This window comes from Glycine soja, chromosome 8, assembly GCF_004193775.1.
Source record: "Glycine soja cultivar W05 chromosome 8, ASM419377v2, whole genome shotgun sequence".
NCBI lineage: Eukaryota > Viridiplantae > Streptophyta > Magnoliopsida > Fabales > Fabaceae > Glycine > Glycine soja.
This window is the reverse complement of record NC_041009.1, coordinates 45,106,238-45,166,554: the sequence shown is the minus strand read 5'-3', so window position 1 is coordinate 45,166,554 and position 60,317 is coordinate 45,106,238. Positions and strand designations below refer to the sequence as shown.

The 60,317-nt window shown below is 32.9% G+C and overlaps 5 protein-coding genes and 2 long non-coding RNA genes across 11 annotated transcripts; all 7 read left to right on the top strand.

Annotated features, from left to right (window-relative positions):
- Positions 1–2,686: 2,686 nt before the first annotated feature.
- On the top strand, positions 2,687–9,499 carry LOC114423544 (probable 28S rRNA (cytosine(4447)-C(5))-methyltransferase). Its single transcript, XM_028390346.1, has 17 exons — positions 2,687–3,055; positions 3,137–3,321; positions 3,758–3,821; positions 3,924–4,057; positions 4,235–4,318; positions 4,417–4,491; positions 4,636–4,707; positions 4,784–4,857; positions 5,163–5,215; positions 5,801–5,910; positions 7,383–7,451; positions 7,557–7,631; positions 7,864–7,956; positions 8,048–8,127; positions 8,221–8,320; positions 8,671–8,945; positions 9,086–9,499. Exons 1-17 carry the CDS (start codon positions 2,824–2,826, stop codon positions 9,153–9,155), a joined length of 1,845 nt encoding a protein of 614 aa, XP_028246147.1. The 5' UTR covers positions 2,687–2,823; the 3' UTR covers positions 9,156–9,499.
- Positions 9,500–12,065: 2,566 nt separating this feature from the next.
- LOC114423543 (DNA-directed RNA polymerases I and III subunit RPAC1-like) lies at positions 12,066–16,849 on the top strand. Its single transcript, XM_028390345.1, has 9 exons — positions 12,066–12,383; positions 12,635–12,820; positions 14,526–14,652; positions 14,824–14,910; positions 15,012–15,205; positions 15,691–15,786; positions 15,886–15,979; positions 16,209–16,328; positions 16,530–16,849. Exons 1-9 carry the CDS (start codon positions 12,219–12,221, stop codon positions 16,631–16,633), a joined length of 1,173 nt encoding a protein of 390 aa, XP_028246146.1. The 5' UTR covers positions 12,066–12,218; the 3' UTR covers positions 16,634–16,849.
- A 7,735-nt stretch (positions 16,850–24,584) lies between these two features.
- Positions 24,585–26,364, top strand: LOC114420937. The gene is made up of 3 exons (XR_003668464.1): positions 24,585–25,311; positions 25,407–25,481; positions 25,583–26,364. It is a non-coding gene; the product is annotated as an uncharacterized LOC114420937 (long non-coding RNA).
- Positions 26,365–28,217: 1,853 nt separating this feature from the next.
- LOC114423071 lies at positions 28,218–28,649 on the top strand. The gene is made up of 2 exons (XR_003668788.1): positions 28,218–28,334; positions 28,437–28,649. It is a non-coding gene; the product is annotated as an uncharacterized LOC114423071 (long non-coding RNA).
- A 3,022-nt stretch (positions 28,650–31,671) lies between these two features.
- Positions 31,672–36,459, top strand: LOC114423541 (SEC14 cytosolic factor-like). 4 transcript variants are annotated; one of them, XM_028390339.1, is made up of 12 exons: positions 31,673–31,854; positions 31,974–32,048; positions 32,127–32,185; positions 32,721–32,804; positions 32,943–32,996; positions 34,017–34,091; positions 34,304–34,357; positions 34,661–34,720; positions 34,807–34,902; positions 34,997–35,098; positions 35,223–35,303; positions 35,918–36,459. In XM_028390339.1, the coding sequence occupies exons 2-12, from the start codon at positions 31,994–31,996 to the stop codon at positions 36,239–36,241; spliced, it is 1,044 nt and encodes a 347-aa protein (XP_028246140.1). In that variant the 5' UTR covers positions 31,673–31,854; positions 31,974–31,993; the 3' UTR covers positions 36,242–36,459. The 4 variants fall into 4 exon arrangements, with proteins under 4 accessions (XP_028246143.1, XP_028246140.1, XP_028246144.1 ...); XM_028390341.1 differs by having other exon boundaries at positions 31,675–31,854; positions 32,154–32,185; XM_028390342.1 differs by lacking the exon at positions 34,304–34,357 and having other exon boundaries at positions 31,672–31,854.
- Positions 36,460–39,131: 2,672 nt separating this feature from the next.
- Positions 39,132–41,930, top strand: LOC114424227. The gene is made up of 8 exons (XM_028391078.1): positions 39,132–39,161; positions 39,713–39,808; positions 39,873–39,926; positions 40,199–40,258; positions 40,344–40,439; positions 40,535–40,636; positions 40,761–40,841; positions 41,376–41,930. The coding sequence occupies exons 1-8, from the start codon at positions 39,132–39,134 to the stop codon at positions 41,697–41,699; spliced, it is 843 nt and encodes a 280-aa protein (XP_028246879.1). The 3' UTR covers positions 41,700–41,930.
- A 7,318-nt stretch (positions 41,931–49,248) lies between these two features.
- LOC114423540 (altered inheritance of mitochondria protein 32-like) lies at positions 49,249–58,000 on the top strand. Of its 2 annotated transcripts, none has more exons than XM_028390338.1 (5): positions 49,249–49,561; positions 54,503–54,588; positions 54,696–55,001; positions 55,146–55,229; positions 57,290–58,000. In XM_028390338.1, exons 1-5 carry the CDS (start codon positions 49,385–49,387, stop codon positions 57,669–57,671), a joined length of 1,035 nt encoding a protein of 344 aa, XP_028246139.1. In that variant the 5' UTR covers positions 49,249–49,384; the 3' UTR covers positions 57,672–58,000. The 2 variants fall into 2 exon arrangements, with proteins under 2 accessions (XP_028246139.1, XP_028246138.1); XM_028390337.1 differs by lacking the exon at positions 49,249–49,561 and adding an exon at positions 53,309–53,629.
- Positions 58,001–60,317: the final 2,317 nt, after the last annotated feature.

Sequence of the window (60,317 nt, the reverse complement as noted above, 5' to 3'; positions counted from 1 at the left end):
GAAATTCTATCTAGAAGAATCTTTCTCACAGGCAACGTTAAATGAAGTGAATTCGTAAGAACCAAGGAGCTGTTTAGTTTAAAATATATTTTGGAAAAAAAATATTTTTAATTATTAACATATATCCATTTTTTTTACCTTATTTCTTATTTTCAAAGTAAAAAAATGAAAATAAACAGTTATTTTTTTATAATTAAAAGTTTAAAATATTTTCTAAAAATGAAAATAAAATAATATTTTTTATGAAAGTCAAATATAATGAAAATAAAATAGAAAACAGAAAATCTTTTCTAAAAATAATTATTATATTTAATAAATAGTAATAATTTTTTTGAAGTATAAAATATTTTAATATCACTTTTTGAAAGACTTTAATAATTGCGCTTTGTCAATGTAAGGATTTGTAGTCTGTGAATTAATTAAGAATTATTTCATATATAATTTTAAAAATAATTATTATGAAAATCATGCGTAAATCAATTAGTATGAGATTGTTTTAGTTTAATCAACTTTTAAATATTTGTGATTTAGATTGTTTTTTTTATCAAAGATCTAAAATATAATTTGTATATTCATAATTATTTTTTATTATAAATTTTAATTAATGTATAAAATAAATATTTATCTTGTAACTACAATACTCTTAAAAAAGAAAAAACATTTCATGCATCAAATATTGTTTGAGACATGCGACATCGTTTTGTGTGCTAAATATGTAGGAATTCAATCAATCAACCTAATTTGATGATTATAAAAGACAATCATTAATCCTAACCACATCCATGTAGTGACTGCATAAAGATAAATAAAACCCCATTGTGTTTCCATAATCAGAATCATGATGAAAATTAAATGCGAAAACTTACCTGGATTAGTCACAATAGAATGATGAAAGGTTGTTGATGAGGATCAAGATTGATTCTATGATCTTAGATGAAGTACATAAATAAAATTTAGAAATATACAGATTGTTAATTCGCATGACTCATACGGATCATTAATCCGTATGGCCATACTAATTGACAATTTGTATAATTCATACATATAAGCAATCCTTATGACCCGTATGTTTCTAATTTTTTTTTAAAAAAATTTAAATCCACATGGATTAATAATTAAATTTTAAATCTTAAATTTTGATTTTAATATTTTTTATAACTATCAAATTTAATATATTTTTAAATTTTATTTCAATCATTATCTTAAACTAACAATCTTATCCTATTTTAAATTTTAGTTTCAATATTTTTTATAACTATCAAATCAAATATATTTTTAAATTTAATTTCAATCATTATCTTAAACTAACAATCTTATCATATTTTAAATTTTGGTATCCATATTTGTTATAACTATCAAATTTAATATAACAATCTTATCATATTTTTAATTTTGGTTTCAATATTTTTTATAACTACCAAATCAAATATATTTATAAATTTGATTTCAATCATTATTAAACTAAAAATCTTATGATATTTTACATTTTAAATTTTGGTTTTAATATTTTTATAACTACCAAATTTAGTATATTTTTAAATTTGATTTCAATCATTATCTTAAACTAACCATTTTATCATATTTTAAATTTTGGTTTTAGTATTTTTTATAACTACCAAATAAAATATATTTTTAAATTTGATTTCAATCATTATCTTAAACTAATAATCTTATCATATTTTAAATTTTAAAATTTGGTTTCATAATTTATATAACTAACAGATTTATTGTACAATTAAAAATTATGTTTCAATATTTTTATAACAAATTTTAATTATTAAAAATTTTCGTTTAAATATTTTTTGTAACTAACAAATTTAAATTATTTTTAATTACAATTTCAATATTTTTCATTAGTAACAAATTCAATATCTTATAAATATTTGTTTTGATTTTTTTTAAAAGTTAGACAAATATAATATAACAATATTGAAAATTAATTGTTTCACCAATCTAATCTTAATTTTAGAAATCTAATTAAATCTTAGTAACAACTAATATATATTTTTATAAATAAAATCAATACTTAACATATAAATCAGAAAAAATTATAAAATTTCACTAACATTGCAAAACAACATTACACTACGAAACAATTTAAATAATAATTGACAAATACAAAATTAAAAAAAAAACAAATTTGGAAGAAGAATAATTTGAAAAAAAATTATTCAACAAAAAAGAAACTCATACGGATTGTCAATCCGTATGAATGACAATCCATATGAATCATACATATTGATGTCTGTATGGAGTTTTTTCAGAAAAATATTATTTTTTTTGTTGAAGAGGAAGAAGAAGAATCACAATGCCGTGGGAAGTGGAGAAAGAAGAAAAACCATAACCGCCGCAGGAAGTGGAAAAAGAAGCACTCTGGCGGACAAAGAGAAAGACGAAAGAAGAAAGACGAAAGAAGAAGAAGCGACATGGGAGAGAAATAAATACTTATATGGACGAGTGAATTTAACTTTTTATATCAAAATAATGAAAGACATTTTAATCATTTCATTAACGTCTTCAAAGCAACACTCTTACCCGTATATATAATTAAAAAATGAAGCAAGGCCCAACGGCCCAATTCTATCCTAACCAGTATATATATATATATAATTAAAATAAGAAACAAGGCCCAACGGCCGAACCCCATCTCCTTTAATTAGGAACAAAATGTAGTATACTTTGAATAGCATAAAACGACGTCGCGGCGCTTCTTCCCGGTAAACCCTAAACCCTAGCCGAATTTTATTTGTCCTAAAGAAAAGAATAAAAACACTGCGCGCAAACCACACTCCACCACTTCTTCTTCTTCTTCAGTTTCCTCCAATGGCTCCCGCAAGGAAGAAACCTTCTAAGCCAAGCAAATCGCCGAAGAACCCTAGGAAGACCCATCCCAAGCACGATTCTACCTCCGAATCCGAAGAAGACACGCCGCCGCAACTGCAACCGGAGCAACTCGAACTCGGTGACGACAACTCCGATTCCGCGTCGGAGCTCTCCTCCGATGGAGACGATCCGTTAGCCGACGATTTCCTCCAAGGAACCGATGACGACGAAGGTGCTTGTTGTCCCCGAGCGTGTGTAGCGTTCGAGTTCGGTGTTGTGGTGTTCTGAAGTTTGTGTTTTTTTTTTCTCACAGAAAAAGGCTCAGGTTCGGAGTCAGGTTTGGAGTCAGGTTCGGATTCCGATTCGGATGATGGTGATATTGAAAAGAAGTCGAGAGCTATTGACGAAGAGAAGGCGAAAGAGGAAGAGGACGCGGATGCCGAAATGCAGCTCAACATCAACCAAGAGTCTGATGAGTTCAGATTGCCTACCAAAGAGGTTTCAATTTTTTTTTCATTTTTCGGTGTGACCTTTATGGCTTGTTTTAAGTTTCTTAAATCATTGGAGAGTGTTTTTGGAACGAGTGTATTTTTTTTTAATAAAAAAGTATTTTAAATGCAAAATAAGCTATTTGTAAGTTTGTGAGTGCTTGAATTTTGGAAGAGCTTCTATATTGTTTATTTGCTGTTTTGGAATTTTGGAGTTTCATGTAAGCATTTAGTATGTGTTTTTTTGGCCATGCTTATGAAAATGAGTTACAGCCTGTTATATTTTCTTTTTAGCTTTGTAAATTAGCTTCTTTTTCAGGCTGAGCTCTTGTTAAACATGGCTTAGTTAAGCTGTTTCATCTAAACGTGGTCAAAAGTTGCTCCTTTTATTTTTTTACATTATTGGTTGTTGGAATATGTGCTAAAATGTTTTTTCTTCCTGCTAGGAGCTTGATGAGGAGGCTCTCCGCCCACCTGATCTTTCCAATCTCCAGAGGAGAACCAAAGAGAGTATGTTTACTCTGCTGTTGACTCTATTAGACTGTCATGAACGTTCCTTGGGCTCTTCTGTAGAAGATGTTGTAATTGTTTTAAATGTGTTTGTTTCTCTAGTTGTTCGTGTTCTTTCAAATTTTAAGGCTTTGAGGCAAGACGGGTCAACGAGAAAAGAGTATGTTGAACAGCTTAAGAAAGATTTATGTACCTACTATGGCTACAATGAGTTCCTAATTAGTGCTCTAGTGGAGGTTGGTATGATCATTATTATTACTGCTAATATTTTGAACTTTGATTTCTTCCCAATTGCTATTGCTCCTTTGTGTCCATTTTTTTACCTTGCTATAGCAGGACATAGAAAGGGAGTTGTGTTTCATTAATGTGTAATGAGGGTTTGCATGAAAACTTTGTATTTTGTTTTGTCTCAGATGTTTCCAGTTGTTGAACTTATGGAACTGATTGAAGCCTTTGAAAAGCCACGTCCTATATGTCTGAGGACTAATACATTGAAGGTTGCATGTCCTTTTCTGTCATTTTGGATTAATAAGTTAATGTGAATTTATTCATGTTTCCCGCCGAGAGTTTAAATTTTTCTTCTGCATTCATTCAGACACGCAGACGGGATTTGGCGGATGTTTTGATAAATAGGGGAGTAAATTTGGATCCTCTAAGCAAATGGTCAAAGGTAAAGGATTCATATCTTAAGTTTTCTTTTGTCCTTTTATTTCTTTTTTGTTATTTAGACTTTTTGTTGTTGTGTAGTTGTTGTTATCATGAAGACTAGCAACAATCTAATAAGAAACCTGGATGATATTTTTTTTATTCACAGGTTGGACTTGTTGTGTATGATTCTCAAGTGCCTATTGGTGCCACTCCTGAGTATATGGCTGGTTTCTACATGGTAGGTGGCTATTTACTATTGCATTTCATTTAATATTTTATGATGCACTTACTACTAGTTATTTCACTGTTTGTAGCTACAAAGTGCAAGCTCTTTTCTGCCCGTTATGGCTTTGGCTCCTCAAGAGAAGGAACGAGTTGTTGATATGGCGTAAGTATAAATCATTGTCTATGGACTATGGCTTATTAAAATGACTTTTGTATGCAAATGCTAGAGAGAACTTCTATCTGTTTGCAGTGTGATTGGGAGCCTATTACACGAGTTTCTCATCAAACTCTAAGCTAATGTTTGCAGTGTGCATGTGGCAATTTACAGTTCCTTAAAATTATACTTATCATATCATATTCAATAGTTTTGCTACATATTCTAAGACATATTGGTTTGAGTAGCAATATAGAACATGTTTCTTTTTTGCAAAGCTTCTGTTTTGCTGAAGAAGTTTATGCCCTTCGCAGAGCTGCACCTGGTGGTAAAACAACTTACATTGCTGCTCTAATGAAGAATACTGGTATGTTTTATGTTTTCAGTTTCCCATGCATTTTAAACCATGATTTTAGAAAGAGGAACCAAACAGTTTACTTTACTTTGGATTGTAAACTTTGTTTTTCATCCTTAGATTAAACTTTATTGCTGTTTTTTCTGCATGAAAAATCATGCTATAATTCTGCACATTAATTGCAAAAGTGAACTTTCAGCATCTATGTGGAACTTTTTAATCAAACTGTGACAATAGAAAAAAGCATTATCAGGTGTTACTTCCTTGAATTGTTATGTCTGTATTTTTCCCTGCTCATTTTTTATTTGGTATTTTTACAGTCTGTTGGATTTAGGAATTTAAGTAATTGAAATATCGGTATTCTTACAGTCTGTTGGATCTAGGAATTTAAGTCATTGAAATATTGGTATTCTTACAGTCTGTTGGATCTAGGAATTTAAGTAATTAAAATATCGGTATTCTTACAGTCTGTTGGATCTAGGAATTTAAGCCATTGAAATAATTGTTCTTTGTATGTTGCATCTCGATTTTGCTTCAAGTTTTTGGTTTGTAAATTCATGTTCCAGTAATTCAGTCATGCAATTCTTTTTATGGCAGGAATAATTTTTGCAAATGAAATGAAGGTACCACGACTTAAGTCACTGACTGCAAATTTACATCGCATGGGTGTATCTAACACTGTAGTTTGTAACTATGATGGAAAGGAGGTTAGCATCTTTTACCTGCATTAAATCTTGTTTACTGGTTGTCTACTGAAAAAAAACTTTAATGACTTCACTGCTATTAGATTTTATTGTCATTTGGTTTAGTTTTTTTTATTTGACTCTCCATCTGGCTTCTCAGTTGTTCTGCATAATTTGTTTGGTTTGACAAATTGGTTAATTGGTTGCCCTATTTTTGTTGAAGGTAAAGAAAGACTTCTTCCCTTGTTATTAAAAAATGCTGAGAGAAACATCAAGTAATTGTGACAAGAAATAACGTAACTGAAAGAAACTGGGACTGTACCTAGAGTACAGGCCATTATATCAACAATTATATTAATGGCAAATTGTTAGTCATTTGTAGATCAGAGTATAGTCTCCCTACCCATTCCAACTTTACTGCATCACTTAGATGACCTTCACCTCCAACCTCAATCTTGCCTAACTGATTCGAAATCAGTTTCAAAGGATATATTTGCTCCTGCAAATGATGCCAAATGTTTCTTCAGAAGCAAATTCTCAGATTCAAGAACTTCTAACCTATCTGAGTAGGTTGAAAACTGTCTCAACTTCTGTTCATGCTCAGCAAGAGTGTTTTCCTGGTTCTTAATCTCAGATTTCAAGTGCTCCATCTCAACAGTCATCTCTTCAATGATTTGTTTTATACTGTCTCGTTGAACCAATGACATCCCCTTCCTGAGTGCAAAACTTTAACAAAAGCTGATTTCTGCTCCTCCTGATTAAGAAGCCTTTGCAAGTCCTCAATTCTTTTAGTCAGCTTCAAAATCATCAGATATTGGATAATGATATTTGCTTTTCTATAAAACCTATCTCTTTCCTCCTTCACATGCTCCAATTCATTCAGAGACTCCTATAAATCTCTTTTATATCTATCAATATCTTCCTTCCTCTTCCTTATCATGCATATCTACTTTCCTCATGAAGTGTAGCTTCATCCTTCTGTGAATGGAGTCTACCACCTACAACCCCATATGCAGGTTTTGTTGATGAATGGTTTTCATGATTTTCTTTGCTTTCTCATCAATTCTTCCAAGGAATCGATATTTGCACTATCAGAAACCAGGTTTTCTATTTCAGATTCTGACATGGCATCCCCAACTAAGTCTTGCAAGTTTCTGATCTAGCCAACGATGGTGAAAATTTGTTCTACAATTGTATCTTTCTGTTCTAATATATCCTTTAAACTAGTTATAATAGGACGGGAATCTGTGAACGTATAGACTGAACCCCTAGAAAATTATCTTCTACCATTTTTGCTACAAGAGTTGTTGCTGATTTTGTCTATTTCATTTATTATTTTTGTATGTTATACTTGGTAAATGTATAATATGAGCTTTTTTAGTTCAACTTTTGACTTTCACATGTCATTGCCATTCGTAAGTCCTTTATTTTGTAGGTTGTATAATGATATTGTGTGTGGTGGTAAATGCTAATATCTGGTTAATGTTGTATTTCAGCTTCCAAAGGTTTTAGGTGTAAATGCTGTTGATAGAGTATTATTGGATGCCCCTTGCAGTGGAACTGGGGTAAGAAATAGTGAATAACATTAGGGAGTTTAATTTTAGGGAGGTTTTTTGTCTCTGTTTTTCTTGAAGAACCTAGAAAGGGACTGAAGGACTTTCTGCATGCAGGTTATTTCCAAAGATGAGTCTGTTAAAACCTCTAAAAGTCTGGAAGATATACAGAAATGTGCGCATCTACAGAAGGTAAATTAAACTTTGTTGAAGGTTTTGTTTGAGAATGAGCAAAATAAGGCTGGGACTGTGTGAGCAATGTGAAATATGCAATCTTATTTTGATTATCTGTAGTCTGTACTCTGCCATAAAATAATGGCAACAAAACTGTTCTTTCACGATAAAATTTCTTTTTATTTAAACCTGACTAATAGTTTGTCCTTTTTTTTCTCATGTTTAGCAATTTACTTTTTTTTTTCTATAGGAGCTCATTCTTGCAGCAATTGACATGGTGGATGCTAATTCAAAGTCTGGGGGATATGTTGTTTATTCTACATGCTCAATTATGGTTGCCGAGGTTGTTTGTCAGTTGAATCTATTTAGTTGATATGCTCTTTTCCTTTTTTTATGTCATGTTTCTAAAATTTCTTTCATTAAATATTCTTCAGAATGAGTCAGTTATTGACTATGCACTCAAAAAGCGGGATGTTAAATTGGTTCCTTGTGGACTTGATTTTGGGCGTCCAGGGTAATTATTTCATTCCTGTTTTCCGCCCTGATAGGGCTGGTTTTGATTAGTAATTATGTATATCACTATATTGTGGCATTTTCTTTCCATCAGATTTACAAAGTTTAGGGAACAACGTTTTCACCCTTCTTTAGAAAAGACAAGGCGTTTCTATCCTCACGTACAGAATATGGATGGTTTTTTTGTTGCAAAGGTATGTATTCTTAGTTTGATAAATGAAATTTTGATTATTTAAAGCAAGATTGTTGGATTACAAAGTTTTCAGTAAAACCAATTTACATATATATCTTATTGGTTTGAACCTTATCAAATAATCTGTTAACTTGTGGTTTGAGTTTAATTCTACTTATGGGAGTGCAATATAAAAAAATATAAATTGTCTCCATTATTTTTAGTATCCAGTCTCTAAGCCGGAAAATTTCAACATTTTTTTGTTGCCGTAGTTAATCATAGAAGTGACTGTGAAGCTGAAAGTACTGTTAATCTGTTGTTCATATGGGCTCAAAATAAACTCATGGTTTTTTATACTCTCTATATTGACAGTTGAAAAAAATGAGCAGCTCAAAGCCTGGTGCAATATCATCAGAAACAGCCGAGAAAGAAGACACTACCTCGTTCGTGGAGGAAAAGGAGAAATCAAGTGATGGCATAAAAGAAAATGGCAATGTATCTTCTGAATCCGAAAAGGGGAAGAAAAGAAAGTTCCCCTCAAAACCAAGTAACGGTCTAAAATCAAATGGCAAAGCATCTTCAGAATCTGAACCCAAAAAGAGGAATAAAAGGCAATTTCCATCTAAGGAAGAGATTTCAAAAGCCAGGTTAGATGTCTTCTCCGTGTTTGATATATAAAACCTTGGGCCTCTACTAACACTTGAGCATAACCTTATCAATAAATTTATTGCCAGCTTATGGGTATAAACCTTCCTATGAAAATCTAAGGAATTTGTGATTCCTGCAGGGAGGATAAGAGAAATGCTTTAAGAGAAAAAAGGAGAAAAGGTGGCAAACAACAGAAGAACAAAAAATGATCAAAGCCAGTGGCAATACATGAGGCAGTTATAGCACCGACTCGACTCGAAGATGGAAGTACTGGGGGTGGTTGCTTGTCATAGGAGTACACCCCGGAATCAGTGGCATGCCCTAATCTAGGGCACATTTTTGTTTTGTTTTTAAGGTTATTATTTAGCCGAGGTATATTTTATAACTTCCATCTGCAATGGTGTAAATCGGAAAGAAAAAATATTTCTTTTTCGTGGCATCAATTATTTGGGGTTTATTTTCTTATCATTATCTTCAATCTTCATGTCTATTGTCTTGGATGTTAATTATCCTTCTTTCCATTACACGTGCTTCAAATATTGATGATTCACCATGTTTCAGATGTTACTGTTATGTTTTCATGATCAAGTCTATCTATTATTAATAGAAGAAGGTTTTGGTCTGACACATGTTAACAGTAGGTGATTATTTTTTTTTTCCAAAACTTCTCTTTCTAACTATTTTTTCCCTTTCATTTTAATTTTTTCTTTTTATTTTTTTCCTCATTCATATACTTATAAGACTAAACATCTTTATCATTCTACTAGCAAAAAATCTCTATTATTATTACAATTATATTAAATATATTTTTATTATAAAATAATTTTAAATTACTTTATCAATAATGGTAATTTAAATTAAAAATAATTTTAATTTTATGTTAGAAGTTATAAATATTATTCACGAAAGATAATTATGAGCGATAAAGATTTAATAATATGTCAAAGACTATAAGTATTATAAATTAAATATAATTATATATTTTAATGTTAGATATCAAAAATCATATTCAAGATCATTGTAAATAATAATTTTTTTTCAAATATTTAAGACCATCGCAAAGATTTAACAATATATGTATGTACTTTGAAATTTTATAAAATCTTTTTTACTTATAAATTAGAAAAAGTAATTTTAAAAACTTATATAAATAAATATTTTTCTCTAATAATATTCATATTATGAAGCTCAATTTTTTATACTAAAAAATAATTTAAACCTAACTAGTTAATATGAATCTATTTAAAAGCTTCATATTAAATTTTATTTATTAATATTTATATATTAATGTTAATATTATTTTCATGAATATATAAAAAGTATTATAATTAATTTATTAAATATATTTTTGATATTAAATTACTTACTGAATAATATCATAAAATAAATTAAATTTAGCTTTAATTATAGTTTATAAATATTATAAAATCAATATCCTTTTTTAGAGTATAATCATAAAAATATTTTAATTTAACAATGTTAAATCCTTTTTAAGTTTTAAACATCAATTTCTCATATAATTTTATAAATATTTAAAATAAAATAAAAATATTTGTGCGAATATAATCAAATATATTTTCTCTATTTGAATACTCTTGCTTTCTTTGCCTTTTCTCAAAATTTAAATTATCAACTATGTTTTCTCAAAATATGTATAATCGTTTTCTGAGACTTGGACATTTGTTTATATTGTAATGGATTAAGTTTTATATTATGAATCATTCATACTTTTGTCACAGGAAGAAATGCCATAGAATTCTTCTAGGTACGCCAAAGCTTCTGAGTTCCTGTTACAAACCTTCCATAATGATGCAACCTCTAGAGACAGTTCCCCAACCAACCCTCACAATCATTTAAAATGTCAAGAAGCTTTGAATAAAATGAATCATAGTTCATCTAGAAGAAGGGAACATGAAACTTTGATCCAATCCGTTCCAGCTGAATCAATGCCAGTATAGTCTTATCAAATGAATTGTTCCTGATCACTACAGTATCATCCACCAGCCCATGATCCCTTGCAGAGAAAAACCTGAACTCAAAAGCAATGGTAGATTACCTGCACATGAGTTAATTTTCTAATGGTAAGTATGGATGAAAGTTAGATAGAGATATGCATCAAACACCAAGGGGTTGAAACAGTTAGTATATCCATGATATTGTTTACTATAATCAATACCACCAGAGTGCAATAAAGAAAAACAATAAAAAATGGAAATTGAAAACAAATTTCAGAATCAATGCTCTTCAAGGCAGCAAATTAGCAAGTCTAGTAGAAAGGCTAAAAGCCCAACTAAAATTTGAGCTTCATCACCAACCAACATGAAACCTAGTAGATAAAATAATGCTATATATATAGTTTTCTAGACAAAGTGAAAATTTTCAATTAGAACTCAGTTTTTCATAAATATCAGGAAAAAAAGAAGGAAAGTATGGTCCAAGTGTAATTCATCTTTTTTTGTGTGGGTAAAATGTAGTAATTCAGTTTAAATTGAAACTGTGGGATTCTTCTATGTTTGTCATCCAATTAAAGGTTGTTACTTCCTACACTTTTTTTGAGTTTTTTTTTTTTTTTTTTGCCTTTTGGATTTGTCATTCCAGAAGCCGAAAAAGGAAGTGTATTCTGAGATGTAATTTTTCATCCCAGATTGGCCATTTCGGAAGGTGAGAGTGTAAGAAGCAACTGGGAGCAATAGTCCCAATTTAGGAAGAGTCCATGCTGACCATGCAGACAAATAGGATCTTGAGCCGAACATACCTAAACACACTTCCTTAGTTGATAAGCTTACCCCCTTTTTCATTTCAGTCCTCTTCCCCAAAATTACCCCTTTTCCGGAACGCATATTTTACTCTTACGCTTCCTGTTCTGTTCTGAGGTACCTCTCTCTCATTGTCTAACACAAATTTTACATTTTTCAATGAGTCCGACTTGCCAACTCACTCCTCCGAACAATTCCTGATAATTTTGGGAAAGGGGTATTTTTGGAGAGAAAATACAGTAGGTAGGTACATTTAGAAGGAAGTGAGATCCATTTAGCAATTAGAGCCCAGTAGTTCCCACGATCCACCCGCAACAAAAAAAGAAAACAAATATTGCCCTATGTCTAGAGTCTCTTACGACACCGTTCTGCTCTTCTTCGTGAAAGCATTCACCATAAACCCTACACTGCTAAACCCCTCCATGTTGCTTTCTACACTCATTGCAACGAATTGCTAACGTTCCACACGCTACAGAGAAGATACGACAGAGTGAGAGAGAAAGAAGCACAACAAGGATGTCTTCGTCGTCGTCGTCGTCGGAAGATGAATCTATGTCGGAACAGAGCAATGAATTAGGACTTGATTTCATCTTGAGCTTGGACAATATTCCATCAAAGCTCCCTCCACACCTCGAACTCTTTAAAACACGTGTTCTTTGCAACAACGATGCTCCTGTGCACGTAAACCCTCTTCCCCCTTAGCCTTCTCTTCTATTTTCATCATTTTAATTTTACGCCTTTTATGCTACGTTATTTTTTTACTTTTCTATTTTATTTTTCTAGTACCCAGTTTCATAAAGTTTCTAGATTTTCAATTGGGGTGCTGGAATTATTGGAGTTAGGATTCCAAATACCGCACTTGTTTTGTATGTGTCTTGTCTTGTATGATGCTTGTTTTGTTGTTAACAGTTTCCTTGTATTGGTTTTTGTAGACTGATACTGTTCAATATTCCGGTGCCTATGCTATTATGGGAGTTGATAATAGTGTGCGGTTGGATAGCTTCTGTGAAAACTTTAAGGTTGAAGTGAAGCGGCTGACGGATAGCGATATTGAATTTGATATGATTGGAATCGATCCGGCAATTGCCAATGCATTTCGAAGAATCCTTATAGCAGAGGTGATGTATCTTTGCTTCCCCTCACTGTATATATATAGTAGTGATGGCACACTGTTTGGTTTTTTTATATTTTGATGCATTTGTTACTTGTTAGTGCAGTTTCTCAAGGTTAGATGCCTTGCCATAATCTCCAACATTTATTTGTTTTTGTCAGTTTTCATTTTGTAATGAATTAGTAAGTACGCGATAATAGAAAATGACGCCTTCAACTGATTATTTGTTGTGCTTGCGTTATAAGATGACCTATGAATTTTGCCATTTTTGGTGGGGGAAGTGGTTTGACATTTAGGATGTGTTTGGATAAGGCATTTTAAGAGGGGAAAGTAACTTTAAAGGGCATCTAAACTTTATTGTTTCCATGTTTATTAAAATGAATTTAAATTTGAGAATTTTAATGGGAAATTTCAATTAAATAAAAACAGAATTTTAAATTCTACCTAAAGAGAGAGAATTTGGAAATTCACTCAGGCATCTCCCTCTTGTTCATCTATCTTCCTCTCTGATTATTAATCTTCCCTCATCTTCTCTATTGCTAAAATTTTCTATTTAGAGTTCTTTTCTTGATCTCAATTGTAAATCTGATCAGAATAAGTTATAAGGAGTTGTCTATAATAATAAATAGTTATGAGCAGGGATCACAGAGATGCTTAATGATGTGCTAGAGGAAAGAAGCTTCTTTCAAAATTCTAATATTTCCCTCAACTGATGTGCTAGAGGAAAGGTGGTCCAAATGGTTAGACACTTTCCCTTCCAAATCTGTTAACTGTTGAGCTATTAGAAAAACTTTGGTTGTGGTTTCTCGCTCATTTGTTTTACCTACAAGTTTTGCTAATCCAAAATTTGTTGTCTAGAGAAATAGTGAGAGAGATCTGGCGGTCAACAAATCTGTGAAACATCTAGTTTTAATTAAAAAAAAAAACTACCATAACCCATTGCCCGGAGGCTCCTCGTGAAGTGAAGGTATAGGGGAGGCTCGTTGTATGTAGCCTTACCCTTGTATAAGCAAAGAGGCTGTTTTCGGACTCCACCCATGACCAACTGGTCACCAAGGCACAACTTTACTGCTGTGCCAGGGTTCACCCTCAAAACATCTAGTTTTAATATTTACATAATATTTTTGTCATGTCCTCTTCCCGCCCTGGATAAAAATGCAATCTGACAATCCGTTTTAGCATTTTCCTCAAATCTCTATTTCATATTTTATCATGAACTTTGTTGTTGAATTGGTAAAATTATATGATGCATTTTTTGAAATTTCTATTGTTCCTTTGTCTGTCAGAAACTTGTAAATTTGATTATCCGCACAAAAATGCTTGTTTCATAATTCAGGCAGCTTACATTAGGATTGTTATGGAAATACTTAATATGAAATGATAAATTATATATGGCCTAACTCTCTAGAAAAATGTGATGCCCCTTACAAGAAGAAAGTTTTCTTTTAAATTTATGAAAAGCTAGAGGAGACATTGAATGAAAGCGGGGGGCGGGGGTTTGATGTTTTTGCTGAATGGAAATTTCTTTTATTATCTGTTTCAGCAAGCCTGCCACCTATGATTACTCCAGTTATGTATAACATTGTACATTAGTTTTATTTTCAGTTTATGCATTTCCCTTTGCATGATAACTTTGAGTAGGTATTAGCAATGGTGTAGTTGTGTAGTACTGGTGGTGATAATCAAATTTTTATGTGGTGGTTATAACTTAGGTTCCAACAATGGCTATTGAAAGAGTATATATCGCAAACAATACATCGGTTGTACAAGATGAAGTTCTTTCCCATAGATTGGGTCTCATTCCAATTCGTGCTGATCCCAGGTTATTTGAATATCCAGGTCTATATCTACACTAACCCATACATGTATTTCTCATTACTTTTATGACTTTCTCATGGGATAACTTGAATATTAGAAATACTATGCACATTTTTCAGTGTAAACCCCTTATCTGGCATGGGCACGGCCGCATTGGTTAAATGTTTGTTATTTTGTCTTTCTTTTGAGTAGAAAATGCAGGAGATGACAAAAATGAAAAGAACACCATTGTCTTCAAGCTACATGTTCGTTGTCAAGTGGGTCAACCTCGTATTACTGGTAAATGACTTGAATATGGTGCTTTTAATTTCTTATTTGACTTCATCCTCTACCCTTGCCGCAATCTTTTTTTGTCTGATGATATTATGATACTAATGCAGTGAAATCAGATAAACTGAAGTGGTTACCTAATGGGAGTGAGCTTCCCTGTGAAGATGTCAAACCAAATGCAGGTTCAAAACCAAAAACATTTACATCTTTTACTTGCAGCCAAGATTCACTTCCTGAATTTTCCAACAATTCTATTGGTCTTACATATTCGGATATTATACTGGCTAAACTTGGACCTGGTCAGGTAACCTTCTCTAAAAGGAGTGTAATCTCTCCTATATTTTATGGTTTAAGGTTTAGAGATAGATCAATTCATTTTTTAATCATGGGTACTTTTTCCTAGTTAACCTATTTCAGTCCAGATGAGTGATTTACTTTAAATTTATAAATTGGAGCTCTTTTTGGCATTTTTATTAGTGTCCTGGTGATGTTCTCTTTCCTCCCTGAATCTACTTTAATATTTATTTTCGATGCTTATAGTTCCAGCGAACCTTCTTTTTTTCCTCTGCTGATCGTAGACTAGATAATTGTAATGCAACACTGTTGGTCATTAATGGCATAATTATTATCACATAAGATTCATTTACCTCTATTTCTATCTGTCCTTTGCTTTTATCATGCAAGGCTCTGAGTTATCTCTTCTTTTGCAAACTTGTTACTGTTTGCATGTCTTCATATAGAATACTGGAAGCCATACTTACTGAATGTTGTAAACACATACTATTGTAGGAAATTGAACTTGAAGCGCATGCAGTTAAAGGCACTGGAAAGACACATGCAAAATGGTCCCCAGTTGCCACCACTTGGTATCGGATGCTTCCAGAGGTAAGGGAATATCAAATATCTCATCTACTAGTTACATTCACACGCTGCCTAAAATTTGCAAATCCTGACATCTGTAAGCTTGGTTTTTTTTTTCTTTAGGTTGTACTCTTGAAAGATGTTGAGGATGAGCTGGCTGAAGAATTAAAAAACAAGTGTCCAGTTAATGTGTTTGATATTGAAGACATTGGAAAAGGTAATTCAGTTTTTTTGTCAGTGCTTGACACATCAATTTTATGTTTATATCTTTATGTTGTGGACCATGATGGTGAAGGATGATTGTGTGAACAAGTGCCATTGGTTTTGCATCAATGCCTGTCTTTTGTTGCTGCACATAACATGCTATTGTTAATGATAACAACATTTGATCCCAAGTTCCTATTTCTTTGGTACTTTCTTAATTTGCTGATTTGGTTGTTGAGTAGGTAAAAGAAGGGCAAAAGTAGCCAGACCACGGGATTGCACTTTGTGTAGGGAATGCATCAGAGGGGGCAAAGAATGGGAAGATCGTGTATCATTACGCCGTGTTAAAAATCATTTCATTTGTAAGTATTATGTGAACTCTGATTGATATATTTTGGCAGGTGAGAAATGAGTGATGCATGCAAAGAGTTCCTACATAATTTTAAATTTCTATCTCGAAAATTACCTGATTATCATACAAGTATACAACTAAATTTTGTGCAAACGTTGGTTTGACAAGAGTTCTGACAAGGACTATTGTTTCTTTTTGCTTGTTTGTGTAGTTACTATTGAATCAACTGGAGCATTACCCCCTGAAGTGCTGTTTACTGAAGCTGTGAAGATTTTGGAAGATAAATGTGAACGTGTGATTACTGAGCTTTCTTGATTCTTCTTTTTGCCATGTCTTAAAATCAGTGAAATGGATAAATGTGGTCCTTGATTCAGTTCTGTTATGATTCCATTTTTTTTATAATATGAAAGTTCTTTTCTTACTCATAGTTAAGCGGTGTACCAAAGAAAAAGAAACGGTGCATGCATGTCTGCATATCCATTATCTGTATTATCCAAATCTAGCAGCTTAATATATTTGATTTTATCAAAAGAGGATGCTTTGCTGACCACACTCCGATTTGATTTTGTAGAGCAAACAGGTTTGCACTTAAAAGCACTTCAATGCTTTTGCTTAGACTTAAATATGTTTAGTTCTTGCAAAACTAGTTAAATTTAGTTTTAGCCATCCAATTATTTTTTAACTCATTTTAATTTTTTTAAAGTTCTTTATTTTAGTGGAGATAATGATTATTATTTTATATAAAAAAATATAATTTATAAGGAATAAAATTAAGAAAAAAAATTAAAAAATTAAAATATTTATAGGATTATATTTTACCCTTCTACTTGTAGCACATGTTTACATGGCAGTTAGCATTTTTAAAGGTGTGTTATTTATACTATGTTTTCTATAATGCTTTTATAATTATTATTTTCTGCAGTATTTTCTATAATGTTAATGATATTTTATATTTTTATTTTTTATTAATTCACATTTTTTTTCTGTATCTTCTTTTTGTTATAAAATAATTTGTACAAATTTGATGCATAATTAAAATTTCATTCCCTTTTATTGGAAATGCAACTATTTATTTTACACTAAAGTCTTCGGCTCCTTTAATTTATTTGAAGCTGACATTCAATGAATGGTAGCCAATCCAATTGATCCAAACAGTGTGCTGAACATATGGCTGACCACCCTCACCACTCAGTAATCACCATCAAATACATGTCGGTTTGTGCTTTCCATGTAGGTGCAGTGCAACATAGTAGCTTTTTATTCTATAAATTAAATCAACAACAAGCTTTTGGACTTGCTCAAGAAAAGTTCCCCATAAGTTGAGTAGTTGTTCCACTTGCGGCTTACCTATGTAAGGGTTTAAGTATTTGGATTAATTTATTTTGAAATAATAATTATTTCAAATTTTTTGAAAATTTAAAAAATAGTGTTTTTTTTATATTATTTCTCCACATCTCAAACTCTATCTAAATACCTATTGTGATCAGTCTAGTGGTTGGAGATTTTAGATAATTTGTACAAGGTGTTAGGTTTAAATTAAATATTGCCACCATTGTACATCTTGTACATGAGAATAAAAGTAATCTATCTAAATCACATTCAACTCTCATGCTTGTGCTAAAACAGGGGGGAAAATCACTATTTTTAACATTTGTTTATATGTAAATTAGCAATTTTGAATATGAAAAAAAAAAGATGCCTTTATTATGTCGTTATATAGGGGAGTGGTGAGTGGAATCTTTCTTCTTTAAAGGATAGTCCTAACTCCTAAGTGAGATCTTATGAAAAACAGCTTAAAAGTTCATTTTTAGATATCCAACATTTTGTTCATCATTTAAACAGAACAATACTAACATCTAGTGTGATTTATGCAGTATTAACATATTAATTACTTGGATAATGGAATAAATTGTACTTCTTAAATTAAAATGATTTTTATTTTAGATGGAATTAAAATTATTATTATTATATAAAACTTCCTAATATTTATTATGAATTCCATAAGTCAACATACATAACATAAACCCAAATATACTCATCCACAAATGGTGCAAACCATGATCAATTAAAATATCTCGTTATTCCATAAAATATGTCGTTATTGGACATTGATACTGTAATAGACTAATAGTAGTATAAAGTACTGTGTTTATATGAATACATTTATTTTGAAAGACATATGAATACATTTATAATCATGGAATAATTTTTTCTTTTAAAAAAATCATAGAATAAATGTTTATTTTATGATGATAGGTTAATAATATTTTCTCTTAAAAAAACGTAATAGTATTATTTAGCCCGATAAATATGTAATGTATTAATTTAGCTCCTTAAACATAAAAAATAGGTTTAAAAATATTTTTTTATGCACAAACCAGATGATTGAATTATTAAAGCAATGCTATTTTTTACTATTGAAAGTCTAAATTGATGTTCACTTTTTACTATAATTAGATTAGATAATTGAATTAATGTCATATTTATTATTAAAAAAATAATGTTAATTTTTCTATATATAAAAAAAACTAAATTGAAGTGGCTCTCAAATTTTTAAAGATTAAATTAATTTCATTTATTTATCTCAATCCAATGTGTCATGAACCAATATCATACAGAAAAAAAAAAAACTGAGAAACAATTTAGCACCATAGCTTCTGTCATATTTTTCAACCAGCCAAACCACATTGCCACCCTTCAATATTAAATGAGGTGATTCCCCACTTTTGACAAATAAGTGACTCATGCAATTCTGCGTTATTGGAGCATCTTACACGTGGAAAAGCTTACATTTATGGTGACTAGTAGTGTGTCACTTTGGCATTATCTATCCCCTTCGTTCCCTTTTTCCATGTTTCTCTATTCTTTCCAAATTCCCTCTTCTTGTTTTTTTAATTAACATCTCTATGCCACTGGCCATTGAGAAACTTTAAGCAAAAGACAAAGATTATGCAAATTGAGTGTCATGTTATCTTACAATTGGAAAAAAAAAAGGTATGCTAGTGTCTTTAACTTTAATTTGTTTATCTAATTCTTCTTATATATTTTCAAAGATTCTAAAACAACTTCCAAACATTTAGTTTTTATAGAATTAGCAAAGGGAAAGGCATCCAAAAGAAACACAAAAAGGAAAGCAAGATCATAAAATTATATAAGAGATAAGATTTCTTTGTGGCTTCTAGATATCAACTTTGAAACGCGTGCTCTTCTTTTTGTACAACATATCTATCAGAAAAATGTGACCTAAAATTTGGCCTAGCTTAAATAGGTAGCACATTGATTCAAAGTTCATGGCTTTAATATTCCTTAAAAAAATTTAGTCTTTTCCTAAACAATTGTCAATCGGTGTAAGCATTGTATTAATTAGCCCTTTATCTTTAGCAAAGATTCAAAAAAAAAAAATTGTAATTAACTTACCATCGATGCTTTGATACCTTTGGCCAATAATCACACAATGGGGACATATTACTAAAATAAGAGTTAAAACCACATGTGAAACCACATCTCTAAGCATGTGATGGCCATAAGAGTTAAAACTAACAAGCATAAGCAAATGGGAAAAGCCAGAAAGGTGAAACACATGGGAGAATGGTGTGCCTATAACATTTTAAGCTACTATATATTAATGTGTTTTTTTGGTAATTACTGTGTCTATGAGATTTTAAAAGACTAATAAAACAAAACAGGATTATTATTGTTGTTCTGTTTTCGGGTACAAATCGAAAAGACAAGCTCAATTTGAAAGTTAAATTTATGAAGATACAACTTATTACCAAATCCATAAAAAAAAAAACTTATTACCATATATGTTGATGAAGAGCGCTATTTTTCACCACACTCTTTTTAATGCATTCTTAATCATTAGTTAAAAATTATTAAAGAATTTAATTTTTATGTACTACGTATTTGTAAAAAAAAAATATTATCAATAAATAAGAAATAATGATAAGTACTACTTTAGAGTAGTTATTGTTAAAAAATTACTATATGTGATAATTTTTATTAAATGATAGTATAATTTTTGTTATTATTTATTTATTTTATTAAAATTATAAGTGAGACTGATTAATAAGAAAATGAACTCCTAAAATATTACAATCTCTAATAACTTTCATTAAAGAGTAAAAAAAATGCTGGAAATATATTAAAAAGTGTTTGTTAGCATTTCTCATGTCATAATAGTTGTGGTACATGCAATGTTAATTGGAAATGGTCCATGTGACCAAAGTCAAGTTCTGCTTTTTACAAGTCTCTGCCATAAAAGTGGAGTTTATGGGTTCTTATTATCTATAGCCATAGCTTGCTAGCTGCTAATGTCTATCTAATTCTTTCAACTTTCAAAGTTTTTTTTTTTAATATTTGTCACTCCGACATTTTAAACTTTTCTAACATGGCACCGCCACTTATCCCTTTCATGCAAAGACAAAATAATGTGTAACAACCTTTTTTCATGTCATACACTAGGTACCAATTAAAACCCTTTAAAAATAAAGTACCTATTAAAATATAATACTTCATGTCTCAAGGAATTACTTAGTTTAAGAGTAAGTATTTACACGCTTGCTTAACAATTTTTTATGATTGAATTTTAATTCAGCAGTTCATGCAACAATATTTTAATAATTATGTATATTAAATTTGAGAACATTGATGGTTGCGTTATTTTATAATCAACTTTCACTTATATTTTGAAAAAACATATTAATTAAACGTTAAAATAAAGTAAGTTAATGAAATATTCAGTACTTTTTTAAATTACAAAAAACTACAGGATTAATTTATTTCATATAAACTCTCAAATCAACAGTTAAATTAATAAAATTTAACATTTATAATAAAAAAAATAAGCGACGGTAAAATAAGTTAAAGAAAACTTATTTTTTGAATTAAAAAAAAAAAAGATTACATTTCTTAGGTTCAAATAGGGACCTATTGGTTTAAACTTTAAATTCAAACTTTTTTTTTTAATTTAACCACACAACGCCGAACAAATGTAAAAATAAAAAAACTCGTCATATATATCGTGAAAGTTTGCGTTTACATATAAAGACTTGTCTTGATTGAAACTTATTTACATCAGGATTATTATTACTGCTTCATGCATTATTTATTTATTTATTCTTCTATTTATTTCATCTAAAATATTAATTATGCATGCAGCATGTAGGTGATGTGATTCACGAGAGTGAGGTCACTTCCAATATATGCATGATTTACATCTTACACGTACGTTCAATAAGTATTCTAGCTAGCGTTAGAATCTATACAGAACCTAAAACACTATTATTAGGTTTTGACTTCAAAGAAAGAAGAAAACCGTTAGTAATATTCCTAGAGATTTTTATCCCAAAACCTTGTTCATATTCTATCAAGCACTGTCTATTTTTTTTTTCTTTTTTTTTTTCTTAATTTTTTACTTTTTTCAGTTAATTAGATTAAAATTGGGGAATATTTTGCATAAATAACAATGTGGAAAAAAAAAATAGTGACCTGTATGAGAATTCGTCATGTTTGGATTGCTACGTACATAGGATTACGTTTAGTTGTTTACTCCTTTCACATTGTCATGTTTCGGCCTTGATTCACTTTAGTATCTTACATTTTATTTTTTATTTTTAAAAAGTGAAACACGTTGCTATGAATTGAAGGTAAAAGTAAATTAATTGGGATGGTTTAAGCATTGTTTTTTTTATTTTTATTGTTTTATCAATATTTGTTAAACCTACTAAACATGTTATTCACTTAACACATTAGTACATTACTAATAAAGATATATATGGCGTACTTTTAAATTTTTGTACCATCTAGAAAAATACATAGATACACTAGCTAGCATGTATTCTTATTTCTTGATTTGGTTGAGCTATTTATGAAACTTAACATTTCATGTTGTGACATTTTCTTGCCATATAGGTGGAAGATTCTTGGCCACAGAAAGAAAAAGAAAATGGCCAGAGAGTCTGGGTGATATCATAATAGAAATGTGTCCATGTTTAATAGCAACAGCTACCTGAGATGAAAAAGAAAGCTGGTTAATGTTGGCACTACGGTGGACACATGTCACACCTTACTTGTCATTACAATGTAGTACTAGTAACAAATAACTATACCTTTAAAACACCTTTTTTTAAATTTTTTTTATATAAATAATTATTTTCTAAAATTTATATAAACTTAATTATATTTTTATTCTTTATATTAGTTAACTTATGTGTTATTTTGTTTCTCTTAAATTTAATTACGGCATTTAGTTTTTATAATTTGTTTTAATTGTTCAAGTTAATTAGTTCCAAATTCTAAAATTTCATCCAATAAATAACCAAAATGTAATTGAGGTGCAATCTATTATTGGTTTATATGTTACAAAAAAAATAGAATGATTAAATAAAAAAACGGCAGTTGGTACTTCTCATAGGTTAAATTTAAATATGTAATATTTTTTATTCATTTATATAAATTAATAATATGTTACATTATATTTCTGTTAATTATTTTGGATAAAATTTAAAATGAAGAACTTAATTTAAGCAATCGAAAATTTAAGAAGAATGAGTGTAAATAAAAATTATGAGAATTAAAATTTTACATGAATTAAAGTTAAAATTTACAGAAAACAATTTCAAATAACTTACATTTTGATTTAATTTTTTTAATATACTAATTTGTTAACTTGTTGATAAACTCAATAGTCTATTAAGATTATTTAGAATTTTTGAGTTTACTAAAAAAAATTTTATTCGTGAGTAACTTATAAAAGAATAACTAAACTTGTAAATTTATAAAAGTTAATAAGTTAAAGTCATTAATTGGATAATTATGGATATAACTGTAGTTGGATATACATTTAATTGTTGTAAAATATTAGAACACTTTTATAATTGGTCAATCTCGCATTTAATAATGAATATAATTCTGACATTAGTCAATGTGAAACTGTAGAAACGTTTGAGAAAGAGGCTTGTGGGGATTATTCAGATTCAAAGAAATACAGGTCAACAAACATTGACATGTGTTAATATTTTTTTATAAAAATTTTAAAAACATTTATGAAATTGATAAAAGTGAGTGAATAACCTCAATTAAACCTTTAAAGAAAAAGAAAACCTCAAATAAACACATTAAACAATATTCAAAAGTATCATATGAAAAATTAAAAATGAGAAGTGCATATGTTATTTAACTCGGTAAAACAATCAACCAATCCCTTCACAAAAAATCATATAAAACTTTAAACACATTAAAAAATGGACTAATTATATTCAAATTCATTATCTTAATTTGTTTAGACTACATGTATCATCTGCTAGAAATAATTATATACAAATTACATAGATTCATTATGAATAATAAAATTATGATTTTAAGTATTTGATGTAATTATATAGTCAATACTTAAATTCTAAACTTTCAACTTAAGTTTAATTACTTATATTATTTTGTACATAATTTCCTAAAGTCTATTGTCAAATTTGTGTTAATAAGAGAGATACATAATATTATATAAATTAAGAGATTGTGTGAGAGTTCAGAAATTGGGAACATATTAGATAAATTTTATTTATATTTAAAAGATGTCAACCTATTTTGTATAAAAAAAAAAATCCATGTTCACTAAAATACTTTGAATTGACTAATACAACTCTGATTTTTAAAATATATTATATATTTTTGGTTCATTTCTAAAATTTTAAATTCATGAATAATTTTGTATCTTCTTACTTATTTCTTTGATGAATCTTTATAATTATTAATTAGGGTAAATATCAAATATTTTTATGTTTTCATGATATTAAATACCTTTGTTTTTATTTAATAACTTCTTCGATTCGATTAATAAGTAGGAATATATTCATGAATATATATATATATATATATATATATATATATAAAGAAGATATAATATTATTGAAAAACTATATGAATGTGGGATTTAATTTTTTTTCTAGAATTATTTCTCTTTGAAGGTAATTTTGTTAGAAACACCGTCAAATACTAACGCAGACATGCTTTAAATAGGATTCAGATCTTAATTCACTAGATTGTTAGATACCAACTTCCACTACTACAAAATCAGCTTTCTACGTCAGGACTTCTACGCCGGTTGCAAAGAACCGTCGTAGAAGGTGAATCGGTGGCATGTTTGTAATTAAGCGCATGAGAACGACAACGTTTGCCGTTACCCGTCGTAGACATCCAGCTGTTGTGGCATTTCGTAATTAGGTGGGTAAGTTACAAAGACGGTTTTTGGTGAATAATCGTCTTTGTATCGTTAATGGTAGCACGGGGCAACCACCTGAGTCGGCCCACCAGAATACAAAGACGGTGGTCTGGTGAGACCGTCTTTGTTTTTAAAGTACTTTCACGTGCCAGCCACGTGATTTGAGGATTCAAAATCCAAAGACGGTTGTATCCAGATACCCGTCTTTGGATTGTTGGTGGTTTCACGTGTAGGCCACGTGATTGGAGGCGTTCAAGTACCACGACGGTCCTCTCGAACACCCGACTTTGTATCGTTAATGGTTTCACGTGGAGGCCACGTGATTGGAGCCATTAAAGTACAAAGACGGTCTTTGGCCAAAAGCCGTCTTTGTATGGTTACAGTATAAACACGTAATCATCTTCGTCATTTAGTTACGAAGACGGTCTTGCCCTAGACCCGTCTTCGTATTTGATGCGTCAACATACAAAGACGGGTTTGTTAGAAGAGCCGTCGTTGTATGTTTTGTACAGACACGTGGCGGGCGTCATTCAAAGACGGTCTTTTCTAGGACCCGTCATTGTATCCCAAATTGTATCACGTTTACGGCACGTGCTTGTTACTTTCTCTTACTTTGGCGCGCCGTATCACTTCTTTGCTCCATTTTTCGACTACTTGCCCTTACTTTGGCGCCCTAGCTACACAGACCTTCTTCTCCGACAAAGAGCTTCGTCTCCGACAAACAGCATCTCGTGTCCGTTGCCTGTTGTTCCGTTTGCAGCCGCCGCCGACAAAGGTAAGCCTGCATTTAGGTCTTCTTTGTCTATCCCTTCATTTGCATGTGTTATATTCCTTCATTCATTTGACGATTCTGCTTCCTTGTCGTCTCAGGCCCTTTGTTGTTGTTGGTTGTCTTCATCGTGGTGTACATCATAGTGTTTAAGGAAGATAAGGTGGTTCCATAAGGTAAGATACATTGTGTGTTTTGTGACAGAAACTATGATTTTTGTTTAGGTTCTTATGTAATCTGCAGCTATGGCTTGTAATTTTATTTTTTTGCGTTTCAGTGGGGTTTAAAATCCAAAGACGAGCTTCGGGAACGGCCTGCTGCCATCCTTCATCAGTGGTGTCATCCTGTGCCACATTATCAGTTTCGTTGAGCATCGTTTGGTCTATTGTGCAAGTTAGTACACTGAACTTCATGAAACCCCCTATGTTTAATTTGAGCTTTAGATTTGCTGTCTCCATCCTTAGTTATGTCTGTAATTGAATAAACTCGAATTATTTATAATGAAACATCAACATGTCCACTTTGAGACATCTCAGCAAATTAAAATAATAATAATGAAACATCTCAACAATTTTTTCAGGATTGAGGGGGTGAAAAGTTCAATTCTAGACAAAACATATATATAGACTGACACAGTTCTGAAGAGTTGTCAATAAACGATAACCCTACCACGTATTGTAATATCTATAAAGTATAAACACATTTAACGAATATACATGTACCCTAAAATTAAAATCAAACTACAGTAGCGCAAATATATATACCTTCTTGCTTGTCTCTCAACTTCAACCAGGGTCAATTATGGGAAAGTCCATCATGCCTGCGCCATATTGATCTCAATAATTCAAGGAAAAACCTATATTTTTCCAACCCTTGGATTTCCTTCAGTCTAATTTCACATATAAATACTATTACTCAATTAGTAATGGAAACAATATGGAGGACATGCTGTAAATCATTGTCACTGCTTGTCTACCTAGAAGCTCTTCCCAGTGTTACTTTCAAATCTTGCTTTCTTTGCATCCATTGTTGAGCGAATATAAGAGCCATCAACCTGAACAACCGAGCTGGGAATTATTAGTTGTGATGAACTTTCCCTATTATGACTCGCATGGGCATGATCATAATCTATGTAAGGAGGATTGTAGCAATCCAAAAGAGTTGCAGTAGTTTTAGTTATTGATGTATTTGTGCTGTCTTGGACACTTCCATCCAAAAGAGAATTATCTTTTCTTTCTGCAGCCACTTTCTCTGTACAAAATCAATCCAATTCCTCCTTCATTTTCTCAGTACCCTCATTTAATCATTTTTCGTGCTCTCACATACAGCCTGTTTGCCTGCCACACTCTAACACATTCTACCTACCCCAAAAGTTCTGCGACTAATTCTCTAACCCCCCAAAGCACCAAACTGATCAAAAGATTTGGTGAACAAAACAAACAAGTTGTACTTGGTAACCATATCCTTCCTTCTTCTACTTCTTCAATCTGTTACATCTCAATTTGTTACACCTCTTAACTCTGATGGGATTCACCTGCTTAAATTCAAATACTCCATCCTCAGCGACCCATTATCAGTCTTAAAGAACTGGAACTACGACGATGTAACACCTTGTTCATGGCATGGTGTTGCATGCATGCAGTGAAATTGGAGCCCCTGGTACCCCTGACTTTTTCAGAGTAACTAGCTTGGCCCTTCCCAATAGCCAGCTTTTGGGTTCCATTTCTGAAGACTTAGGCTTGATCCAATACCTTCGCCACATTGATCTTTCCAACAACTTCCTCAATGGCTATCTACCCAACACTATCTTCAACTCTTCTGAACTTCATGTACTTTCCCTCTCAAACAATGTTATCTCCGGTGAACTACCTCAGCTAATTGGTAAAATGACAAACCTTAAACTTCTCAACCTCTCCGACAATGCCTTTGGCGGTTTGATCCCAGAAAAGCAATTCTTGATATATGTAAAACAAAGTCAGAACATAAAACATGAACTTGACAAATAAAATCTAGAACATACCCTTTTTTGCCTTGGAGCGATCAGCAATACTTCCCACATTCACCATAAGCGTACATATACATAGTCTGTTAATCTGTTCAGAAACCTGATGTAAGCAATTCTCCAAGGACGCCATGGTAGTAATGACAGAATTGAATAAAATGGCTAGCCGGATCAGCTGGAAGAGCTCATATACCCCGGATCCATCTCATGGATTCCCACCACAGCCCCTTAGTCATTTTGCAGTGGAAGAAAAGATGCCCAGCCTCCTCATGCTGACAGCCACAAAGAGGGCACGTAATATCCTGAATAGGAATGCTTCTTGTGGACAAATTTCCCCTAGTGGGGAGTCTATCCAAAAACAACCTCCAAGAGATTCTTACCTTGCAGACATGAAAGCCATCCCCAAACCTGATCCATTGTGACATCTACATGCCGTATCATTGCAAACCTGATCTTAGTAAACCTTCTAGAATCTCAGGACTTAAGCTGCTAGGGAATAGATAGGCTACAGTGAGAGATAAAAAAATCATTACACTAAGCTCGACTTCGTAATTCACACATATCTAAGAAATCTTGAGTGTCAAAAAAATAATGAATCTACATAATTAAACCATAAATTAGGACACATCCAGAATAAAAAGGTTATTATTATATAACAAAAGAATGACATCAAGTATCAAAATTTGCAAATGTATGCATCATTACATCTTATAACTAGATTTTCATAAGCATTTAGTTTTATTTGTATAGGTACCAGCATTCAAACCCAAAACAGGATCAAGATTCTTTTCTTTAGTGTTAATCTCTTTTTCTGTTACAGCAGAAGTGAAGCAAAGGTACATGTTTATTTAAATTCCAAATGCCATATGGATGTCATTTCTGTTTGCGTTGACTGAATTCACAACGTAATGTGTGTGCGTATGTCGTGTAGAGTCATGTTCAAACAGGAAATTACGAGTGTGGATACTATGTTATGCAATGGATATGGTGCATCGTAAGTGGTGGATTGAAGGATGACTGGATTCACGTATGTTTCTGATTATTGATTTACTTGTTAATGTAATTAGACGTCATTACTTTTTACCTGATGCTATGTCATTTACTAATAAATTCATATATACATGTGCAGTGGTTTTCTGATCGATCACCGCTAACAGAAGAGACCATGACCACACTCCGGCATAAATGGGCGGCCTATTTTATCCAAATGAAGAAATGCGAACCAAGAAAAAATTTGATAACTTAGGAACAGTTTTCGTGTAGGCCAGAATTTTATTTGTCTGCTGAGAACAGTACATTGTTTAGATAACTTGAGTTGTATATTTAATTTAATTTTCTCTCAGCTTGAACAATTTCCTATCCAGCCCTTCAATGTGGCCGTGTGCCTTGAACAGTATATTGTTTCAGTTAATGCTTGAGTTGTATACTGAATTTAATTTTCTCTCTGCTTTTTGTTTCACTTAACATTTGATAACTAACTTTTTTGCTTGTACTTAATTGTCTATCATAATATTGTCGTGTCATTAACTTTTACTGCTACAATTGCTGACTTTAAACCCAGCTAGGTAACTTACACTCAGGGTGGTGCTGACAAGGACTACAAGGAGTGTTATGAATGTGGCTGATTTAGAGGTTCAGCTCCTCCAGAGCAAGAAAGGAAGACCAAGAGAAGAAGATCTAAGATAAGGAATTCCCAGCTTTTTCATTATTAATCCTTCTGTTATTTACATAGTATTTATAGATCCTAGGAAGGAATAATTTGCTTCTAGAATTGGTATAATCCTAGGAATATTACATAACTAATTCTGTTATGGCTGCTTCCCCTCAGATATGCAGCATCAGCAGGAGGATTGTGGAAGATTGCGTGAGCTGCAAAATTCTCACTAGATTCCTTCAGACGAAATCCTTCAAATAGGTGGGCTTTTTTACCTTTCTTTTGAGTATTATTTCCTTCTGCACCCCTGTGTTTGTGAGTTCACCCTCTGTCATTGCTGTTATGTCTCTGCTGCCCTCCATTGAAGCTTCTCTGTTCATAACAAGGAGGTACCCCCATGCCACCTCCTTTGTTTAAACCTGCAGGTGACCTGAAATTACCATCAGGGTGGTGGTCACTTTGTTGTTCCTCTAAATTACCATATTTAAGTCTATGATTTATTGGGTTTGTTTGTTCTTGTTGTTGCTACAGGGGGACACATCAACCAAGCTGTGACCTTCAACAGATCTTATTACAAGGTAATCACTTCAATGAACAAATGGTTGAGTCACTAGGGATCCTTAATTAAGCTCTGTGTCTTAATTTAATGACTTTAAAATCAACAGACATTATATATCATGCATGTATCCTTCTAAGAAGCATTTTCATTTGCTTTTACGATTTTCAAAGTGCTTATATCATCTTTTTATTCCTTAATTATGTGCTCTTATCATTAAATTTGACTAATTAAATGTATATTTCTCCCGATTATTATGATCAGGTTCAAATTATAGGACAATTGTGCACGTACTATAACCTGAACAGCCATCCACAAGGCTTGGGTTAAAAATAAAACCGTGGAACCAGCACATTATTACTGCACAATTTGCTGTTAAAAAAAAAAAAAAACATTCCACGACGGTTCTAAGGAAACGACCGTCGTAGAAACGTGATGTTTCTAAGACGGACCTACAAAGCAAACCGTAGTAGTATTAATACAAGTCTACGACGGTCCATGTCATACAACCGTCGTAGAACACGTTTATCTCAACGACGGTGTTGTTACGTGACCGTAGTAGTATTAACACCGTCTCTTACGACGGTCGTCCGCAACAAAACACCGTTGTAGTGATAGGACCCTTCTACGACGGTTCTGGGAAGACAACCGTCGTAGTCTGTTGTTACTTCTACGACGGTGGGGTCCCCATGCCCGTCGTAGTCTGTTGTTACTTCTACGACGGGGCTGTTGACAGCCGTGTTTGAATTGTGGACCTTACTACGACGGTCCTTTGGAAACAACCGTCGTAGAACAAGATTATGTCTACGACGGTGTTGTCCTTATGGCCGTCGTAGTCTCTAGTAAGTTCTAAAGACGGGGCTGTCCGACAGCCCGTCTTAGAATTCTGTAATATCTACGACGGTTTTCTATAACCGTCTTTGAAAGCCATCGAATTTATTACGTCGTCGCAGACAACGACGGTCTTCAACCGACGTAGTATACCCATTTAAACCGACGTTGAATTCTGCTTTTGTAGTAGTGTTCTTCTACCACATCCAACATTTATGAACTATTTTCATTTTAATGTCAAACTATATCTCAAAAAAATCATTATATTCATATACTCAATTTCTCTTTTATTCCACTTTCACCCCATTTTTTTTCTTATTTCTCCATTTTTCATCAAGTCATTTATTACATTTTTTTTCTTTTCTTGTTTTCCCTCTTTTTTTGAAGGCTCTTTATTTTTTTTCTTTAACCTTCTCTTTCTTAAAAAATTATAAATTGGTTTATAATCATGATAGTCTCCATGAATTTCACATGTAAGCTAATTAAGTGTTATTAATTTTTGATTTAATTATTTATTTAGTTTTTATAGTTTTAAAACTTATCTATTTTCTGAACTTTAATAAATAAATTTTTTAGTCCTTCAAGTTTATATAAAAGATCTCTGTCATTAATTTTTTTTTTTACTGTTAGTTAAATTTTTCAATGACAAAGACCTTTTAAAAATTAAAACATAAATTTAAGCACTAAAAGATCTACTTATTAATCATAAAAAATAAAATAAATAAGTTAATTTTTTATATGTCAGCTAATTAAGTCTTGTTAATTTCTTATTAAAACATATAGATTAGTTGAAGCAAAAACATATAATTGATACTAGAATAATTAATAATTACTTCTGGATCAATCTTCCACTTTTTTTTACCCCAATATATTTTTAGTTTCCGATTAATTTTTTTTATTCTTAGCAAAAAAAATGTTTTTATCCCTAAAGCGCTTTACTTTGCTTTTCGAAGCGTTAATTTGTGCAATCCAAATTATTTTATTTTATTTTTTAAAGTGCTATTTAAAAAAATTTTAAATACTAAAATCAAAATAAAAATTTATCAAGGACTTAAAATATTAAGTGTTTTTTAATCAAAAACTACGACAAAAATTTATAAATTATCGAAATAAAAAACATATTTAAATCCTCTTAACGTTATTTTAATTTTTTCCTTTCGAAGAAGTCTTATATCATATGAGGAGAGAGAGAAGTTGTTGCTTGTTAGTAAAAAATATATAATAATTTATTTTCTGGTAACAATTTAAAAATTTCTTTATCTTTCGGTTATTGGTCATTTGATTTTAACAACTTTGTCACTTTTTTCCTTGTTATGTTGACCACTCAGTGCCTACATACATAGGAAGCTGGAACATAGTACAAACTCACCTCCAAGTCCATGCTTTTTGTTCTTGCAAGAGTAACAGAGAGGAGGTGGACAAACAAAGCTATAATTTTTAGAGGGGTTACCACCCTCACCTTCTGCCAAACCAAACCCACCCTTTTCTCTCTTTAAGCTACTATTGGTAAATCAATTTAAATTTTTGTGGGGTACTAATAATTGTACCTTAAAAAAGGATCTGGGGTTTGTAGATATTCCTTGCAAATCTCTCAGATACTTTGGTTTGGCTTTCTGAATTTTCAGTGCTGAGAGCTGAAGAGGAGATGGGGGGTGGAAATCAAGAGGCAGTGAAGCAGCTGCAGACCCTGATGGAAAATGGTGTGCTTCAATTGTTTGAAATTCAGATGGCATTCTTCTGTTTTTCTGTGATCTTTTTTTCATCACTCACAAAAAAAGGTTCCTTTTTTTTGTCTCTTGTTGCAGTGGATGATGAGCAGCTGAAGAACACATTCCAGGTTCGGCTTTTGATTTGATTTGCTTTGCTTGATCTTGAGTGTTGGGAATGATGCCTGGAAAAATAATGAATTGAAGTTGTGATGTATGATCTGCAACCTGATTTGGTTTTTAAAAAAATGCTTTTTTTAAGGAAAAAAATCATCCTGGATTATGAGGAGGGAAAAAGATACATAATTTTTAGAACAAAAATTAAATTTTGCTGCCAAATTGATCTGGATCACTGGTATGTTCTGGTTGTTAAGAAATTTTCTGTGGATAGCTTATGCCTTTTTGTAAAGGGTGTTTGGAGGGATTGAAGTGAAAACTCAGTACATTTGATCTTTTCATGTTTGAGGAACAGCCTTCAAGAGAATCATACTGATTATAGTGATTTTGAAACCAATATGGGTCTTTTAATGTTTTCTCCCCTTATCATTTGTTAAATCTCTACATTTTTTATTGCTCTTTGCCTATCCTGGTTATGTGATGTTTTGCTAACTAGTGAGAGTTAATGATTTCTCCTGAAATCCTGAAAGCCTTTTCTTTGTTTTTCAGATTATGCACCAGGGTTATCAAACTGAAACGTTAATACGGTTTCTCAAAGCTAGGGACTGGAATATTGCCAAAGCCCATAAAATGGTTAGCTAGATCTATAATATTTGTAAAAAAAAAGTTATTTGGAATTTTAGCCATGTTGATTGCTCTTAGCATTGCTCTTCAGTCTTGATCTATGCTCTTTGGATGTATATACTTTGCTGACAGTTTGAACTGGTGCAGTTAATTGATTGTTTGAACTGGAGGGTGGAAAATGAGATTGACAATGTTTTAAGGGTGAGTTCCTTGATTCTGCAATTATTAACTACCCTTCTTTGCTACATCTCATTTTTCTGAAAAATCTTGCATCTAAGATTTATTGAAGTCCAAATGTCTGACAAAAACCTCATTTACCATTTATGTTGAGTTTGGTAATTTAAGCTAAATGTAAGGCAAATAATGGGAGGGTTACAATATTTAGATGAGCGATATACATGTAGAACTCAGTTTGAAGATATCTGATGATTTTGGAACATTCCTAAGTGTGTGTGTTTTATTTATTTATAGGCTCTTGTTAACTAGTGCAAAAAAAGAACAATGCATAACAAATTGTACAGTATCCAATACAATGGAGGCTTAAAAAAATTACGTTTCATTTAATACTTTCTACTTTTGAATCCTTAGCAAGTACCTTGAGAGAAGTCATTAGCATTTGCTAATTTATTAATTTTAAGATAGGTGTAAACCACATGCATCAATTTATGTGTGCAGAAAAAGAAAAAGACTAAATCTTCAGAGTTGTCACACTCTCCCTTTCTCCAAACTTCAGTCTCTTATATACGTGTGAATAATCTGATATGGACAATAGAAGAGCAATAAGTTGGTTCTTAGAGAGAATTTGACCCTTATATAGTCTTTAATATTTGTACTGAGCGTGGTAAACTTCTAAATCTATTTTAATTCCTTTTTATCATGGATGGATACATGAAACTGAGGACGGTCTCTTATGGATTGACTTTTGATCCCATCTATTTAGAACTTTTATTAGTACAACATGCTTACACTTTTTGACAAATTGGCACATGTTGGTGTCAATAGACTCAATACTATAAAAAACCATATCATTGTGGGTACAGGAATTTGGGTAAAATCACTCTACAGATGAGATTCACATGGTCAGTAGAATTATTTACCATTCTTTCTTATTCTTATTCATATCTAATCATCGCACTTTATCATAACATAAATTTTTATTATTTTTCTCAATCAGATCATAATTGTGCTGCATTGTTGAATTTTATCTTTTTTGTTTAACAGAAGCCTATCCCCATGGATTTGTACAGAGCCATACGGGATTCTCAACTCATAGGAATGTCTGGTTACTCAAAGGAGGTATTCGTGTTTTAGTTAGGTCTTTTGATCTCTAATATGAATTTAAGTTTTATATTCATCCTCCCTCTTGGTTCTTCCCTTCCGTACCTTCAACCTATGTGGATGATGTTATTATTATAAGAAATAAAAAATTGCATCTTTCTAAACAATCTGAAACACTTCTACCAATAAGTAATTCGTAATATCTTTCTTTTTTGGCTGAATTTTGCTAGGGTCTACCTGTCATTGCTGTTGGTGTTGGTCTCAGTACATATGATAAAGCATCTGTAAGAATATTTATCATCTTTTTTCATCTTACCTTTACACTACAATACATAGATTGCACCAATTCATTAGCCATTCCTTACTGGACTAGAGGTCTTTTTTCTCTTCCTGGGAAACTTCAATTTCTGAGAATCTTTTAACACCTTACAAGGATTCTTCAATAGACATTAACAATTGCACTACTTTACATAAATGCTTCAGTGTTCAATGCCTGCTTGGTGTCTGCTGCCTATATTCCTCAATGTGGCTTCTAAACTCCTTTGAATTATCTATTTGATATTAAATTGTCAGTTCTTTTTGTTCAGGACAAATACTATATACAATCACACATCCAACTAAATGAATATAGGGATCAAGTGATCTTGGTGAGTACCTTAGACTGTTTAGTTAATCTTGAGAAATTCTCTGATGCTCTGCTAGCCTATTCAGTTATTTGAAATTTTTATTGTAGCCAACAGCTACAAGGAAACATGGACGATACATTGGCACCTGTGTGAAAGTCTTGGATATGACTGGTTTAAAATTTTCAGCATTGAATCAACTGAGGGTATGCCTGCACTTTAGGGAAAATATTTTTTTTCCTTCTCCCAATCTCGCCTTTTCTTCATAGTTGACAGTCTCTGTTTGACCACCTTCTACAGTTGTTGACTGCTATATCTACAATAGATGACTTGAACTATCCGGAAAAGACAGACACATACTATATTGTTAATGTGCCATATGTATTCTCAGCGTGCTGGAAGGTTTGTGCATGTCTTAATGTTTGAAGAGTTTCGATTGCTTCACTTTCATCCTTAATTTCATTAACATCATTCAAAATCCAAACATTAACGACTGAAATCTTGTTTCTTCAATAATATTTGGAAGGTTGTGAAGCCTCTTTTGCAAGAAAGAACAAGGAGAAAAATCCAGGTGCTGCAAGGTTGTGGGAAGGAGGAATTACTGAAGGTAAATATCAAACATTATTTTCAAGGACCTATTTTTAGCTCTCATAATATCACCAATGCCATATGTATAGAGTTTGCCTGTTGGTTCTCTTGACTAATTAAAGTAACATCAATGAAAATAATTGCAGCAGTGATATTTTACCTCAGATCTAGGTCTAACCCAATCTATCACATGTCATATTAGTGCTGTTACACTGGCCCTGATAACAGCATCATGATGCCTGTGGATTTTTTTTCTTGTTTCCAGTTCAATACTGTCAAATTACTATTCTAAATATGCTAATATTTAATTTTACCTTGTCGTCAATTTAACTCATAAGAAACAAGATTTTATCAATTTGTTTATAACTGGTTAGACGAGGGAAAATTTGACAACATCTTCATAGTGTCCTACCTCTGCATTATGGAGCATGTGATATATCCAATATTTCATATTGCTTCATCCTACATATAATTATTATTCTACATTAGAATTTCTCTCTCTCTCTCTCTCTCTCTCTTGTCATGGTACTTTTGGATTTCATCTTGAGACTTGAGAATGAAGTGAGTCAAAAATCCTTTCTTCCTACATTTGTTACAACTAAAACACTTTTACTCTTTTAAAACTTGTTGTAGGTAATGGACTATGCATCCCTCCCACACTTCTGCAGAAAAGAAGATTCCAAGTCTTCCAAACATCATGCATTAGGAAACATTGGAAATTGTTTCTCCTTCAATCACGCCTTCCATCAACAACTCTACAATCACATCAAGCAACAATCCATCATTGTGGAGTCAATTTCACCAATCAGACAAGGGTCCTTCTATGTAGACATACCAGAGCCAGACCCTGATGATGCCAAAATAGCCAAGACCATAGAAACTGAGTTCCACAAATTGGAGAATCAGAAGAATGGCTTTACCAACTCACTAAATGGTCTTAGAGTTAATGGCCATTGAAAGCTATGCTACTAAAGCTACTAGTAACTGTGTTTTTTGGCCTGTCCTGAGCCACTTTTATTTGTTGATAACTATATGATCCCTTTCTGATTAGGAGGGTTATGCTTGTGAGGTCAAACTTATAGCCGGTTATTAGATGTAATATTGTAATGTTTACATCAACTCCATGCAGAATTCTTCCCACTCTTATACCTTTATGGCATGCACTTGAAGCATTATGCAAACTCTCCCCACCCAAGCAAATATTAATTAAAATACAATAAAATACTTTTATGAAGAATAAATTCTAAACTACAGCGATAATAAGTTCACATCAACCCTGATGTGCATGGAGAGACTAGTTCATGCCACAAAATATAATCAAATGAATTTTGATTTTATTTTTTATATTTATTAAATTATTCAAAAGATCTTGGTAGAATTTTTCTCAAAAATCTGCAATAAGCATAAAGAATAAAGAAATATGACATGACTGTCTGCGATTGGAGCCTACAATGCTGAAGCAAAACAGTGGAAAAAAATTGTCTCCTAGTACTCCTAACCTTATCAAAGTAAGGCTGAAATCTATGATGCATGTTTCATGAAATAGTAGCACGCAATACTGGGATCAACCTATGTCCAAACTTCAATATCTTTCCCTCAATGACCCATACAAAAATTTCCTAGTATCTGTATAAATTAAACAACTTTGAGCCAGCGGCCCCAAGAAAAAATCAGTTACAATGTTGAATTATCAAAATATCTCACGTTTCATTCTTAAATGTTAAAACTTGCTCTTTTCACAATTTTTATAACTCTACTTGACATGATTATACCAGCCACTTCACAGAACGGTATTAAAGAGAATATATATACGAAGAATAAATTCTAAATTGATTAAGAAAAGACTAGCAGTCTTGTGATAAAATACATTAAAAAGCAAGCAGTCTTGTGATAAAATACAATAAAATACTTTTATGAAGAATAAATTTTAAATTGATTAAGAAAAGACATTTTGCTATTTTAGTTCTGTACTCTCGGAAACAAGGATGAAAATATTTGGTCAATAACTCAACTTATTTTATTTCCAAAAGACCAATAACAAAACACCATGGGAAACTAACAAAAATACATGTCAAAAAGCAAATTATCCTACAAGAAAGAGGCCCCTAAAATTTACAGGCATAATGAAGAGAGCAAAAAAAGGGAACAGCATCCCAACAAAGATCAATTGCCGTGTTCACTCTCATGAGGCCAATTATTAGAATATCCATATATGTCCATTTGACTAGGCATATTGTGCTGAAACTGCTGCATTTGATGAAACGGATTATGTAGGTTGAACTGCTGCATTTGATGAAACGGATTATGTAGGTTGAACTGCTGCATGGGTTGTGCATGTCGTATTTCATGAGGTTGCGTTGCAAAATTTGGTGGAGGAGGAACCCAATTATCTTGATCAATGCGGGGAGTAACAATCGTGTTAATGTCCTCTAAGGTTATGTCATGAATGCTTTTCCTTTTCCTCTCTTTATTTGGGGTATTCTTGCGTTTGAAGTATTTTTGAGCATGACTTGCAACTTGAAATGGATTTTTTGATGGAACAAATTTCTGTGAAATATATGTCCAACTTTTTCCAACATTCTCAAGCCCAAGGAGAAACGAAATGTGTTCTTCTCTGGTCCAATGTGTGTATTTCTTGCAAGGAACCGATCGGGATGAGTCACCGGCTAACATGACGCGATTGGACTCCATATTCTGCGGAAGCAAGTGGTGTTGGTGGCTGATCGGCGCATGGACCTGACCAGATGCAATGCCATTGAATGTCTCCTCCGGTGACTCGTGTGGTGCTGGAACCAGAGCTGCAGGGGCAGATGTTGCAGAAACCAAATCGGCAAAAGTATAAACCCTCTGAGGTGCAGGAGCATGAACTCTCGGAGGGGAAGGAACCTGAACCCCTCCGGAAATAGGAACAACAGGATCAGGAACTCTCTCAGGGGAAGAATCTTCAGTGCCAAGATCCTTCAAGAACTCATCTAAATCTTGCATGTCAAAATCGAAGTCGACTGAATTCAAGACTGCGTTTGCTTCGTCTTCTTTGTAGCATGGTATGTTCTTTGCCCACTGATCATCTTTTTCCTTAAACCACTGCTCGTCTTCCTCGTCATAATAGAAAGCTTGTTCATCAAGGAACTCAATGGCATTCTTGTTTTCTTCGTGAGACATTCTTTTCTTTTTCCTTTTTCGTGGTTTTCTTGATTTTCTTTTTCTTCTTTCTTGTGTGGTTTTCTTGATTTCAATTGATCCTGTTATATTGAGAGTGAAATTTTAAAATTTGGCGCCAAAAAGCAGAGTTAGTTATAATTGATTATTTAATGAGTAAGTTCCTTCGAAATTTTAAGATTTGAAAAGGCGCCTTCCCTTTTTTTATAAGTCACTTTCAATTTAACGAAAAAACTTGATTGAGATTTTTTATTTAAAAAAAATAAATAGAGGATCTTATTAGAGTTTTCTAAGAAATCAGGACCTTATCGAATAGTTTTAAATAATTAGAAGAATAAGTTGAATATTAAACCAATTTTTAATAAAAGAAAAAAGATTGAGCTATGTCAGCAGAACGGAATAGACCTTAGCACAGTAGACGTTAGCTATGTCAGCAGTCGCTCTTGGTAATATTCATTTTTATGGATCTTCACCTGTTTCACTCAGAGTCTGGTTTAATTGTCAAAAGATTGCATTTCAGGTACTTCCTCAATCTTGGTTGAAGAAAATGGTTAGTTATGACTGGAAAGCTGATCACTTTTATATGTATACATCAATTTCATGAGTATCAATTTTTACCTCGTCACTATGTTGTCATTTTTCCATTATAGCAAAGATTGGGTTTAGTTATACACAACGTATGATTCAAATGGGTGGATTTGGATTTGATCCTTCAAAGGTACAAATATTATTGGTTTTCTCTATATTTTTTATAATTTTAAAGATCAATCATTGAAAATTATCATGTGATTCCCCTTCCCCCGGGCCATACCACAAGGTAAAAGGGATAATTTGTTTCAATGTGGTTTACTCTCTGTAGGTGCATTCTTCTAAGTGTATAAGGAAAAAAGAATACTCTTTTGCTAAGGATTTGGGGGTATTTGTAAAAGCTTATTTGAGCTTATGAAAATGACTTATATTATAACCTTTTTAGCTTATGAAATAAGCTCTTATTTGATATGAGATTATTATATATTAGTCATTAAGTTCAGACACACCCTTAGCTAATTGTCTGGATATTATTAGATGTACTAAGTGTGGCTGGGATAAACTTTGCCCTGGCTTTGTAGTAAGGTCATTAATTTTGAATGATGAAAATGGGAAAATACAGTGTTCAAACATGGAGTAGTTAAAGACATAAATGTGACTCAAATGAATCCTAGTGTATTCTCTAACAAAGTAATCTCAAATCTCAATCTTACTTCTGCTGTCTTTTAATATTTTTTTCAGGCTATAAGTGCTGAGAAAGACAATCTTGACATAACCCAGCATGACTGGGCCTTACCGAATTTTGAGCAGCTTGCTGAAGCTGTGTTGAGGCAAGTCGTCAGTTAACCATGTTATGATGTAGGAAGCTTAATTTCTTTCTTTTTTGGCTGAATTTTACCAGGGTCTACCTGTCATTGCTGTTGGTGTTGGTCTCAGTACATATGATAAAGCATCTGTATGGATATTTATCATCTTACCTTTACATAGACTGCACCAATTCATTAGCGATTCCTTACTGGACTAGAGGTCTTTTTTCTTTTCCTGGAAAACTTCAATTTCTGAGAATCTTTTAGCACCTTACAAGGTTTCTTCAATAGACATTAACAATTGCACTACTCTACATAAATGCTTCAGTGTTTGGTGTCTGCTGCCTATGTTCCTCAACGTCGCATCTAAGCTCTTTTAAATTATCTATTTGATATTAAATTGCCAGTTCTTTTTGTTCAGGAAAAATACTATATACAATCACACATCCAACTGAATGAATATAGGGATCAAGTGATCTTGGTGAGTACCATAGACTGCTTAGTTAATCTTAGAAATTCTCTGATGCTCTCGTAGCATATTCAGTTATTTGAAATTTTTATTTCAGCCAACAGCTACAAGGAAACATGGACAATACATTGGCACCACTGTGAAAGTCTTGGATATGACTGGTTTAAAATTTTCAGCATTGAATCAATTGAGGGTATGCCCGTACTTTAGGGAAAATATTTTTTTGTCCTTCTCCCAGTCTCCCCTTTTCTTCATAGTTGACAGCCTCTGTTTGATCACCTTCTACAGTTGTTGACTGCATTATCTACAATAGATGACTTGAACTATCTGGAAAAGACAGACACATACTATATTGTTAATGTGCCATATGTATTCTCAGCATGCTGGAAGGTTTGTGCATGTCTTAATGTTTGAAGAGTTTGGACTGCTTCACTTTCATCCTTAATTTCATAAACATCATTCAAAACCCAAACATTAACGGCTGAAATATTTTTTCTTCAATAATATTTGGAAGGTTGTGAAGCCTCTTTTGCAAGAAAGAACAAGGAGAAATATCCAGGTGCTGCAAGGTTGTGGGAAGGAGGAATTACTGAAGGTAAATATCAACATTATTTTCAAGGATCTATTTTTAGCTCTCACAATATCACCAATGCCATATGTATAGAGTTTGCCTGTTGGTTCTCTTGACAAATTAAAGTAACATCAATGAAAATAATTGCAGCAGTGATATTTTACTTCTAGGTCTAACCCAATCTATATCACTTGTCATATTAGTGTTGTTACACTAGCCCTGATAACAGCATCATGATGCCTGTGCGTTTTTTTTTTCTTGTTTCCAGTTCAATACTGTCAAATTACTATTCTAGAGATGCTAATGTTTAATTTTATCTTGTCGTCAATTTAACTCATAAGAAACAAGATTTTATCAATTTGTTTATAACTGGTTAGACAAGGGAAAATTTGACAATATCTGCATAGTGTCCTACTTTGCATTGTGGAGTATGTGATGTATCCAATATTTCCTCATATTGCTTCATCATATATATAATTATTATTCTCAATAAGAATCTCTCCCTCTCTCTCTCATGTCATGGTACTTTTGGATTTCATCTCTTAAAACTTGTTGTAGGTAATGGACTATGCATCCCTCCCACACTTCTGTAGAAAAGAAGATTCCAAGTCTTCCAAACATCATGCATTAGGAAAAACTGGAAATTGTTTCTCCTTCAATCACGCTTTCCATCAACAACTCTACAATCACATCAAGCAACAATCCATCATTGTGGAGTCAATTTCACCAATCAGACATGGGTCCTTCTATGTAGAGATACAAGAGTCAGACCCTGATGATGCCAAAATAGCCAAGACCATAGAAACTGAGTTCCACAAATTGGAGAATCAGAAGAATGGCTTTAGCAACTCACTAAATGGTCTGACAGTTAATGGCCATTGAAAGCAATGCTACTAAAGCTACTAGTAACTGTGTTTTTTGGCCTGTCCTGAGCCACTTTTATTTGTTGATTACTTTATCATCCCTTTTGGATAAGGAGGGTTATACTTGTGAGGTCAAACTTATAGCCGGTTATTAGATGTAATATTGTAATGTTTACATCAAGTCCATGCAAAAATCTTCCCACTCTTATATCTTTATGGCATGCACTTGAAGCATTATGCAAACTCTCCCCACCCAAGCAAATATTAATTAAAATACGATAAAATACTTTTATGAAGAATAAATTCTAAACTGCAGAGATATAAGTTCACATCAACCCTGACGTGCATGGAGAGACTAGTTCATGCAACCAAAAATAATCAAATGAATTTTGATGCTTTCAAGTCCAAATTAACAATTTTTATTTTTTATATTTATTAAATTATTCAAAAGATCTTGGTAGGATTTTTCTCAAAAATCTGCAATAAGCATACAGAATAAAGAAATATAACATCACTGTCTGCAATTGGAGCCTACAATGCTGAAGCAAAACAGAGGAAAAAATTTGTCTCCTAGTACTCCTAACCTTATCAAAGTATGGCTGAAATCTATGACGCATGTTTCATGAACCTATGTCCAAACTTCAATATCTTTCCCTCAATGACTCATACAAAAATTTCCTAGTATCTGTATAAATTAAACAACTTTGAGCCAGCGGCCCCAAGAAAAATCAGTTACAATGTTGAATTGTCAAAATATCTCACGTTTCATTCTTAAATGTTAAAACTTGCTCTTTTCACAATTTTTATAACTCTACTTACATGATTATACCAGCCACTTCACAGACTGGTATTAAAGAGAATATATATATATATATGAAGAAACACTGGAATTCAAAAGATGCCAATTGACTAATAACTTCATAACAAAGCAAACAGATAACCCAAGTACTCTAAACAAATTTCAATTAACTAGATTTTTCAATGAAAGAGAGAAAAATGTTGCAAAATGTGTCCATTGTAACAGATTCAGAGAGTCAAGCATAATTAACTTTGCCTAAGTAGAATTCCCAACAAGCATGTAGAAAACTACGTGGCATTGTTATTTTACCAGTCTTACAATGTTTATACTTTACATATAAACTGACAAAAGTTGTTTGTCCCTAGAATGGTGAGATTTCAGAACAGAAATTATAATATGTAAGTATTTGTTTTTATAGAGATTTAAAAAAAAAACAAACTCTGAAGGAAGAAATGTAGCTTATTTGCAACCTACTGCTACAATCACTGTTGATGTAAACAGGACAAAAGAGAATGCATACCTCATTGATGACTAACATTTGCCCATTGCTTTTCTTTACCTTCTTTAACTTTCTCAAGAAGTCAACGCAAAAATTAAAATGAAAAAGAAAATGTGGTGAATAGTTATGCTTTTTCAGAAATACAAAACATTTCAATTATTCAATGAATAAATAAAAAGAAACATGATTCTGATCTCATCCAAAATGAGCAATGCAAAAACTTGTGACAGCACATGATAGACAACATTATTATCCCAGGCTTAAAGGGAGAGATACCATCACAGATTCATGTAAAGATATTTGGTGATGTAAAGCAGCACCAAAGTGACCTTTCTTGCATTGCCAGAAAACATCAAACATATGTGTGATCAGCAATACATTAAAAAGCTAGCAGTCTTGTGATGAAAATTTTAAATTTTTTATATTTATTTTTTTGCTATTTTAGTCCTTGGAAACAAGGATGAATACTAAATTGATTAGAATCCTTCTCTAAGGATTAGAATCTTCCCACTCTTGTACCTTTATGGCACGCACTTGAAGCATTATGCAAACTCTCCCCACCGAAGTCAATATTAAAATAAAATACAATAAAATACTTTTATGAAGAATAAATTCTAAATTGATTAAGAAAAGACATTTTGCTATTTTAGTTCTGTACTCTCGGAAACAAGGATGAAAATATTCGGTCAATAACTCAACTAATTTTATTTCCAGAAGACCAATAACAAAACATCATGGGAAACTAGACAAAAATACATGTCAAGGCAAATTATCCTACAAGAAAGAGGCCCCTAAAATTTACAGGCATAATGAAGAGAGCAAAAAAAGGGAACAGCATCCCAACAAAGATCAATTGGCGTGTTCACTGTCGTGAGGCCAATTATTAAAATATCCATATATGTTCATTTGACTAGGCATATTGTGCTGAAACTGCTGCATTTGATGAAACGGATTATGTTGGTTGAACTGCTGCATGGGTTGTGCATGTCGTATTTCATGTGGTTGCGCTGCAAAATTTGGTGGAGGAGGAACCCAATTATGTTGATCAATGCGGGGAGTAACAATCGTGTTAATGTCCTCTAAGGTTATGTCATGAATGCTTTTCCTTTTCCTCTCTTTCTTTGGGTTATTCTTGCGTTTGAAGTATTTTTGAGCATGACTTGCAACTTGAAATGGATTTTTTGATGGAACAAATTTCTGTAAAATATATGTCCAACTTTTCTTTCCCACATTCTCAAGCCCAAGGAGAAACGAAATGTGTTGTTCTCTGGTCCAATGTGTGTATTTCTTGTAAGGAACCGATCGGAATGAGTCACCGGCTAACATGACACGATATGACTCCATATTCTGCGGAAGCAAGTGGTGTTGGTGGCTGATCAGTGCATGGACCTGACCAGATGCAATGCCATTGAATGTCTCCTCCGGTGACTCGTGTGGTGCTGGAACCCGAGCTGTAGGGGCAGATGTAGCAGAAACCAAATTGGCAAAAGTATAAACCCTCTGAGGTGCAGGAGCATGAACTCTCGGAGGGGAAGGAACCTGAACCCGTCCAGAAATAGGAGGAGTAACAGGAATAACAGGATCAGGAACTCTTTCATGGGAAGAATCTTCAGTGCCAAGAACCATCAAGAACTCATCTAAATCTTGCATGTCAAAATCGAAGTCGACTGAATTCAAGACTACTTTTACTGCGTCTTCTTTGTAGCATGGTATGTTCTTTGCCCACTGATCATCTTTTTCCTTAAACCACTGATCATCTTCCTCGTCATAATAGAAAGCTTGTTCATCAAGGAACTCAATGGCATTCTTGTTTTCTTCGTGAGACATTCTTTTCTTTTTCTTTTTTCCGGTGGTTTTCTTGATTTCCTTTTTCTTCTTTCTTTTGTGGTTTTCTTGATTTCAATTGATCCTAGAGAGAAATTTGTCAGCCAAAAATCAGAGTCAATTATGATTGATTATTTAATGAGTAAGTTGCTTCAAGACTTTAAGATTTCAAAAGGCGCCTTTCCTTTTTTATACCCGTTTCAGTATATTATAATTCAAACAAATCTATTATTAACTAAATCTGCATTTTTTTTTATGTGAATGAGAATAGTTTGAAAATAGTATTGTTTCAAAGTAAAGAAAAAATTTTACAATATGAAATACACTCAAAGAATTAACATATTAGTTTGATGAATTTTTAAATTTATAATTTTATTTTAAAAAGTTCTTAAAATTTAGATAGGGAAAATGTCACAGTTTGAATTCTTATGATCAAAGAAGATTTAGATAATATATCTTTAGTTAAATATCTTTTTGTGAAATATATGATTTTTGAAGGCGCCATAGGGTAAAAAAATAAAAATGACTATTACAGTGCTTATTTTAATTATTTATAATAATTATAGTTAACCATAATAGTTTTTAATCTCGTATAATAATTATGTATAACAATACTATTTCCATTATTAATAAGAATTATTTACATTAATTACTATAAATTATTATTTATAGGTTTAATTGTATTTTTCTTTTTCCAATAGTTTTGTGAGTTGAGTAACCATTTATTTATAATTTTCTCTTTATAATAAAATATTTGCAGCATCCAAAGATGCAGATACAATTGATGGAAGTCTACTGTTAATTTTGTGTGTAAAACTTTTATCCTATTGTCATTCTAAATTTTTATCATGAAAATTTATAACATATAAAACATGTATCTTTCATCTCATCCTATTGTCATTCTCAACTAATTATATTTTTTTATTTCAATATTAGTTATAAATTATAAGTACTATTGGGTATATGAATCAATTGGAAGAAAATTATTTTATGTTAATTAGTGATTTTAAGTTCAAGTTTTAAATATATAGTTAAATAATTGTATTAAATATTTAAAAAAGTTTTACGATCTGTCTTGCCTGACATAAGAAATAAATGTGGTTTGTGGAGAAAAAATAATAATATAAATTACGAATACCGTCTTTATTCTTCATAAATTAATGAGTGAGATATTTATATATCTTATTGTTATTTACCTTTGAGTTGTTCTTTTTATTATGCATTTATAATATTAAAATATTTTATCTTTTCATCTATATATTTAAATTTATTAGACAACTCGGGATTTAAGCTGTGGTATACGGGAAAAATCAGATCAAGAAATGGGGTAGGGATTATTGTGGACAAGGAGTGGAAGAAGGATGTCGTGGATGTAAGAAGAGTAGGAGATCGTATCATAGTCTTAAAATTGGTAGTGGGACAGGACACCTTTAATGTTATTAGTGGGTACGCACCTCAGGTTGGGTTAGCAGAACACTTTAAGGTAAAATTTTGGGAGGATCTAGAAGGGGTACTTCAGGATATACCCCAAGGAGAGAAAGTTTTCCTAGGAGGGGATCTCAATGGACATGTAGGTAGCGTGGCTAGAGGTTTTGAGGGGGTGCATGGGGGTTTTGGTCTAGGGGAGATGAATGGGGAGGGTAAATCCATCTTGGAGTTTTCGGAGGCTTTGGATCTTTCTATAGCCAATACATGGTTTAAGAAAAGAGAGGAACATCTTATCACTTACAAAAGTGGAGGGACATGTTCTCAGATAGATTTCTTCCTTATCAGGAAGTCTGATAGGAAGTATTGCTTGAACTATAAAGTTATCCCGGGAGAGAGCTTGACTACCCAACATAGAGTTTTGGTTATGGATGTAAGAATTAGAGATAGGGCAAAGAGAAGAAGTCCTCTGGTAGCACCAAGGATCAAATGGTGGCACTTGAAGGGTGAGAAACAAGGAATCTTCCAACAAAAGATATGGGAGGGTTTGGTGTGGACAATCACAAGGAAGTGCAAATGATATGTGGAACAAGATGTCCCAAGAGATTATTAAAGTGGCTAAAGAGACGTTGGGTGAATCTTGAGGTTTTGGACCTAGGGGTAAAGAATCGTGGTGGTGGAATGAAAATGTTCAGAGCAAAGTTAGAGTAAAAAAGGAGTGTTTCAAGGAGTGGTCTAGGTGTAGAAATTCTGAAACTTGGGATAAGTATAAGATAGCTAGAAATGAAACCAAAAAGGCGGTGAGTGAGGCAAGAGCCCAAGCTTTTGACGGACTATACCAAGCTCTAGGAACCAGGGACGGAGAAAGATCTATATATAGGCTTGCTAAGGGTAGAGAGAGGAAGACTAGAGATTTGGATCAAGTAAAGTGTGTTAAGGATGAAGAAGGCAAAGTCTTAGTGCATGAAAAAGATATCAAGGAAAGGTGGAAGGCGTATTTCCACAACTTATTTAATGATGGATATGGATATGACTCTAGCAGTCTAGACACAAGAGAAGAGGACCGGAACTATAAGTACTATCGTCGGATTCAGAAACAGGAAGTAAAGGAAGCGTTGAAAAGAATGAGTAATGGTAAGGCGGTGGGGCCAGACAACATACCTATTGAAGTGTGGAAAACTCTTGGAGATAGAGGTCTTGAGTGGCTCACCGAACTCTTTAACGAAATTATGAGGTCAAAATGCATGCCGGAGGAATGGAGGAGAAGCACGTTAGTGCCAATCTATAAGAACAAGGGGGATATACAAAATTGTGCAAATTATAGGGGAATCAAGCTCATGAGTCATACCATGAAATTGTGGGAAAGAGTGATCGAACGGAGATTAAGAAAGGAGACTCAAGTTACTGAGAATCAATTTGGTTTCATGCCGGGAAGGTCGACCATGGAAGCGATTTATTTATTACGGCGGGTGATGGAGCAATATCGCATGGCCCAACAAGACTTGCACTTGATTTTTATTGACTTGGAGAAAGCGTATGATAGAGTGCCTAGAGAGATTTTGTGAAAAGCTCTAGAGAAGAAAGGGGTTAGGGTTGCATATATTCGAGCTATCCAAGATATGTATGATAGGGTATCGACTAGTGTTAGGACACAGGGTGGAGAGTCAGACGATTTTCCCATCACAATTGGTTTACATCAAGGGTCAACCCTTAGCCCCTACCTTTTTACCTTAATTCTGGATGTCCTCACGGAACAAATCCAAGAGATAGCGCCGAGATGCATGCTTTTTGCAGATGACATAGTCCTCCTTGGAGAGTCGAGGGAGAAGTTGAATGAGAGGTTAGAAACTTGGAGACGAGCTCTAGAAACACATGGCTTTCGCCTAAGCATAAGCAAATCGGAGTATATGGAATGTAAGTTCAACAAAAGAAGGAGGGTTTCTAACTCAGAGGTGAAAATAGGAGACCATATTATCCCTCAAGTCACACGGTTTAAATATCTTGGGTCTGTAATACAGGATGATGGGGAAATTGAAGGGGATGTGAATCATCGCATTCAAGCAGGATGGATGAAATGGAGAAAAGCATCGGGGGTGTTATGTGATGCAAAGGTACCGATCAAGCTAAAGGGAAAGTTTTATCGGACTGCGGTAAGACCGGCGATTTTGTACGGAACAGAATGTTGGGCGGTCAAGAGTCAACATGAGAATAAAGTAGGTGTAGCGGAGATGAGGATGTTGCGGTGGATGTGTGGTAAGACTCGACAGGATAAAATTAGAAACGAAGCTATTAGAGAGAGGGTTGGAGTAGCGCCTATTGTAGAGAAGATGGTGGAAAATAGACTTAGGTGGTTTGGGCATGTAGAGAGAAGACCGGTAGACTCTGTAGTGAGGAGAGTAGACCAGATGGAGAGAAGACAAACAATTCGAGGCAGAGGAAGACCCAAAAAGACTATAAGAGAGGTTATCAAAAAGGATCTCGAAATTAATGGTTTGGATAGAAGCATGGTACTTGATAGAACATTATGACGGAAGTTGATCCATGTAGCCGACCCCACCTAGTGGGATAAGGCGTTGTTGTTGTTGTTGTCTAAAAGGTAAACATGTACACTATTTACATATTTATGAAATAAAACAAATAACTTAAAAATTTACAATCGTGTTTTATTTTACTAAAGTTTCTCCTAGATAACATGAGTTAAAATTACTCACTAATCAAAACTTTTTTTTTAAAGACACTAATCAAAACCTATTTATCAATAGTTAAAGTTTCTTATTTTCCTAAAATATTTACTTTAAAATAATTCAAATATAATCATAAAATAATGGCACCTTCTCACCTATGCAGCAAATATAACAGGCATTTAATGATATAGATTTAAATTTAATGATTTAGATTAAACTCCATAATAGCAATGTTAAAAAAAAAACGATTCCACAGTAAACACGGTACACTTCACCACACAAGAACACAGCCTCTCCTCTAAAAAAAACAAAACATGACCAAAGAGAAAATAAAAAAAGAAAAAACACTGCACACACTTCACAGTGTTCACTCTCGCAAGTTGCAAGGTGCAATCACTTCCACACTCACTCACTTGCCGTCATTCTCGTTCTTTTTCTTCTTCAAAAAAGCTTCGAGCTTTAGCGTTTGTACGATGATGGGTAGCGGCGACACGTCTTCTTCTTCGGACTTCTTCTGCCGCCGCCATGTGTTCCTCTGCTACAAGAACCCCGCCGTGTGGCCGCCGCGCATTGAGGCTGCTGAATTTGATCGCCTGCCAAGGTTGCTCCACGCCGCCATCAATGCCAGAAAGCCTCATATCAAGAAAGAGGTTGTTTGCTTTTGTTTTGGCCTCATAGTTTTTTGGTTTGGTTTGGTGTCTTTTGTTTTGTATTTTTAATCTATTGTTTTTTTTTTTTTTGTTTAAAAAATGATTCTTCTTTGGTAGCTAGGGAGAGAAGGAGAGTGAGAAAGGTTGTTCTTGTTTGTTCTACCAAGGGGCAATGTACTAGTTTTGGGATCTTTTGCTGCTTTATATATTGGTTCCTTTTTTTTGCCTAGAACTATTTATGGATGTCTAAGTGTGATTGGAATGGAGTGGAGTGTGATTGAAAGTAATGGAACAGGATAGAATCTAGTCAACATTCTGTTGTTTGATTATTTTTATGATATATCCCCTAGTCCGAGTTTCTGATGCTCAGTATCTATGATGAATTAGCAGTTGACTCTTGACTAGTGGATACCCTGGCTTCCAAAACCAACCAATAAATCATTTTTATGATTGAATGATGAAATGGAAGGGCTTCCGCCCCATACTTGGGGAAGTAAATGAAAAGTATTGGATGGAATGGAACAGAATGGAATGACTTTTGTTATACTTTAAATGGAATGACTTTTATTTTACTTTAAACTATCTAAAGATTCTAAACAATGGATATAGAGCAAATAATTTTACTTTAAATTTTTTATATTTATTTTTTGGCTATTTTAGTCCTTGGAAACAAGGATGAATACTAAATTGATTAGAATCCTTCTCTAAGGATTAGAATCTTCCCACTCTTGTACCTTTATGGCACGCACTTGAAGCATTATGCAAACTCTCCCCACCGAAGTCAATATTAAAATAAAATACAATAAAATACTTTTATGAAGAATAAAGTCTAAATTGATTAAGAAAAGACATTTTGCTATTTTAGTTCTGTACTTTCGGAAACAAGGATGAAAATATTCGGTCAATAACTCAACTAATTTTATTTCCAGAAGACCAATAACAAAACATCATGGGAAACTAGACAAAAATACATGTCAAGGCAAATTATCCTACAAGAAAGAGGCCCCTAAAATTTACAGGCATAATGAAGAGAGCAAAAAAAGGGAACAGCATCCCAACAAAGATCAATTGGCGTGTTCACTGTCGTGAGGCCAATTATTAGAATATCCATATATGTTCATTTGACTAGGCATAATGTGCTGAAACTGCTGCATTTGATGAAACGGATTATGTTGGTTGAACTGCTGCATGGGTTGTGCATGTCGTATTTCATGTGGTTGCGCTGCAAAATTTGGTGGAGGAGGAACCCAATTATGTTGATCAATGCGGGGAGTAACAATCGTGTTAATGTCCTCTAAGGTTATGTCATGAATGCTTTTCCTTTTCCTCTCTTTCTTTGGGTTATTCTTGCGTTTGAAGTATTTTTGAGCATGACTTGCAACTTGAAATGGATTTTTTGATGGAACAAATTTCTGTAAAATATATGTCCAACTTTTCTTTCCAACATTCTCAAGCCCAAGGAGAAACGAAATGTGTTGTTCTCTGGTCCAATGTGTGTATTTCTTACAAGGAACCGATCGGGATGAGTCACCGGCTAACATGACACGATATGACTCCATATTCTGCGGAAGCAAGTGGTGTTGGTGGCTGATCAGTGCATGGACCTGACCAGATGCAATGCCATTGAATGTCTCCTCCGGTGACTCGTGTGGTGCTGGAACCCGAGCTGTAGGGGCAGATGTAGCAGAAACCAAATTGGCAAAAGTATAAACCCTCTGAGGTGCAGGAGCATGAACTCTCGGAGGGGAAGGAACCTGAACCCGTCCAGAAATAGGAGGAGTAACAGGAATAATAGGATTAGGAACTCTCTCAGGGAAAGAATCTTCAGTGCCAAGAACCATCAAGAACTCATCTAAATCTTGCATGTCAAAATCGAAGTCGACTGAATTCAAGACTACGTTTGCTGCGTCTTCTTTGTAGCATGGTATGTTCTTTGCCCACTGATCATCTTTTTCCTTAAACCACTGCTCATCTTCCTTGTCATAATAGAAAGCTTGTTCATCAAGGATCTCAATGACATTCTTTTTTTATTTGTGAGACATTCTTTTCTTTTGCTTTTTTCTTGTGGTTTTCTTGATTTTCTTTTTCTTCTTTCTTTTGTGATTTTCTTGATTTCAATTGATCCTGTTATATTGAGAGAGAAATTTTTAAATTTGCCTCAAAAAATCAGAGTCAATTATGATTGATTATTTAATGAGTAAGTTGCTTCAAGACTTTAAGATTTCAAAAGGCGCCTTTCCTTTTTTATACCCGTTTCAGTATGTTATAATTTAGACAAATCTATTATTAACTAAATCTGCATTTTTTTTATGTCAATGAGAATAGTTTTAAAATAGTATTATTCCAAAGTAAAGATAAAATTTTACAATATGAAATACACTCAAAGAATTAACATATTAGTTTGATGAATTTTTAAATTTATAATTTTATTTTAAAAATTTCTTAAAATTTAGATAGGGAAAATGTCACAGTTTGAATTCTTATGATCAAAGAAGTTTTGGATAATATATCTTTAGTTAAATATCTTTTGGTGAGATATATGATTTTTTAAGGCACCTTAGGGTAAAAAAATAAAAATGAGTATTACAGTCCTTATTTTAATTATTTATAACAATTATAGATAACCACAATAGTTTTTAATCTCTTATAATAATTATATATAACAATACTATTTCCATTATTTATAAGAATTATTTACATTAATTACTATTAATTATTATTTATAGGTTTAATTGTATTTTTCTTTTTCCAATAGGGTTGTGAGTTGAGTAACCATTTATTTATAATTTTCTCTTTATAATAAAATATTTGCAGCATCCAAAGATGTAGATACAATTGATGGAAGTCTACTATTAATCTTGTGTGTGTAAAATATTTATCCTATTGTCATTCTAAATTTTTATCATGAAAATTTATAAAATATAAAACATGTATCTTTTATCTCATCCTATTGTCATTCTCAACTAATTATATTTTTTTTATTTCAATATTAGTTATAAATTATGAGTACTATTGGGTATATGAAACAATTGGAAGAAAATTATTTTATGTTAATTAGTGATTTTAAGTTCAAGTTTTAAATATATAGTTAAATAATTGTATTAAATATTTAAAAAAGTTTTGCTATCGGTCTTGTCTCACATAAGAAATAAATGTGGTTTGTGGAGAAAAAATAATGATATAAATTACGAGTACCGTCTTTATTCTTCATAAATTAATGAGTGAGATATTTATATATCTTATTGTTATTTACCTTTGAGTTGTTCTTTTCATTATACAATTATAATATTAAAATATTTTATCTTTTCCTCTATATATTTTAATTTATTATATTTTCTAAAAAGTGAACATGTACACTATATATTTACACATTTTGTGAAATAAAACAAACAACTTAAAAATTTATAATCGTGTTTTATTTTACTAAAGTTTCTCCTACATAACATGAGTTAAAATTACTCACTAATCAAAACTTTTTTTTTGAAAGACACTAATCAAAACCTTTTTATCAATAGTTAAAGTTTCTTATTTTCTTAAAATATTTACTTTAAAATAATTCAAATATAATCATAAAATAATGGCACCTTCTCACCTATGCAGCAAATATAACAGGCATTTAATGATATAGATTTAGATTCAACTCCATTATAGCAATGTAAAAAAAAACGATTCCACAGTAAACACGGTACACTTCACCACACAAGAACACAGCCTCCTCTAAAAAAACAAAACATGACCAAAGAGAAAATAAAAAAAGAAAAAACACTGCACACACTTCACAGTGTTCACTCTCGCAAGTTGCAAGGTGCAATCACTTCCACACTCACTCACTTGCCGTCATTCTCGTTCTTTTTCTTCTTCAAAAAAGCTTCGAGCTTTAGCGTTTGTACGATGATGGGTAGCGGCGACACGTCTTCTTCTTCGGACTTCTTCTGCCGCCGCCATGTGTTCCTCTGCTACAAGAACCCCGCCGTGTGGCCGCCGCGCATTGAGGCTGCTGAATTTGATCGCCTGCCAAGGTTGCTCCACGCCGCCATCAATGCCAGAAAGCCTCATATCAAGAAAGAGGTTGTTTGCTTTTGTTTTCGCCTCATAGTTTTTTGGTTTGGTTTGGTGTCTTTTGTTTTGTATTTTTAATCTTTTTTTTTTTTTTGTTTAAAAGATGATTCTTTTTTGGTAGCTAGGGAGAGAAGGAGAGTGAGAAAGGTTTTTCTTGTTTGTTCTACCAAGGGGCAATGTACTAGTTTTGGGATCTTTTGCTGCTTTATATATTGGTTCCTTTTTTTTGCCTAGGACTATTTATGGATGTCTAAGTGTGATTGGAATGGAATGGAGTGTGATTGAAAGTAATGGAACAGGATGGAATCTAGTCAACATTCTGTTGTTTGATTATTTTTATGATATATCACCTAGTCCGAGTTTCTGATGCTCAGTATCTATGATGAATTAGCGGTTGACTCTTGACTAGTGGATACCCTGGCTTCCAAAACCAACCAATAAATCATTTTTATGATTGAATGATGAAATGGAAGGGCTTCCGCCCCATACTTGGGGAAGTAAATGTAAAGTATTGGATGGAATGGAACAGAATGGAATGACTTTTGTTATACTTTAAATGGAATGACTTTTATTTTACTTTAAACTATCTAAAGATTCTAAACAATGGAATCTAGTATCATTTCGTTCCATTCCTTCTCATCAATCCAAATGTAGCCTAGGGTATGAGGTGGGGTGGTTTGATTTAAGTTTTTTTTTGTTTTTTTGTTTTATTCATTTATGAAGTTTTCTTACTAAATTATATATGAATTGCATGATTTGTGGATTTTGTTTTTAAAGATGACCTACCAATGCAGTGAAAATGCTGTTTGTATTTAGTGATATTTATTCATTATATAGATTAAGCTAACTGTGGCTAATTGTTTTGGACTTGTCATTTGCTAGACCTGCTTAACAATATGTGAGGGGCATGATGGGACTGAAACATCAAATGGAGATGTATTAATTTTTCCAGACATGATCAGATATAGGTTAGTACTTATAGTTCCAGTTCTGTTTCATAGCTTCTAATTCCCCTATAAAAGTTCTCCTTTGTTTGCTTAATTCCTTATTAACATTAGTTTTAGTGAAATTGCAGGAGATTAACCCATTTTGATGTTGAGACATTTGTTGAAGAAGTTCTAGTCAAAGAAGGAGAATGGCTTCCTGGAAATCCTGAATCATTAAAAGCTTCATATGTTTTCGTGTGTTCACATGGATCCCGTGATCGTAGGTGTGGGGTTTTTGGACCTATCTTGGTCAGTAGATTCAGGGAAGAGATAGAATTACATGGTCTTCAAGGCAAAGTGTTGATTAGCTCGTGCTCGCACATTGGGGGAAACAAGTACGCTGGAAATGTCATTATATTTGGATCAAGTATCAACAGAGAAGTCACTGGGCACTTGTAAGGAGGAGATTTCCCCTGGTTATTAACATTTCGTTCAGCAGATCTTTCCATTTCTTTAAAATCGAGAAATACCTGTATAACATTTTTATCTTTAATTTTGATATTAAGCTGACCACTATTCTTTTTAACTAAACTATCTAGGTATGGATATGTTACTCCAGATGATGTACCTTTATTGTTTCACCAGCATATCATTAAAGGGGAGATTTTTGACTCACTATGGAGGTAATTTTTATCTATGATATTTTCATTAGTATTGAATTTTAAAGGGTTCTTTTTTTTTTTTTTTCCTTTTAGTTCCATCCTTCAAAAGACACTAGCAAGGATTGCTCTTGTGCTGGTCATTTGGAGCAGAAACTGGGTCTGTGGGGTTAGAAGTTAATTTTATATAATGTTTTGTCAGCATAGACCAACAAAGGTTGTGCCTGAGGTGGAAATTTTAGCTATGTTCATAAAGTTTGTTGTCATTTCCAAGTTCCAATATCTCAAAAATCCAGAATGAAATGGAATGTTAATAGGAGTGAACTGGAAACTTTAAAAGGTGTTTGAGGCTCTTTGACTGGGTCTGTGGCAATTTTAAGAGGATGAGCCCTAGTACAGCAGTAACGTTGTACTTGTACCTTGGTGACTGTTTGGTCATTGGTTCAAATCAGGAAACAGCCTCTTTGTATATGCAAGGGTAAGGCTGTGCACAAAGACCTTTCTAATGTTGATTAAATGAATACCTTGAGAGATTTGTCTCTGATTCCCGATCGAGGGATATCCTAGATTCACCAAAACTGCCTCTGGCTTCATAGAAAGTTGTTTTAGGTCCTCGGAAATCAATGTAAAACTCTCTAATATACCAAACATTGATCACTCACGACAAAGAGCTGAATGATGTCATGTGTTCCTTATAGCCAACCTCACCTAGTGGGTTAAGGCTTTTGTAGTAGTTTAGTTTTGATGGGGGTTCTATTACATTATTTAGGATTTGTAATTTCATAAGTAGGTATCTTTATGAGATTAATTTTTCGTTTTGGTTCAACTTATTTTAATTTGGATAAATAATAGCCTTTTGTGTGTGTGTGTGTGTGTGTGTGTGGGTGGGTGGGGGCCGCAATTATTTTCAGAAGTTAATTGGTTCCCAAACAAGTGCATTTTGATTTGAATTATCTTATTTTAACTTGAAATAGAGATAGCTTAGTTTTCTTATCATTTGCATTGGGTTAGATGCTTATTAGCCTGTAAATAGGAATGTAGCTTAAACGTTTGAGAAACTTTGATTATTTTATAATTTTGAATTTCTTATTCAAAGAGTATGTAATGTTTGATTTAGAGGAGCACTTTAGGTTTACCAAGGGAGTACCCTACTACATGGAGTACACTTGGTTAATTGGTTTGTTTAGCAGGGAGTATCATACTGAGAGAATTACCCTTGGATTGTCCCGCGTCACTTTCAAAAGTAGATCATGCTAAAATTCCCATTTTCATCAATGGTTTAATATTTTTTGTTGACTATTTATTTTGCATTCTTTTAATATGGCCTTCTTGCGTGAACTTCCATATTTTAAAATTGAAATTATGGTCAAGCAGCAAAGCATACATTGTATCCTTTTTCTATTAGATGGCTCCTGCCATCTAATGTTTAAACTTTCCACCCATAAGTTCAAAGCATAAAGTGTGTTCTCCCAACCAAGGATTTAGCTCTACAAATTTAAGCACTTACAAAAGGATGTATATAAGATGAATAACTCTAGCAATATTGCTCTTTCTACCATAGAATGTTTGACGAACCTAGGTTCTCCTATAACTTATCGTTATCAAGGCATCCCATAATTTGATATTGGCTTAAATATGTTTTGGGTCCATGTGATATAGTAATATACTCGTTTTATAGGTTTAGTCCTCGTAATGAAAAAATGTTGGTTTTGGTTCTTGTAGAACTTAAGTTCATGATTTTAGTCATTGACACTGTTCACTAGTGATGTTGCAACCCTCTATTGGAGAACATACTTGATGTTTCTTAAATAATAGGGACTAAAAACGAATATCTACCAATATAAGAGGGACCTATATCAAAAGTTTACAATATTATAGGGACTAAGATTGTAAAACAAAATTTTATAGGGACCAAAACAAACAAAATATTTAGAGACTAAGTATAAAATGAGTATATTATAGGAATCCAAAACACATTTAAGCTTTTGATATTTCATGTGATGCTATGAAATTTTTTGAAAACAGTCCCTGGAAAAGTATCTGCTATTCATTTTGTTCCAACATGGTTTAATATTTGCAATCAGGGGTCAAATTGGTTTATCAGAAGATGAACAGAAGAAAAAGCAAGAACAAAGGCTTCAGCTGAATGGTGGAAGAAATTTAGGAGGCATGGTTGCTGGCCGCTGTCAAACAGATGGAGAGAGCTGTTGCCAAGACAATGAAGACTCTTGTTGTTGTCAGAATGATGTATTTGAGGAAATGACCGAGCTCTCAACTGATAATAAGAGGGAGAATGTGAATGTGATTTCTCGGATCAACAAGGGCAAAGGAGCATTACGCAAGTTTAGTTCCATGCCAACATGGCTTGACAGCTGGGAGCAGGAGGATACTTATGCTGCTCTTGCTGTTGTCTGCGCTGCTGTGTCGGTTGCCATCGCCTATAGCTGCTACAAACAGCTGAGATGAGGAGAATGAATTCACCAATTGGTTGGCAGTGTTATTTAGCAGTGGATTGGATAACTTAAGCTTTGTTGTGCCTTCATTTTTCATTTTGCAAGTTCAGTTATGCCTTATTTCAAACCTTACTGGACATGCAGGGGAATGAGTATCTGAAATCTTGACAGCTTCTGAAACATGAAACATTGTTGCCTCAGGCACTTGGAATTCCCTCTTAGCTTTGTACATACATGAAATCTTAGCCTGGGAATGTTCAAATTAAATACTGGCATTTTATTTAGGTGCAATTGGTTTGTAACATTTATTAATTTTATTAAAGCTAATTAACTTTGGTGTTTGATGGGTTGCAAATTACAGATATTTTTGCTTTTGTTTAGGCCCTATTTGGACTAACTTCTTAAGCATTTTTTATTATAGTAAAAAGATGGTAAAATTAATTAAATTTCTCCTATAAGTTAAAATTAATTTATCACCTCAGTTTTTGAAAAAGTTAAGGGGCAGAATTTCTATAAAAATCAAAGTTTACAAGTTAAATTTGAAATTATTGGAAAATTTTAATTATTTTAATAAGACCATATTATTTTCTTTTTATACTGGTTTCAGTTTCATAATGGAGGTATACTGTGATATGTAGTGTATCAACGCACCCTTTACATCAGCTGTTACATATATAGTGCGCAGGACAAATGAAAATAGAGAAACGTTCTAGGACTAAATAATATAATAGAAAATTTCTGTAATAGCTAAATTTCAGTGATGTACCATAGAAGCCACCTAGTTTTCATTTGGTTTTCAATTAAGTTGGATTTTGAATAAATTAACTTTCATCTTTGATATGTTTAATTTGAATTTTAAGTGTATATCCAAATCAAAAGTTTCATTTAAACTCCAAAATTTACATATATAAAAAAAAAGAGTTTGAGAATTTGATTCAATAACAAAGGAACTTATTATGACTTATTACTTTCATCGACCATTATTATTTTTAAAAAATTTATACTTAAGTATAAGTATGAAGTGAAATACTTTAGTCAATGGATTTCTTGTATCAAAAGTTTTTCTGACGGTGGATTCAAACGGCATGTCCTATGGGTAGAGCGACGATGCAAGTATCTAGATCATGTGAACTTTAATGACCACCATGAAAAATACTTGTAGTTGAAAATAACTTCCGCTTGAAGGGAAAATTACCATGTGAATAAGACTCACACTTGAGAGGGTGATTGTCGGAGTACAAGTGTAAAGTGAAGTCTCACATCATGCAGAATAAGAAGGTTGAACACTATTTAACTGAAAGCAAAACTCATAAACCTGAATGTTAAGATTTTGGATTAAAGTGTGGTGTCAAGTTTATTCATATGGCTGCTTATGTCCCATTGGTGCAAGTCTTCTCAGTATTTATCCCTCTCGATTGCACAACATTTGGTATTAAAACCTTGTTCGACTTGGTGACCGGCTTGGACGACTATGATGCCGGCAATGGATCCTGGCTTAGGGATGACGGTGGGTTCAAGAGATGTGTCTCGTGCGTGGAGCGACACTGCAAGTATCTAAATCATGTGGACTTTAATGACCATCATGGAAATACTCGTGGATGAAAATGACTTTCGCTCAAGGGAGAGGCTACCATGCGAATGAGATTCACACTTAAGGAAGAGATTGTTGGAGTATAAGTGTGATGTGAAGCCTCCAATCATGTAAGAATGTAAAGGTTGAGCACTATTTAAGTAAAAACAAGACTCATAAACCCGAGTCTTAAGGTTTTGAGTAGGCATGGCAACGGGGCGGGTCTAGGTCGGGTTTTGCTTACCCCACCCCCGCCCCCGACTCCCCATTTCCTTCCCCGTCCCCGCCCCTGAAACCCAACGGGAGTGTATATTTACCCCATCTCCGTCCCAGATGGGGTCGGGTTTTTCCCGTCTCGCCCCTGACATATTTATAAAATTTTATTAAAAAATATAATTTTAAATAACAACCATAACATATTTTTAGATTGTACATGACAACATAAAATTCAATCCAACACTAGCATAAAATTCAATCTAATAGTTTCATGTTTTAATGTTTTATATATATGTAATGATACTTTTGTAAATTAATTATTAGAGGGACAGATTTGGGGGCGAGTTCGGGGCGGGTATTAATAATCCCATCCCCGACCCTGAACTCGACTTTGGCTATCGGGGAAAACCCGACCCTGATCAACTCAGGTTTTCCCTGTCAAAATCAAGGCAGGTCCGAGGCGGGTCCCACGAGTTTGGAGCCTGTTGCTATGCCTAGTTTTGAGTTAAAGTGTAGTGTCAAGTTTACTTATGTGGTTGCTTATAATCCATTGGTGTAAACCTCTCCAGTGTTTATCCCCTCAATTGCACTCGCAGTGGATCTAAGATATGTGAGAAAGTATCATTGTAGGAATGAAAATGTTAAACTTTAAGATTTTGAGTTAAAGTGTGGTGTGAAGTTCATTTATATTATTGCTCATAGTCCATTGGTATAAATCTCTCTGGTTTACTTCTCTTGGTTCCCCAACATTTCAGATGTAACAATCCATGCATTGCAAAATATATGCCATAAAAAAGTAATCAAAGACACACTAAAACTGTTGCAGGGTCATTGATGACGCCCAAGAAATCATATTTTATTATACTTATGCAT

Bases quoted from the DNA above. Each gene is read 5' to 3' on its own strand.
- LOC114423543 (XM_028390345.1), top strand. From the start codon at position 12,219: ATGTCTTCGTCGTCGTCGTCGTCGGAAGATGAATCTATGTCGGAACAG. The intron at 12,821-14,525 runs GTGATGTATCTT...GTTATAACTTAG, and splicing joins GAAGAATCCTTATAGCAGAG to GTTCCAACAATGGCTATTGA. The intron at 14,911-15,011 runs GTAAATGACTTG...ATACTAATGCAG, and splicing joins GGGTCAACCTCGTATTACTG to TGAAATCAGATAAACTGAAG.
- LOC114424227 (XM_028391078.1), top strand. From the start codon at position 39,132: ATGGGTGGATTTGGATTTGATCCTTCAAAG. The intron at 40,259-40,343 runs GTGAGTACCATA...TTTTTATTTCAG, and splicing joins ATAGGGATCAAGTGATCTTG to CCAACAGCTACAAGGAAACA. The intron at 40,842-41,375 runs GTAAATATCAAC...AACTTGTTGTAG, and splicing joins GGAAGGAGGAATTACTGAAG to GTAATGGACTATGCATCCCT.
- LOC114423541 (XM_028390339.1), top strand. From the start codon at position 31,994: ATGGGGGGTGGAAATCAAGAGGCAGTGAAGCAGCTGCAGACCCTGATG. The intron at 32,997-34,016 runs GTGAGTTCCTTG...TTTGTTTAACAG, and splicing joins AGATTGACAATGTTTTAAGG to AAGCCTATCCCCATGGATTT. The intron at 35,099-35,222 runs GTTTGTGCATGT...AATATTTGGAAG, and splicing joins TATTCTCAGCGTGCTGGAAG to GTTGTGAAGCCTCTTTTGCA.
- LOC114423540 (XM_028390338.1), top strand. From the start codon at position 49,385: ATGATGGGTAGCGGCGACACGTCTTCTTCTTCGGACTTCTTCTGCCGC. The intron at 49,562-54,502 runs GTTGTTTGCTTT...GTCATTTGCTAG, and splicing joins AGCCTCATATCAAGAAAGAG to ACCTGCTTAACAATATGTGA. The intron at 55,230-57,289 runs GTAATTTTTATC...ATTTGCAATCAG, and splicing joins ATTTTTGACTCACTATGGAG to GGGTCAAATTGGTTTATCAG.
- LOC114423544 (XM_028390346.1), top strand. From the start codon at position 2,824: ATGGCTCCCGCAAGGAAGAAACCTTCTAAGCCAAGCAAATCGCCGAAG. The intron at 5,216-5,800 runs GTATGTTTTATG...TTTTTATGGCAG, and splicing joins TGCTCTAATGAAGAATACTG to GAATAATTTTTGCAAATGAA. The intron at 8,128-8,220 runs GTAATTATTTCA...TCTTTCCATCAG, and splicing joins CTTGATTTTGGGCGTCCAGG to ATTTACAAAGTTTAGGGAAC.